Below are 72,089 nucleotides of genomic sequence, written 5' to 3' on the forward strand. Positions count from 1 at the left end.
AGGTAGCATAAGTTTCAGACTCAGCTGAAGTGTCTTTTGCAAGGCAAGTAGCTCTGTAGCTCAGAAGTTACCACAGTAAAATGTCATCTACTTTGGGTTTTTAACATTCTTGGCTAGCTTTTATTGATTAGCAATTAATAACGCTGCATACATTTTAAAAGAAAGTTAGGGCTATACACAGCTCTGGTGACAGACATCTGCAAAGAATTCCTCATGTCTGGTCTGTGGTTCTACACTCCATGATATCTCATGTCCCATGGAATTTTGTTAAAGGATTGTATTTCATTTCAGAGACCTAATGCCTCCAGACTTGTGGCATACTAGGGGCTCCTCCACTTGGCCTTCCCCTTGCTAAGTAAAGGAATTCACAGCTGGATAGGATTTCATGAATGACTCAGGTTGTCACATTGTAGTCTCTTGCAAGTGTGAATGGTTAGATAAATACTGTGAGTCACTCATGAAGGTAGAGGAGATTTCTCAGCAATGGCTGTGCGCAGTTGTTTGGGAAGACAAGTCTGGACGGACGGTGTAGTTGTCCGCTCCAGCTCAGGCTCAGTCTCTCACTGCGGTAGATACTGGTGTGCCTGTTGCCAGCTGCCTGGCAGAGGGCTACATGGTGGCGAGACAGGGCTGCAGAGCACTTACTTCATGCAGCTGGGAAGGGGATGTGGCTACACATGCAATCACCGCTTGCCGTGCCTCTTTGCTGCATGAAAACTCTCTATTGTTCTCAGCCAAAATGTCATACGTATGCTTTTATTCCACTGTGGGTGGCAAGGCATGGCCCCAGTGTCTCCTGGTACTGTGCAGCACCCCACACTGTGCCCTGCAACTCCCAAGAGTGGACCTCTCGTAATTCTGTTACCATGATGAAATTGCTTTTCTGTCCTTGTAATTTTCAGCTGTTCACTCTGTTGTGAAAGAAGATACAAGAGCAGAGTTTGTTGTTTGTGTTGTTGCTGTCAACAGCTGGGAGTACCAATACCTCATTGTGTGTGTGTGTGTGTGAAGGGTGTTGGCCAAATTTTTCCTGCATAGGCTTTTTTTTTTTTTTTTTTTGAGTCCTCTAAGCACTTGGAGAAAGAGTAGGTTAAATTCATAGTACATAAAAAGGCAGTTGCTGGAAGATTTGAGGATTCATTACCCAGCTCCCCATGATCTTATTTCCCACATGCTGCTACAGAATGGAAACTCTGCTCTGTCTTCCACAGGTCTGAGGTCCTCGACGCGGCAAGGAACAGTGTGAGGATAAAGGTTTGCTATATCATGATTGCACTGACCTTGCTGGGCTGTTTGGCCATGGTAATCACAGGCAAAGAAGTGAGTATTGCTTCTGAGTGAGGTGAACTGATTCACTTAATGTATGGTCTGTGTATGCTCTTTTTAATGCTCTTTTAAAATAAGCAGCTGGGTGACAGATAGGTGTTGAGGTTAAGTCCATATTAGCAATATTTTCATGGGATGTCTATCACCCTATTCTCCTGAGGAGAGACTGACACAGGGAAACACAACTTGCTTGTTAATGTGTTCCTTCTGACCTACTTTACCATAAGTAAGTGCACTGCAATGCCCCCATATCATGGTGTTTCACCAGGAGGCCTGTCCAAAGGTTGTGGAGCAGCTCACACAACAGCAGCAGAGCCGGGTCCTACCCTGCAGCAAAGGGAGTGGGGCTCCCATGGCACTGCCCAGCTAGCCACTGGGCCACCATGGCCACTAAAAGATATGAGACTTGTTTCTCCCACCCCACTGGTGGGGAGGGAGGGTCTGCAGCTAGACTAGCTTGTCCCAGCTGCAAGTGCTGTGCCCTTCTTCCATCCTGCTTGAGCACCTGTAAACATCAAGCACTGCAACTGTTATGCTATTTAGAAGCTGGAAATGATGACAGTTTAGTAAAATGAGGAGACACAATGTCTTTCGCTACAAAATATCAAAAAGGACAGTGTGATATCAAAGCAAGTAGTGCAAATACAGGGAAACTTAGTGGTGGGAAATGTGTGCATGCAATGATTTTCACCATTTCTTTTCAAAGGCTGCCAAAAGGGATCACACACTGCTGAGGATGAATGAACAAAAGAAGGCCAAATGGAGGGCTGAAGTCGAAAAAGATCAGGAGGCAGCTGCTGTGAAGCCACAATGATCAGGAACAGATTTACAATAACAGCAGGAGATAAGTGACTTGCACACATGGCGTACATACCTGTTTTCATTTTATGCTTTGGAACTTTTTCCCTGCAACTCTAGCAGGGCAAAGACTTTGCTTCTTAAAAACTGCTCTGTATGGACTGTGAAACTCCTATGGAAACTCCAGCAACTGCTTTCTGTGGTCTCTGGTCTTAGTCACCATGTTCAGCTAAAAAGCAGATGTCTCTAAACTGGGAAGAGTGAGAGGGATGGGTGCAGGACTCCTCATCTCTGGATCAGCTTCTTGTGGTGTTGTCAAAAGTGACACAGAGCTGGGGCAAAACAAGTCTGAAAAGTCTTTTGAAACCAGAAAGAGGTCAAATATCTCTACCTCTGAGCCTACTGCCATTGCTGTTCCCTCTCCCTCCCTGTGACAAGGGGAAAGGAGGGGCATGAGCACAGAGGGGCTGGGAAGATGGAGGGGTGTGAGCAGACCCTTGTGAAGATCTTGGGCCCAAAGGAGCTTTGTGCCAGAGGAGCTGATGGTGGTGTGGAGTGGTAGTGTGGGCTCATGGAGTGGTTTGGTGGCTGTGGGGCAGCTGCCTTCCTGGGAACCCACACCCTGCACAGGGAGCCTGTCTGGAGGCACCACTCATCCTGTTGCACTTCACTGGGTTTGCTTTTCCATCTTCTGCTTCTAGTCGTTGTCATGAAAGCTCCCTAGCTCTTGTTTAGTTGTGATTTTAGTCAGGATTAATTGTTAAAACATGGTTTGCTAAAACTGAATTCTTTTTAATCACCATAGTTCATTAACTTATAATAAAACAGCTGTCCAATTACATCTAAAATAAACACTTCTCTTTACAGCTTCATCTAAAGTGTCACCAAGCTCGCTTGGATGTTGTTTAACAAATGAGAGAGATCCTAATAAATTATTGAAAGTTCCATTTTCATAAAGTGATTAAACTTTAAGACAGACCTCAGTTTGTGCTTTTGATCTGAACCCCTGTGCATCATTCATAAATCCCTAATACCCGTAAAACAAGCCCACAGAGCTGGGTGCGCTGCGTGGGGTACCAAGGGATGCAGAGTGACAAAACCCATCTGTCTCACCCTGGCCACCACAGGAGGTGGTAGATGCTGTAACCAAGCTCAGCTTTTGTGCTGTGTCTTGAGCATCACACCAAGGCTTTTCTTTGCTGCTGCTGGTTTGTTACTTGGACAGGGTATACTTAGGCTCCAGTGGAGTCTGGAAGCTCCCACTCAGGTCTCAGGGGTTTATTGTGCCAAAAATCACATCCACTTATTGCTGGTATGTCACTACATGAACAAGTTGCTGGCAAGGACGGGATAATCCCCAGGGCTTGGGAGTGAGTGGTCAGCAGTTGAACTCTGGCCCTCTGTCTCCTGTGTCTGTGGTCATTTGGTGGCTTTTTTTCCCCCTTCTGAGGCTTTTTAGGAGCACTTTTCTCCATGTTGCACACCCATTTGGGATGAGGAGCATGTGTGAGAGGGATGTTACATCTGTCACAAGTTGGCATTCACAGTCCTTGTTTCCAACTCACGGACCTGTACAGTACAATCTGCAAAAAGTGATGTCTGCTCCCTGTAGTATTCCCCATGAAGCACATCTCAGAAAAGCGAAAATAACAGTCTAGGACAAGTACCAAGTGAGCAAGTCTCTGCTGAGATGGCGCTTTTGCCGGCACAGGTAATATGTGCTCATTTGTTTTATGTGACCTGGTTTTCTTGGGTTAGTGCAATAAACCTGAAGAATTTCCTCAAAGTTAGTGTTCACTTGGGGATGAACTAAAACCTCTCTGGTCAGTTACTTAGATTTATTTATTTATTTTTTAACTCTTAAATGGCTTTCATGTACCCTTTTTAAGGTGGCACATGTAACATTTAAAGGAGCCTATTTTGATGCTTATAAACAAAATCATATCCGTGTTCTGAACTTACTTGACTTAAACAAAAAAGGAGAATCCCATAACCATATTTAAAGAACAAGCAAATTGATTATGACTTTCCATTCTGGTCTGCATTTTCCTGTGCCTGGAAAAAAAAAAAAAGTTTTTTTTTTTTAAAAAAAGCTTCAGGTATGAATAATCATTGAATTATTCTCTTGAATAACCTCAATCTCTGTTGACTAGTGTGTAAAGCTGCTGCATTACACATTGTCGTTAAGAAGAAGGAAAAATCAATTCCTCCTCCCTGAGCCAATGATGATGGGTCACTTCTGAGCAATCAGATGACCCAGGTGCTTTTGGGCTCTCATGAAGAGCAGTGAAGATTATGTAGGGGATAATCCTTTACCAGCTCCAGCTACAAAATATTTCATTTTAATATAGTAATATTCCCCCCAGAATCAATCGGACTAATGGCTGGCTTGGACTCAGCGACAAGTTGGTGCTGGTGTTGCACAACCTCGGCCGGAGCCGTCCCCTGTAGTAACTGGAGATGCCAGCAGAGGACATTGTACTGCTCTGACGCCTCTCCGACACCGGGGCTTGTCACTGCTTGTTAAAATCGGTTTCCATCTGCGTTTGCAGAGTCCTTTAACTCTTCTCTTGAAAAGCTTCTAATTAATACAGCTTCCTGAATGTATAATTGGCTGAACCTCACCACCTTAGGGTAGTGTGTGTTTTTTTTTTTCCTCCTCCCATCTATATTGCTTCAGAGTCACACCTGATCCCACAGTCATTTAAAAAAGGGATGGGAGTTGTTATTAGGTAGGAGATATTTTTCCCTTTTTAATAACATGCCCTGTATCTCCCCAGCCTGTCCCTGAGGACAGCAGGAGGGGCTGGGTCCTCTGCAAGGCAGGGGATAGAGCTGAGGGCATGCTGGCTTGTCATGATGCTCAGGCAGACTGAGGATGAGTCCTTTCAACTATCATCTTGTTTATCACTCTGCATTGGGAGGAAAGAAAGCTTTCTATCTTGCAGGATTTTTTTTGTCATTTTAACGAACTCCTACATGGAAATGGTTAACAATGGGCTGTTGGCTGGTGCCATAGAGGCTTGTGTTATAATAGTTATTGGGGAACGTTTTGCCTGGTAGCTGGAGCTAATCTAATTCTGCTTCTATTAAAATCAATGCTGTATTTCCTTCTGGCTGTGTTTTAAAGCTGTCATCCACTGCTTTTGGAAATCCCTCTGATTTCTAAAAGGTCAGCTTCCCCAAGGAGCCAGGTTGCTGTGGGGCAGAGCTAGATACACCTGAACTTTCTTCTGCCAGTGAGGTGATATCAGGCTTGCATGCAAGGCTCTGCATGATGAGCATCCCAGTGCCTTGGAGAGAGGGTGTAAGATGGGAAAGTCTGAGCTCAGAAGATCTCAGTCGCTTTCTTGGTTGTTTTGTCTCTCTCTTTGACCTGCTCAGGGGGTTTCTAGTGACACTTCGTTTCCTTCTATCCATCTGCTTTGATCAGCTCGTCTCCTGGTATGCAGCAGGACCCACGTGATCCTGCACTTGCAAAGGACATTTTCCCTGGATGCAAGTGAAATCTTGCCATTCAGAAAGGTATCATTTTAAAGAATTCCCCATTCTTTCAGTGTTTAATCTCCCACCAAGCTGGGAAACTGCTGCTGATTTTTAAGGTTGAATGTAACTGGCTTCAGCTTCCAGGCATTGGACATTGTCTTCAATATGGAGTAAAAAATATTCCATCTCAACTCCTTCCTGTGTGTATGCAGTTACCTCTCAGCTTTCTTTTGGAGTTGGATTCCTACTATTTTCAAAACACCTGTTCTTTCTGATGTTTGCTTGGTGGGTATCACTCACTCACCGGTCAATTGAGCTCTGGCTGCTGCTGGCCCACAGGAGAGCCCTGCCACTCTCTGGGATCCACACACCTATCACGATTTCAGAGCTAGTTCAAACACCATTCTCCTGTTTGTATTTGTCATGAAGTTGTTCTAGCGTAGCAGGGAAGCAAGACCAATGCTCAATAATTTGAAATAATTAAGGGATCATTTATTAATGTACTGAGGTAGCATTAGAGCAATTTTCCATGGTTAAGTTTTTTTATGATCATTAATGCTGTATGATTTATTACAAAACCACTGTGACTTTCATATGATGAGTAGGTAGCTCCTGAAAGGTTCAGTGCTCTAAAAGGACCAGAGCATTTCAATTCTCTGCTCTGTGCAGGATCCAGACACAGACCTCAGCTCTGCATTGGTCTGCCTGGTTCCACACCTTGGCTGTGTGTGGAGGCAGCCTTGTACGTGGAAGCTTGAAGCTCAAATCTGATTTTCCCTCTGTAGCATTGCATTTCCTTGGTGAAGGGGTCCAAACCTTGAGCTATGTGGTCAGGGACTGTTATTTGTTGGTGTGTGAGGGCTTGCCAGGGGGAGAAGGTCAGTCTGGAACACGATTTTACAGGAAATAGCTGAGCTCACTCATGGCTTATGTATGCTCTGCAGCATGAACAGTTATCAGAAACTGCCAGCGAGGCTAGACCAGAAAATCAAGGGATCTGCATGTCAGTTTGTAATATGCGGATGAGGTATGGTCCAGAGACTTTTTATAAATGAAATGGAAACCCAAACAGCCCAATGAATTAGTCATATGCTAATTACAATCATTCCTAATGGTTCCTGCTTCTGTTTCCGCAGACTGTATTAATGCAAACACCAGTCACGTGGTGCGCTGTGAATTGCGCACAACTTCTAGCTCCCTGTTAGCTATTTTATCATTGTCTAAGCATTGTTCTGCAACAAATTTCTAACAGCAGGGCTAAAATCTTTACCAAGGACATCCACCAGGGCTATAAAGACGTCATTAAAACAATGCTGTTCCAGGGCAGATAGAAGAGTCTCCAAAATACAGCTTCAGATTGTGCTAAGGGGCTGGAGTAAGCCTTGAAAGGTAGGAAGTTAAATACCCCAGCATTTCAGTGCACTAAGCCCCATGAGAGGCAATTTTACTTGACAAAGAAAACCTTAATGCAAAGCAAAAGTACAACTATTGCATGTCGTGCTCTCCCACTCATTTCCTTTTTTCTTCTCCCAGAGCTGTTGTGCGGGCGGTGCAGGGGATGCTGCAAGCTGAGGACTGCTGGGCGCCTGCCGCTGTAGCACGAGCCCACGCACTGGCAGGGGAATGCTGTGGGTTGCCAAGTGCTGCACTGTGAAACTCTGCAGAAATGGGCAAAAAGCCGACTGCAGCTGCGGTATTTGATGTGCCAACTCCCACAGCCTCTCTGTAGCTGCTAATATTTAGTGTTTGAGGAGTTTTTATCTCCTTACTGCTTAGTGACTTTGCTGAATGCACCAGGGAGGCATTTTGAGCTTATTTCAGGTGAAGTCCAGGTGCCTGTGGACTTCCATGGGTGACAGCTGGATGTGCAAGTGTCTCCTGCTGTTGGGAGCATGCAGGTGTCCTGCCAAGATGGGCTCTGGGAAGGAAACTGAACAGGATAAGGAGCAGAAAGCTGCTGCTCAGACAGCACTGTGCAGGCAGCTCCCCAAAGGTGACTGCTTCTCTCCCAGTGTCCTTTACCCCAGGCCAAACTCTGACCTGGCACCTGGCTGCTCTGCAGCAGGAGGTGCCATCCTCCCCAAAGCCAGAATGAGAGCCCAGCTGCTATGGGCATCCCAGGGCAGCTTCAGCTCTACACCCACAGGTATGAGCTGCAGTCCCATAGCTGGGGCCTCCACCTGCCCTCAGGGTGATAGGGCTGGGAACAGGGTGCCCAGCCTAGGGGAGAGCAGAGTGGTGCATCTCTTCTGCTGTCACGTCCTTTCTCTGCCCGTTCTGCCAGCATGGGCAGCTGCTGCTGTTCATCCACGCTTCCCACAACACAAAGGACTCTGCAATATTCATGGGGTGGGCAGCTTGGCCTTTTTTTTGAGAAGCTCAAAATGTACGTTGGCTACTTAATGGCAGGTCAGACTTCCTTTTGGGAAGAACTAGGACAGAGGGTTCAGCAGAGCAACCCAATTCTCAGTATTTCATTTTGGTTCGATTAGACAGAAATAATAATAAAAAGTCCTGGCAAAAGGGTATCTAAATATGAGTCTGTCACCCATTTCCAGAGCCACTTTCTGTGCACAAAGAAATGCACCAGACTGGAAAATGATTTGCAATATCCCTCAGTTTTCTTTTATTTTTTTTTCTTTTACACATATATTTACATAAAAGAAAGTAAAATCTCTGCAGCCTACCTTTATCTCAAAAGCAGGTTTCCCTTGAGACAGCAAAATAGTGTGGCTGTCTCATCTGATGGCTGAATGATGAGAATTTCACTTTCAGCCCTGTGGAAAGAAGCTGAAAGTTTTGTGCTGAGAAGAGACAGCTGAAGCTCTGCTTTTCTACTACCTCTGTAAACTGGGGCATCTAACCCTGCCTGCCTCAATGGCTCTCAAAGGATGCTAGTGCCATTTTACACATCTTAGAGGTGGGGAGATCAGTGATGTGGCTTGTCTGGGTTTGCCCAGCACCAGTCAGGTCTGCAGCCACTTCCCCTGGTCCCCTGGTTGTGCTCCAAACAACACAGGCCCAGCAGAGGGGGCTGCATTCAGGGTGGCATGTTCTGTTCGACCCTTGTGCTGTGGTCAGTGCAACGTGCTGGGCTCAGCAGGAACACTGTGAGTGTGGGTGCTGCTAGGGCCATTTTATCCCCACCTTTGCCAAGGAAATTGTAAGGGTTCCCCACATCTTCTTTCCTTGCTGTGCCAGGTGTGGGAGATGTAGCATGTGCAATGCATCTGCAATGCAGACCCCAGCCTGCTGCACCCCAGGGAGCGGTGTTACTTTGAGAGGGGACAAGTGCAAGTGTGGACTGTCATGGGCTGCACCCATTTCTGTTTTGCTTTTAGAGCTGAGGCCTCAGGATGAGCCAAGTTTAAGGGCTGTAGTTAAATGCATCTGGCTGGCTACAAGCCATCCTCTTCCCTGTTAATGTTTTCATCAGCAAGGAAAAGTGATTTGAGTTGCATTTATGGGGGTCATGACCTGGAAATTAAGGCAGCCCTTCACGTGCACTTACCAGCCTTCTCACAGAGGCTTGGCCAGGGTCCGGATGCTCTTACACAGCTGTCGGTGCAAGTTCAGTGCTTTCTAGTCAGTGTGCTCCCTTGCTTCTCAGCATGCAGGAATACTTCTATAAACAGCAATAAAAACATGTACTTAACCAATAAAATGGGCATAGGAGCTCTGACATCCATGCATCAGAGCTGAGATAACGGCTCTCTTGGAAACTAGCCCTCTGTGTGGGCTGAACTGATATGATTTCTGACTGTAGAGCCATTACCCCCCATTAGCCCCTCGCTGTGCTTGCTGCAGTGTGTGCTGTGTCTTGTGCTAGCTGTTTGCCCACCATTAGCATCCCCAAGTCCCTGCACTGATCTTCTGGATGCTGAGCAGCTGGAGCTGGGGGGGGGCTCACTCTGTTCTCTCATACGAGAGCAGGCAGCGGTGCTCTGCTTATTGGAAAACCAACCCAAAATCACCCAGCTGCAGACAATGCAGCTCTCCTGGTGCTTGCCCTCACCCCCATGGGGCACTGGGTCCTCGCCAGCTTCTGGTGCTTGGCCAGGTGTCACTGTCACTCGCTCAGGCTTTGCTGGGCATGAGGTGAGCTGTGTTTGCAGCCTGGGGTTCCCTGGCAAGCTCCCTAGAGGTGGGGATGATCTCAGCAGGGAGCTGGAAACTGGGGTCTGATGGCGGGCCAGGGGCTTGGCACTGACATGCACTGCTCATCACACACACTGTGCACCTCGGCTGATGACATACTCATACATTTTACTGAACAAGTCACATTCCAGCCAATAAAGCACATTTCTTAAGGGAAAACCTGTCTGCCTGTCATGAAGTGATGTGTATAAATCAACCGCATGCTATTTACCTGGCTCCATAAAACCAGGAGTAGTTTTACAGCACTGGTCCTTCAGAAATATCAGCCTCGCTCTGGAGAGGTGGAGGTGCGGGTAACGGTTTGTGGTCTGAGATGAAGGAGTAGGAAAGAGGAGTCTGTGTAAATTGTCTTAATCTTACTTGCAAAATTCTGCATTTTTGAACTATGGGTTGTTTAGTGCTTAATTTTCTAGACTGCGGTCTTTAGACAGTGCGGTGTGTGGCTTGATGTTGCAGATTGTATTTGTAATGCAGGCAGGGAGCAAAGCATGGGAACTGTAGGGCTGTGCAGCTTGCAGCCGCCGTGGAGAAATCAGTGCCTGCAGCAGAGCTGGGTGCACTCGTGTGTGCTTAGCAGCACCATGCACCCACCAAATCTGCTGCTATAAATCCCCACAGCCCTTTTCCCTGGTCCCAGTGGTGGTGCACCCATGCAGACAGGCAGCCCCCCGTCCAAGGTGGGATTTTGTGGTTGGCTTTGCTAGGGTGGTGGCGAGCTCTGGGCAAAGCCACTCCTCTCCTCCTGCATAGGCACCAACGTCCTTTCAGTGACACCCCCCTCCTCCCCCCCAATCTCTTGTGAGAGAGGAATGGGGCTCCTACATACATTTTAAAATGCAAACCCACAGCCTGACATCCTTAGAAAGTTAACCTTGGTGCAAGAACCACCTTAGTGACTCCAATTTTAATTGTCTGGAGAATAGATTTTAACCTAGCTTGAAACTAGAGGCAGATTTGCATAACAATTGATCTAAAAGCTCCACTACCTCCCACAGCCAGAACAAGGAAACGTGTTTCTGGTAGGTTTTATGTTTAAAGTGCTTCTAACAATGAAGCAATTCAGTGTTTAAGTACAATTTTCAGGTTCTACAACAATAGCCTGCTGCAGAGAAAACTCCCTCCCGGCATTTCCTCATTTCGAAAATGTCTCTTTCTAAAGTTCTGCTCTGAAGCCTGGGCACATTTTAGCAAAAACTTTCTCCTCCCTTTGGCTTACCATGGTGTTACTTGTTTAAGATTTAAGCAGTTCCAGAATACTGTTTTAATTTTTTTTTCTTTCTTTCTTGTAGCAGAAAAAGACATTAAGCCTAGATTCAACTTCATGAACGTGAGCAAAATAGCTTTTATTAATGCCTTAGCTATGAGGAGTGAAAACTCCGGGCTGTCAGTTCTAACTGCAGGAAGACTCCCGATGCTGTGCTCAGGATGCATAATAGAAAAGGATGAGAAATTGCATGTCAACATGTCAGTGAAAAGCCTGTGAAAGTGAGAACACGCAATATATTGTTTACTAACGTTATGGTTCAGTCAGAATGTGAGAGCTGTCAAGAGGGGAGGAGAAAGTGGGGTCTAAGTTTCTACCCAGTTGGGCTTTCCAGTCCCTGTTCAACTTCCATTTTTTCCCCTCTTTCCCCTCTCCAGCTAGGAAGCTCAGGGTCCAGCCAAACAGCTGTTTATCTACCTCCCTCCGCAGCAAACAGCAGTGTCCCTCCTTGCTCAGATTACCTACACCTCTAAACAAATCTCTCTGGGCTCTTCTGTGATTTACCAGCAACATGCATTGGGCCACAATATCTGGTTTCTGGGTGTGGAAAAAGACATGAAGTGTTTTCATAGCCTCCATTTGGCAGAGCAAAGCTGAGCAGAGCTGCTGGCTCCAAAGAAAACACAAGTATTTCTAGCCAGAATCTGCATCTCAGCAGCGGGAGCTTTGCACTGTTTGCCTTGGGTTTTGGTGTTGGGCAGCACAGGATTTCCCTGGACGTGTTTGGCAGAGGCTGCTGAGGAGGCATGTTGCAGCCCCCAGGCTCGGAAAGGAGACGGGGCCTGTTCCCGTGCTGTGCAGCCTGTGCCATGCATGTCCCCTCTGTGGCACTGTGGGGGGCCAGCCAGGACCAGAGTCGGGTGTGCCCTGTTCTGCTCAAATGTGCACAGATGTTTCTTCTGCTGAATTCGGTGGTGTTCTTAAAAATAAATTTCTGTTATGTAGTTGGACAGAGACTGAATGTGGCCCCTGTTTGACTGAGGATATGGGAAGACAGCATGCTCACACCTTGCAGAAGCTGCTATCTCCTCTGCCAGAAATGCAGCAGTTTTTTATTTCTAAAGTGAATCACCATGGTTACCATGGTTTCAGGGAAGCAGAGGTCTCGCATTGCTGAGAGCCTCAAGTAACTGCACGAGAAGACTGAAGCTCCTTGGCCATGCCAAGAGGCTGATTTGGCTTCTGGTTTCTGTGCTAGTGTTGCTACCCAGAACACCTCCATCTACAGGGAGCAGCATCCTCTGCCCAGACCTCAAGGGATTCCTTGGCTGTAAAGGTTGTTTCAGAGCAGCCCCATGTAGTTGCAATACACTGGGTACAAGCCAGGTACCTTACAACATCAGAAAAACATGGCATTTTTGTTTAAGAATGCCCTCTCAGCCAGGCCTCTATCCACAGGTATCACCAGGATATGTGAAATCTATCCTCAGAGCCTGAAGATTTTCCCACAATGTGTGTTAATATTATTATTGTTTTATTTTTTATTTTTATTTTTTAACATCTGGGCTGTCAATCTATACACCTTGGTTCGGGTTTTGGCCTTGGTTTCTTTTACACTTGTTTGTGAAATCTTATACCATTACAGATAGTTAATGTCTTATGCAACCATGGAAGAGGCAGGTATTATTAGAAATGCTATCACCTTTGGGGCATCCATGAGGATTGCAGACTGAAGCAGCCCATCAGGTGGCTTTCAGAGGGAGTCTGACAGCCTAGGCAATGCCTTTGGAACAGTTCCTGCCTTTGGTGCTGGCCGGTATTGTGCTGATTAATCACTTTAAAAGTTCAGAAGATCTGTAATCTGCCTGGTAAATGATGAAAAAGCAAAATTTGCTCTGCAAGATTCAGAACGGAGGGCAGTGAGTGGGTTCTGAAGGTAGGACTTGCTCCCATTTTAAATAGATCTTTGTTGATATAAAATTGAGTTCATGTAGGAGCCGTAAGTGTATCATTTTTTTTCTTTCCTTGGACTTTTTTCCTTTGAGTGGAGATGATTCATTTGATTTTTCACGGCTCTTACCTTTCAGTTAAAGTTTTTGAAATGAGGGATGATTTCCTATTCCCTCCAGCAGCAACATGGGGCTGTGAAGGCAGAAGATCTTAGGAGTGCAGGAGGACTCTGCTCCTTCTCCTCATCTGCCTCCCCTGCCTAGTTTGTACTGGCCACCAGCACCAGATTTGCAAGGGAATACCCATCCCTTGACAGGCACAATTTCTTGAGTACCAGAATGACATAAAACAGGGCTACAGTTATGATGAACAGCAGAAATAAAAAGGAAGAATTTGACCCTTTGCACTTTCCTCTGTGAGTAAATGGCAGCTTTTCAAACTAGCATCATTAAAGTGTTCAGGAAAAATGGCAGCTCATATAAACGAAGGCCAATTTCTGCTTCTGTGTGGACCAAAGCCACCAAAATAACTCTTTTTATGGCACCAGCTCCTCCATCACCAGCAGAGTGAGTCCAAGAGAAAAAAAACAGACAGAGAGGCAGGAAAAAATTAATCCACCTCTATTTTTTTTCTTACCAAATTGAATAACTTACACTGGGGAGTTTCTAGCACTTCTAAATGGTTGACTGAAGGTCCAATTTATTTCCTGTCACGCTCTCACATGCTTCATTGTGATGAGATCTGCCCTGAGAGCGCTGAGCAACCTCTCCTCACACCACTACACTGCCTGCGTGAGCTGCACTGTGGCTCCTCACCCGCACCCAAAAACCCTGCTCACCCAGTGTGCTGCTTGTCCTCACCCCTTGAACAATGAGCAGGCTTTGGAGATTGGAACTAGTCAGACAGTGGGTTCAGTTTCTTTTTCTCTTTCTTTCTTTCTTTCTTTCTTTCTTTCTTTCTTTCTTTCTTTCTTTCTTTTTCTTTTTCTTTTTCTTTTTCTTTTTCTTTTTCTTTTTCTTTTTCTTTTTCTTTTTCTTTTTCTTTTTCTTTCTTTCCTTCCTTCCTTCTTTCTTTCTTTCTTTCTTGGATTGCTTTTGTTGTGTTTTGGAAATAATTCCTGTGTTTGCAGCTTTTTTGTGGCTTGCCACCACTTCCAGCAAAGGAAATGCAGTATGAGCTGTCACTAAGGGTAACCTTTCTTTCAGACATTCAGTGTAGCTCTGTCACCAGTGCAAGGACACTGTCTTGTTTCTGTCACAGGTATATGGACACAAGAGGCAGGAAGAGAAGTGTGGAAATGGGTAGAGGTGGCTTTTGTGGTGCTGGGGCGGGACTCCTTGCAGTCTGTGGCTTAGTTCTGGCCAGAGGGAAGGCAGCCAGAAGGCAGCTGTATTTCTGACAAAAGCCATTTCTGAAGCACTTAATGATTTTAATAGCTTTCAGTCCATGTGAGCAGATGAGGCAAAGCCAGGAAAGGCAGTTCTAAATGTGAGGCATTCCTGGGGAAAGCAGCCCAGTGCCAGGCTCTAGCAGGCACTTGAACTGCTGCAAACCAACCGAGCTCTGCCAAATGCAATGCAGAGGGGCCGTGCTGGCTGGTGGGGCAGGTGTTGGGGACAGAAGCAGCTTGTCTGGATGAAGAGGGAACCAAACTTCAGTACACCCCAACCCCATAGACCAGCAGGTCTAATGGGCCAGGAGGTGCCTGTACCAGAGCCTGGTGGGTTGCCTCGTCCACACACTTTCCCATACCAACAGGAGTTTGTGGGTGTTTAAAATGCTCGGTCTGTGGTGTGACTGAATAGCCCCAGGGGGAAGTCAGTGAAGTCTGGTAACTCCTGTTTCATGCTGAGGCTGCCTCTCCACTGCTGTGCTCTGGGTGTGCCATGTGTTCAGGTGCTTTTCCACAATTCCTGCCCTGGCTTTCCACTGACACCCACCTGGATGGGCTGAGCAGGAGGCAAAGAAGGACTTCTGTGCCTTGCTTTCTCACATGTGCCATTGCTTGTGAGGGTAACTGGCCTATGCTTGTTCTTGCAAAGAGAAACAAACAAAATGATAATTGCCATTAGCTGTGGAAGAGCTCTTGTGGAGTTACAATAAACTTGCTTAAGTTGTCACTATTTCATTAGTGGTCTGCCCTGAAGGAAGAAATCCATTATGCATGAAGACTGGGAATAGAAAGGGAAGACGGGTATGCTGAATTTATTAGCCCAGGGCCTAACATTGTATCCCCGCTGAGATACTCCTGGCCTGGGACAAAGTGCTGCCGCAGAGGACGTGGGCTGCACAGGGCTCCCGGCTGCAGCTCCAAACCACACGTTCCCATGGTGTTTGTGGCTCACAGGTGTGCATTTGGAGGGGAGTCCTGGGCACACCGCTGTGAGACCACTGAACCTGGGGAAAGGCATCTGTGCAAGGAAAGACCCGAGATGCTTCTAATACATAGCAATAGCAGAAAAATGTGTCTGAATGTTTTCTTCAGCTTTTCAAATGTGTCTGAGCCTTAAAATCTGAAATTTGACAGTACTCTCCAAAGAGCTCTGCAGAAATTGAAGAGCACATATCGGTAAAAACAGCATCATTTTTCTTCACTGCACAGGGATGCAATGCTGAGAGCTGAACAGCACATTACCGCATGCATAAAATTAGTGACATTGTGTTTTTGTTTCCTCCTTTGATTAGGAAAGCTTGTTGCAAGTGGTGTGTTTAAACAGATATTATGCAGGATAGCGATAACCGGTTTTAAGTCATTATACAAGCAGTTTAATTTCATGTTGCTCTATAAATAATCTAAAGTCTATTTGCATGCATATTCTGTTGACAGGAAGATAAAAACCATAATTCCTACAAACAACATAACGATGTTATGTCAGTAGCAAAACAAAAAAACAACAAAAAAAAAGAAGAGAAAATCTGCCATTCAAAACTTAATGGTTCAATCATTAAAAAGTAGAACTTCATCACATCCAGTAAAATTCAAAAAGAGTACCCCTCCAGCTATAATCTCCAAGGAAGTAGGGAAAAGACTCAAGTGTAAAAGAGAGGGTATGCTTTGCTTCATAGATGAAAATTCTGACTGATTTCAGTGTTCTCTGGAGCAGCTCATTGTATTGTTATAGAGGGTGGTGTGTCTCCGTGAATAACTTAGATATTCAAACAAAGTAAACTTCATATTTCTTTGACTATTCTTTGTCAGAATGACACATTCTTACAAAAGAAGAAAAGAAATAGCTTTGTAGTTTGGCCAAGAGACCCTTTTAAAACAGATTTCTCTTTGTTCTGAGTCCAAATGCAAATCTGAACCCACTGGTGTGACTTGTGAAGCTCAAGGACCGTGCTGCCCCAGCACGGCTGCCAGTACTGGGGAAACTTTGCTGCCAGAACAGGCTGCAGAAGGGCAAACCATGTCCTGCTGCTGCAGGAGGTGGCAAAGCCCACTGGGAATGGACATAACAGCCTTATTTTTACAGATGGCAAGGAAAAATATTTTATTTAGAAGTTTCTTGATGCCTGGCTTCAAGATTCTACATTGTGCAGCCTCTAAAAATGTCATCCTTCTTGCTGCTGTTCCATAAGCAAAGCTTGGAAGATATAAAGTTGCACAATATAGGGTAAAATCAGGATGTACTAGGAGTCCCGTAAGTGTTAAGAGCTGACAAATTTGCAGATCTTTGGTATTGTGCAAGAGCGATCCCGACCCAAAGAGATTCAAGCTTCCTGGATTGTAGACTGCAAATCAGTGCATCTATTTCCTTCTGTGCTAGCAAGAAAAAAATTACTTTTTTTTTTTTTTTCCCCACTGCATTTTGTAAAACTGGCTGATTTGGAGGTTCATCCTCCTAGCACTTTCAGGGGAACCTGAGAACCTCCTCAGATCTCTTTCTTTGCTTAGGAGGTGATTTTTTTGAGCTCATGTGCTGTTCACTGTCTTGCAGTGAAGTTTTCTGGACAAGTTTCCATGTTGAAGTCTCCCGTTCAGTCTTGAGCACAGTAGCCCCCCACCAGCACAGGGCCTCCTGGCCTTTAGGGGTCGACTGATGCACTCCTTAATGGTGTTTTGTGAGAAGGTGTTTCCAAGCCTGGAAGGAGACCTAGAATAAAGCTTAGCTGTGCATAGCCTCGCACACCTCAGGGCTACCTAACCTGACCAACACTGTGCTGATAAATTCTGTACAAAAAAAGCAAATTCATCCTGCAGATCTGTCTGGCAGGTTCCAAAAGCTTCGCTATGAAGAAGTGTCAGCAAATAAGGCTCATTCCTATCAACAGTGAGACAGAGATGCTGTCAGTAAATCCTTTCACTAACTTCTAACTTTTACTTTTTAAGAGTTAAATAATGTTTTAAAAGAAAGAAGAGTTCACACTTCTTTCATGTTTTTGCTCACTTATTTTCTTCTGAATGAAATGTTAAAACCAGCTGGTGTTGACAGTTAGAAAGAGGGACTCTGCTTTTAGTGTTGGTCCATTAGGTCTGCTGTTTGTTCACTATTTATTACTCCTTAAGACTTTGCTTTAATTTAACAAACAATTTCATCTGCCTAAAAAAAAACAAAAACAAAAACAAAAAACATGTATTTTCCAAAGCCACATTTGCCAAGTTAAGGAAGTATTACCATTCTGTTGAGGCATAGGACTGGTAAAGAAAGCCATTGTACTCTCTGGAGAACACAATTCATTCATTTCACAGTGGGTGGTTCTTGATTATCCAAGTTGAGTTTCTTAATAAAAGATGCCTGTTGTTGGAAATAATAAGCTGGAGAATACTTCCATGCTGTAATTTAGCAAATATTCTTAGCGCAGCAGTTAATAACCCAACCATTTTAGAAGCTGCACTTTTCAGATTTTACATCTAAGTTTTGAGGCTATGAGAAAATGCAGGGCCTCTCATCAGTTCATAAAAGACAAACCTAAAATACATTTTATTGAATTGGACAGAACTTCCATTTGTGGCCATCTTGAACAGCTGAAAGTTTTCACATTTCCACGTTACTTCTTGCTTTTTGTTCTAGCTTTAAATAAGTCAGTAAGTAAGTATATAAAGAGATTTCAGTGCAGAATAGGTTCCTTATAAGGAACAAAAGGACTTAAGAATGGACAGCACAAAACTTCAGGCTAGCTCCTGAAGGAGACTCAACCAAGTATGAAAGTCAGAAGAAACACCTGGAGGTGTTTAGACTGCTCATAGCTTTTGCGAGGAATGATCTTAGAAAAGTGAAATTACTGAGAGTTAATCCAGCTGAGAGCTTGTGTCTCAGACTATTTATTGCTAATCTTCCATAGGGGAAAATCCATATGCCCATTCTATTGGTACCTGGTGCCTCTCCTCGTGTAATGCTCAGAGCGAGGCAGCGGGTACAACTGGTGCTTGCCACCGTGGCTCACGGGGGAGATGTTTGTGTTGCACTCATTAAACTAAATTTTCCAAAGAGCAGCGCACATAGTTGGCAGATGCTCTGGGTAGGCTTTGTGTCTTCTTGGATCTAGGACATTCTCTCAGGCTGGTAAACAATGACACTTTCCCTGTGCTTCACTGAACACATCTGGATATGGAGTTATTAAGCAAATGCCCTTTGATTCACAGTGGGAATGGTAAGTAGCTCTCTATGGGTTTACCAAATGGCATGCAATGTAAGAGGGCTAATAATTTATCAACATACAGTATGCATTTACTGCACATTAGGACTTAAACTAAATTGGTCCCAGATCTGAAATAAAATATGAAGAGCAAACAGATGAGAATAAAAACTGTTCTAGTATGAGGCTTCTGATCCCATGGGTACAAAGACGAGAGATGTGAAGAACTATCTGCTGCTCCCACCCACCCAGGAGTGCTTTACTGACCCAGGGAGCCCAGGATGCATCTAATTGACTCTGATTTTTTAGCAAATGGGTAATTGATGGGTTATTTGTAAGTGACATTCTCATGGCTGGTTGGATACCCAGTGAAATCTGTCTGATATGATGGCTGGAAGCACTGGTGAGCTCTGGTCCATTTGAAGAGGGGCTGTGGTAGACAGAGCAGAAATGCACGTGGCCTCCTTGGGGATGCCCAGGCAGACACATTGTAAGGGATGACTTCTTAGGCCTTTTTCGCTGTTTTGGCAAGTACAGTTTTTCACAGCCAGAACAAAGACCCAATGAGCACAGGCCAGCCAGCTTCTGTGCACTGACCTCCCTGTGCTGCGGCATCCCCTGTCTGTCAAGCATTCAATCTGCTGCACTGTCTCAGTTCCATCACTAGCACTTTTCACTTCCTTTCCTTCTTTTCTAGCTGTTTATCATTTGTTCTGCATGGCTTTTATGTGCTTTATCCTGTCCCAGGATCTTCTGATGTTTCTAATAGCTGGTCCACATTAAAACTTTCTCAAAACTGCAGATTATCAGTGCAAATTAAGTTGGCTCAAGTTCTAAATATCAGATGTAGATATTTTGATTGAAAGGTAGACTTCATATCACAGAAAACTGCAGCTTCAAATCTGGCACACAGACAGACAAGTGAGTTCTTTGCAAAACGACTAGATCCTGTGAAATAATAATCATGTGCTTTAATTGTCATGCAGCTGGGTTAAGCCTTGCCTCATTATGTTACCATTATGTGCATTAACATTTTTTGACAAAAGCACATTAAAACTGTAGATTGATCTTGGGGCACTGTGGAGACCATGCTGGCTTTCTAGAGTGTCTGGAAATGTTTTGTGTTTTGATGTGAAAGAAGATGAAAGGAATGAGAGTCTATTAGGCAGATGTTCTGTGTAGTACTGTGCCATTTGGTATATCATGTTTTCAGAGAGGGATTTGACATGGAGCATGGTATGACAGAAGGAGTCCATAACCAGAATAAGTCATGATACAGTAACAATACACCTGAAGAGACAGAAGATATATAAGATGAGAAGTTGCAAGTTTAGGTAACCTCACATTTTTAATGGAAGATCTTTGATTTGTAAAAAGTCCGAAGTCTGGAAGTGAGGGGCTGGGTATTATTAATTTCAGCAGTTGTCTGTTCTCCCGTATCCATACATCTAACAATAAGACAGAAAATCTCTCTGTCCACATTAACTTTGTGTAACAGAAATGTTCCCTGTATTGTATGTATTTATATTGGGATGTCTTTAATGGCTGGATGATAGCAAGTAAAACAGTTAGCTTTTCCTAGGACAGGGCAGCCTAGGTGCTGGAAGCTGGGGGAAGCTCAGCCTTGCAGAAAGCTCAGCTCTGCCTGGTAGTTATGGAGATAACTCAAAAAGCTGAAGTCACATGCAAGAAAGAAAAAAGCCATACTTTTTATTTTTAAAATTGTTGATTTGAAGGGGGAGGGCAGAAATACCATTTGCACATATTTTTATATACCTTTCAGTTAGAGATCAGGCTGATTACCACCGTGGGGGATTTTGGACAGGCTCCTTGATTTCTTGACACCAAGATGCTTTGTTCTTGGCTCTGCAGCACAGTGCTGTACAAACAGCAGTGATTGAACTTTAAGAGTACTTGTGAGTGGGTTTTAGCTCTCATGTCTTAGCCAAGGGAAGCTAACAAGGATTCAGTCTGCATTTTAATTACCACAGCATGAAAAGTGAGCAACAGTGATCAGGAGCTTTCACTGGAGATGACTGGTATTTGATGGGACACCACAGGAAGTCCACGACTTCTCCCTCACCTTCTTGCCCAGAACAGCTCTCCCCACTCATATTGAGGATACCAGTTGTACCCTTACTCTCACTTCATCTCTGGTTTCACTCATCTGGAAGTGCTTTGTTAGCTGTTGCTTAGGGACGTAACTAAATATGGATCTAGCTTCTCCTCTCTGTGTAGTGGCTCTGACAGTGTCCTTTAAATTGTGATTTCTCATTGCAAAACTCCTAGACTGGGTAGGGTTTTCTGTTCTGCTGTACCAGCTCAATGCATCAGTCAGATTTCTTCCTATTACTTTTGTGAACCCTAGCTTGGACACTTTCAGCATGTTACTTACAACATTGCTGAGTACTCTGTTCAGTCTTTTATAAATAAATAAATAAATAAATAAATAATCTCTTCTACTCATAACAAAATCTAATGTACCTGGCTGGCCAGGGTTATGCCTAGAATGTTTTTAACATCTCTTTCTCCTATCAGGCAAAATCAAAACTCCTGAACTCTGCAGGGCTGGCTGCTGATTGAAGTGCAATCACTTTTAAACATTGCAACTTACAGGCAATTGACTTCTGGCACTTTTAGAAGCCATGGCCAAAGGTGACCACAGGGCACAGTGGAAGGGCCTCAAGGAGATGAGCACCAGGTGGGTTTGCCCCTCCAGCTCAGGAAGATTAGCTGGAAAATACAAGCTGCAGCTGATGGACTCCAGGAATTGCTGGAAGGAACCAATAAATATGAGCCTGAGGCACAGAAAGGGTGCTTAATGCTGATGGGCAGGAGCAAGTAGGAGGGCACTGAAGATGTAAAGGTAAGTGAAATATAAGGGTGAAAAGAGAGGGATACAACAGCAACTCCTTTCCTGGGGGGTTGAAATGTCCTAGCTCTCTTTGAGGTTATCTGGTCAGTATGAAGGAGCTGCTACCTGTGGTGTTGCAGTATTTGTTCCATACCTTTAGTTTCAGGGTCAGCCTGAAGCGCCCTTGTTTTGGGGAGGGGGGGCAACCTTCCTTTAAGGCAGTTGTTGAAGCAAAACTCCCCAAAAAGCACAGCTTTTCCCTGTTGCATCCTGGCACCCATCCTGGAGGGGGCTAGCCTCTGCTTCTGGGCGCACTATTTCTCCAGATGATTTGTAGAAGCCCAGAGCCCTGGAACTTGTGTAGCAGAGGTGAGTGGGGGCATAAAGTCCCTCTCAGAAAGGCAGTATCCATTCTCATAGCAATGAAGACCTTTCATAGTGAAGTGAGTGGGCCTGATGCAGTGGTGGAGGCTGGCAGGGTGACGGGGATGCTGCCCAGCTGGTGCTGGAGGGCAAGCTTCTTCAGAGGAGAATTAGTTCCTATTAGGACTAAGCTTCAGCTTAATTATTTTAGTTACACTGGGATAATTTCAATTAGCTTTTCACATCTGATACTATCTCCCCTGTTTTGCTTTGCACACATGTGCCCTGATTTTTTTGTTCTTGTCCAGGAGTTGGATGGTTAAAAGTCTTACCTCTTCTCTAGGTGCTCTGTATTTACACTCTGTTTTATTGTTTATCAGATTGTTTAGGATATTGAAACTTGTTGGGAGCAGTTTCTTTCTGATTAAACCTCAACTGAAGTGTGGAGGTTGGACTTATTTCTTTTCCTCTCTTATCACACCAGAATCGACTCTCACCCCGGCTTCTTGGATGATTACAAACATTTTTATAAAATGTCTCCCACCCCCAAGGTAGTTGCTTAGCAGCTGCATCCCTGTCATGTCACATGTGTGATGGAGCTAACATTCAGACAATCTCTCTTCATTTGGTAGAAAAAGTGTACTTTGAAAAGAAAGAAGGTTAAATAGAGGAAAAATGGGTTTTGTGAGCCTTCGTAGAAGTGATATCTTACTCTGGGGTAAGACACATTTAAAAATGTTACCTGAAAAATCTTTGCTTGGGTTAAGGGTAGTCCTGTGCAATTGAAGAGAGAAGCAGCCTGCTCTTGGACAGGTCACCATCCCAGAGCTGCCCTCTTGTGAACCTCTTCACCATTCAAGCATGGGAGAACTCACTCTGCCTCCTGGGGAGCATCCTGTTATGGGTACTAAGGTTAAAAGAAAAAATTCATATCTTTTTTCCCTTCCCACACTGTCTACTGCTTTGAGATGTCTGTACAGCTCTTTTGTATTCCTTCTTTTCTTTTTCCTTTCAATTCCTAGGCTGACATGTGATATGCTTTTTTTTTTTAACACCCATGTGCTTAGAGTTACATTATTTAAGATACTCTGCCATTTCTGACCTTCTCTGAGTGGCCAGTTGTTACACAGATGGCTGTGGCCTCTTTGGCCCCCAGAAGGATGCTGTGTAACAGCATCTGCTTTGATCTCTCAAGGATGGGAGCTCTGCCTGTGTCAGGTGGGAGACCTCTGCTCACTCATAGCTATTCACATGTTGTTTTTAGCTTAACCATTCTCCTGAGTGGTTAGAAATCTGAGATGAATAAGATAGTGTGATCTGAAGGACTGTCTCTGTTTAATATCAAAGCTACATTGTGGTTGTCTTGTAATAATTAAAATCAGATCTGTTAATCAATATGTCTCAGTTTAGCTAACTCCTGCTCAAGTTCAGACTTTCTCTTTAATTAAACTTGCTTCTGTGACCTTTTGTTCCTGTACTTGCATCAATAACACCATCCGTTTGCATACATTAATGCAATAGGAAAGACGCACTCAAGCCAGCTGCATGGGAAACTTTGATTAAGCAATTTTATGATGAAAAGGATGATTTGTCAGGAAGGTTCTTGATGCTTTTCAAGAGAGACTCAGCTGGGAGAAGCTAGTTCAACTCCTTCATAGGAACTGGAAGGGTGTTAGCAGTGAGCGTTCTGGCTCTTGGTACAGTGGAATGCTGTGTGTTCCCTCTGCTCATCTTCCATGGGTCCTTGCTTTGTTTGCTTCACAGCTAGATGCTCATTTGTTATGAATTCAGCAGGGATCCCCATTTTCTGTAAATCTTGTTCTAGCTATGCAGAATCAAGACCTAGTATGGTTAAAGCTATGCAGCTCCATCCCCAAAGCCATGGAGTGCTTTCAGTTCCTTTAGGGAGATGATCTGCTGGATCACCGGTCTGCTGTGAGGCATCTCTTCTCTTCTGCTGCTTCTGGGAACTGTTTGGCTTTGCAAGCTTGGAATTTATCATTTGTTAATTATTTGCCCTGAGTGAAACTGGATCAGTCAGGAGAAAGCCTTTGCTGTGCGTATAATACATTTTATATGTTAAATGCTTCCATAGTAAGAAGCTGAGTAATACAGATGACATTTTGTCTGGCTCTGGACTTGCAGCCTCAGTTGGTGCATGTCATACTGAGAATTCTTGGCATTACAAAGAGACATCCATTTGGCTGTTTTTCCTCTCCCTAGTATGCACAGGCTAATCTGTCTTGGTTTCACAGCTGTAGCATTTCTAATGAAAATAAGTCTGCTTCATGGCAGCCAGCACAGAAATCTAGGTCCTATATTGTGACCCAGGAATGGACATAGCATTTCTTGATAAAAGTTATTGTTATAAATCTATCTACAATTTAGTTAATTAATAAACAATTATGTCATACAAACAGCAGGGTTTTCAACATCAGGTGGTGACCCAGTAGTGGTCCTACCATTCCCTGAAAGCAACACTTTCTCTCAAAAAGTGAGCGTTTTCCTCCTTGTAGGGTTTTGTGGAATGATCATCTGCAAGAGGTTCACTGCTCATCTCAGACAATGTTACTGAGGTGTTGATAGAATATGAAACCCTGATGCTCCCACCTATAGAAAACCATTTCTAGGCAGCGTTGGTGGCTGCTGATAGAATGCAGTTAAGGGCGGAACTCCTGGGGGAACCCATGCCACAACCAAATGCTTTTGAGCCCTCAGTCAATCAGCTGAAAAAGAGCACTGTATGCTCTCACAGAGACATCCAGATCCCCTTAGCACAGATCATGAGCGTTACCATTTCTTGTCAGAGCAGGCGTCCTTCACCCTAGTATACCAAGGGCTCCTCTTGCACCCAGGCTCCATGGTAGCAGGCAGCAAATAAGTGTTGTGGGTGCAAGGCTGCTCCCTCCCTGCCAGGCTGTAGGTGCTGCCTGTGCCTGGGCTGCTGCATGCCCTGGGTGTCTGAAGCAGAGCTGAGATCCAGCTGAGGTTCTACCTGTCTGGGGCTGTGCTCCGACTGCAACAAGGTCAATCTCTCCTGCTTGATGCAGAGCTGCAGAAATCTCTCATGCTTTTGAAGTAAAGATGAAACTCAGGACTGCTCCCTTCTGCTTTCAACTCACTGAAAAGAAGCCCAAAAGATAGAATGGATATGGAGTAAAGGCAAACAAAATATTTGCGTGAAATGTTGAGGTGATGCTCCTAAGGCTTGAGGGCAGCATCTCCTATATCCCTAGATAATGGTGTCCTGAATTGCACTGACAATTACAGTGTAGGTACAAGCTGAAAACTGTGCTGAGTTAGCTCAGCTGAAAGTTAAAACAAGGAGAGGTGGGTAAGGCTACTGCAGGCAAAAAGGTGGCTGAGTTGTGCTTCGGTCTGGGTTGAGCTGTGCTCCCCACTGCTGCGGGGTACAAGCATCTCACTGTTATGTTGCTCTCATAAATATCAACACACAAGCTGGTGTTTTGGGCAAAAGCTATGAACCTTTTATTAAGTCTCCCCTGTGATGACAGTAGGGTAGGCAAAAATTTAATTCATTAGAGCTATTCCACTTCACCTATGTCTGCTGAATATCTGCTTATTTAGATGTGTAGCTATAGATACAGGGCACAAAATATCCTTGAACAACTTGGAGCAAAATCCGTTTCACTGCCAAAGGGAGCAGACTTGGGATTGCAATCATTTAGCTGTGTGTAGGAGGAGATGAAACACAACATTTGCGCAGTTGTGTATGGAAAGACAGGTAATGGCCCTGTGGAATGAACTGGGTATTGACTACTGAAAGGAAATAATTGCTGGGTTTCCATTTGCATGAAATGTCCTCATTTCTATGAATGTCAGTCAGGGGTTAGCAAAGCCACTGATTAAACTCTAGAAAAATTGTACACTTCTTACCTGGTTCTCTTTTTATTCTCTGCTTCTTCTTTTTGACACTAAAATTAAAGCAGAGTAGGATCATTTTTGTTACTGAATAGGAAAGCTGTAATTAACTAGTCCATCATGATTGCTTTTTATACGTGAGATCATTATAGGTGAGACAAAGCCACATCTGTTCCTATGATATGCTGCCATGTTACTGAATGTATAGGTGCTTTTTGAACACTTTGCTATGAGTGTTAATTTAGCTGAAAATTCCTACAGCCATAGAGCTTTCTTAAACAGGGAGCTTCTATGCGTGTGTATATATATAACCCTAAATGTGCAACTGTACATCAGTAGTTTGGCACTTAATCACAGGGTGTTTTTTTGTTTGGTTTGTGGGTCATGACCTCTCCTTTTCACTCTGGATCACAACCAGAAGTCTGTTTGGTGCAGTATTATCTCTCCTAATTACAGTCTCAAAAAAAAAAACTAATTTGTGTTATTACAGAAGTAAATGCCCTATAGTTAGAAGAGATGAGATTCTTGGCATTTCTGTCCAGTGAAGGCTGTTTGGACTTATCAAGTCATGCAAAACAAATTCAAAAGAAAAAAAGGGAAACATCCTATCTGAAAAGCCCCTCCACTCCTACAAGAAGAGGGACCGTTTGTTAAGTTTGTGGTTAACTTCAGATGACAGCAGTTTTGTAATCTTTATTATGCACCCTGGAGCTCTCATGAGTGGAACTTTCAGCTACTTGATTTAAAACAAAACAAACATAAAACCTCCCAAGAGCATCAAATTTCTCTTTTTGGCTCAGGGACATATTTTGCTGATCTGTGGTGCAGTCAGGCACCATACCCTGGATGTAATCCAGCCCCCCTGCTTGCCTCCTCTACTCCATGCCTGTAGGGATGGGAATCGGGGGGGAAAACTTTTAAAGGAATCCTCATAGATGAAAGATGTTCAAAAAGTTCTCAGACTTCTGTTAGAAATGCCTATTTGTCAAAATCATTTTTTTCATAGGGAAAAACCTGTTTTCCTGAAGTCTACTTTGCAGAACTTGCTTCCTGCTGGTGCCAAGGGCCCTAGAGCACTGATGGTGTGTGGACAGAGAGGGTCCCTCTGCAGCAAGGAGACCCCCAAAGCCTGCTAATCAGAGAAAGGTTCAAATGACTGCTTGTCCCTATGTTTGTCCAGGTGTCAGTGATGTGAAATAGGAGCTGAAAAATCCATGTCTCTCCAACCTCAAAGCTTCAGCCAAGGCTGTGCTGCCTCCAGAGTGTAGTTGCCAATTGCTAATACCTAAATCTGCAGCTAACTTATAAAGCCTTTAAAAGACGTTTCTTAATTGCAACCATTGTGGATTTTCCCCTGCCAGAAAGCCCATCGTTCTGGGAGGTGAATAGCAGAGCTGGTTCATGGTTGCAATTGGAGATGCCCTTAGAGATTGGCCAATGCCCCAGGCAGGGACCAGTAGGACAGGCCTGGTGTCTGCCATGTGGCTGGAACAAGGCAGGCTAGGAGGCTTTTGGGCAGATGCAGAGCACTCATCTCCTGCCTTTGGGTGGGTTGTATGTTTCCTGGAGAGCTGGCTTGGGTTTGGCTTTGCCCATGCTCCAGGCCATGCAGGAGCAGCCCAAGCCCAGCCTCTTGTCTGGCAGTTGCTGGTGCAATGATCCATCAGGAGCAGTGCTTGAGAGGCTGTGACTTGACTTGCTACTCACTGATGCCAGGATTTGGGGAGAGCAGGGGCTATGGGACCCTGCAGTTGTGTGTCTGGCCATGTCCCGGGGGCTGCTTTTCCCTGCTCCTCCCAGGCACCAAATGTGTCTTTTGCACATTTGCACACAAAGGCAATGAAATTTCCTCACCTAGATTGGAAATTTGAGAGCTGTCTGTTATAAATAGCAAGGAGCTCTGGAGTCATCAGTCTGCCTCACCTATTATGTTATGAAAGGTGCTGTGCAACTTTAGTACAAACCAACGAAGACAAAGATGTTTCCCTGTTTGTGAGTCATTGTTTTTTTGGGAAAAAATATATTTTTGGTGAACATTTATATGCATAGTCAGGGCAACATATGAGAGTAAAGGTCCACAGGTAAGGTAGGGTATGATGGGGGCATTCCTCTACTGATCTTTCTGTTCCTTGGCTTAGGGCAGCATTGCTCTTGAGCAAACTGCTATGTGTGAGCCATTACATAAATGGCCCCCAAACCAAGTCTTCTGCAGACAGCACGTTCCTGGGTTCCTGTGTGCAGCTTGGCAATTGTGTTTACCTACAGACAGCAGGTGCACAAGGCATGCCAAGCTTTCCACTCCCCCTCCTTTCCCTTCCGCCTGCCCCATGGAGGGTGCATCCCACTAGCTAAAATAATTGAAGCCCTCATTCAAGCCCAGTGAAAACAGTGGGGTCTTTCCATTGACTGCCTGACATCTGCCTGCTTTGGGTTGCTTCAGGGAGCTCTTAGTTTCTACCTTCATTGCAACCTTCCTGGCCTTGGCACTGCCCTGCTGTGCAGGGCTGGTATAACTAGTTTTAATGAAGCATGAACTTGATTTAGGCAGGGACCATGTCCCTCTGCACTGGAGCAAGGAGGAGGAAGCCCTTGTGGGATTGCCTTTGCAGACTAGCTGAAGTGAACACCAGGTGTAGTGCAAAGTACCACCTATCCTGCAGGGGGTTAAAAGAAAAGAAAAATCTTTATTTTTGGCTCATTGAATTCAGTGACTTTTGTTCTTGTGATTGTCCAGACTTAGATGTGTAGATTCCTAAGGGATGGCAAATTAAAGTCTGGAAAAAAATCCATTCTTCAGAATGGCTCATAAAAATATCTTTCTGACAGGAGTGCAAGTTCTGCTATTATTTAATTCTGCCTTTTTGTCCTCTGGAGCTAAATGATCATCCAGATTATGTGCTGTGCTTCGTTACTTGAGAACATTGCAGCAATGAGCTGGAATAATGAGTGAAGCTTCATTCAGATGGTAGCTGAGATTCTCAAAGCTTCAAAAGATCAAGTTTATCAATGAGAAGAATGGAAACATTCTTATTTAAGAGGTGTATGTTTTCTAGGATAACTCTGAATTACAGGCAAATCAGATGAGATGATGGGCGTAAAGAGATGTAAACCCTGAAGATGGACTGTGTGATTCCCAATAATACTGAAGTACTACTAAATACATATATATTGAAATAATATTAAAACAGTCTGAACTGTTTCAGTCATGGCTGCCCTTTCGGGCAGACAGCATTTTGTAGTTCTCATTTCCAACTCCTTATATAAACAGCTGGATTTGGGCTTAAACATGGGATGGATCTCTGTCCGGTAGCAGTGGAAATGAAAATAAATAACATACTAAAAGGAAAAACTAAAGCACATTTGAAAGAATGTAATCAACTTTGCAAGCTTTAAAATCCTTTCAGGGGGTGGGTAGGGGGGAAGGGATGGTAGTATCCACCAAATTATTTTCATCTATCTTACCCTCTTAACACTAGGTTTCAAGCACCATGTAATCCACAAGAATAAAAATAATATCCATTTCAAATGCATGAGGTTGCCAGGCTGCTTTTGTTCACATGAGCTATTGCGTGAGGAAAGATTCAGTTTACTCTTATCTCCTGCATCTACTCTGAGCTAATATATTGGCATCAATTTTCCAAAAATACATTTTCCAGAAATACATTATCTTTGCAGAAGTGATTTTAGGTGCATCTTTAAATGATTTTATGTTTTTTTTTTTTTATGATAGGCTTTGAAGAGAATAATGAGCTAACTGTCTTTGTTTTCATTCTTCAGACATAGTGACGCTAAAACTTTAGGCTGAATCTTGAGATATTTGTGTTCTCTAACTGGGCATTTTTAACATGACTTTGTTCCTTTCTGGATTAATACTACTCTACCAAATCACTCAAAGATAATCATTTTACCATGTGTCCAGTATGCCTCATAATTCCCTGCTCTATAATTCCTATAATGTACTTGATTAACTTCTGAGGTATTCTGGATAAGGTTGTCCTAAGTCTCGTTTAAGTATCCTCAAAGCAATTTAGCAAGCCTTGCTGCCTTCACAGCATTAGTGTTCTCTTAATGTTGCATTCTGACGATAAACATTATTTTAAATAAATAAACCCCCAACACTGTGCATCCATTTTGATCAGGCTAATTCTGATCTCCCATGCATTAATATGAATGAGAAGGATTAGCATGAGAAAATTTGCACTTTCTGAAAATGCTGGGAGCCTGAGGTTGAATAACTGTGTTAAAATTTTGCCTTGGTTTGTTCATCCTTAAAGGCTTGTTTTGTTTGCTTTTCTTTTTTTTTGCCCCAAGTTATAGCCAAGTATATAAACTCGGAGAAAGGCTGAGAATATGGAATATATTTAAGAAGTTGAAACTTTAACGATATAAGTTGGAGATATGAGAGTTAGCAAGCATTTTTATTCTGAATTTCCTACATGGTTGGTTTGTGGTTTTTTTTGTTTGTTTTTTCTCCTTCCTTTGTTTGTTTTTTTATTGAGACTTTTATCCCCAGCTGGCTGGGGCTGGAGTGTGGGATGCGTGGAGAGGGTTGAAGAAGCTGTTCACCCTGGAGATGAGATGAAGCAGCAAGTTGTAATGTCTAACTACTAACTATCTGAAGAAGGGAGCCATAAGGAAGGAGGCCCCAGGCTAACCTTGAAGATGTGGAGAAGGGCTTTGAGGCACCTTCCCCCTTAATTTATTCTGTGACTCTATGAATTTTGCAGATATTTGCATGAGGAACAGTCTTTTCTTTTTTTTTTCCCCCCCAGATATATTTTCAAACATGGTTTACAAAACCTCATGAATGACAAATGGTCCCAGTCCCAAAACACATTGGTAAGGAGGATGTGCAGGGTGTGGGGGGGCACTGTGGGCTTTCAGGGTCTATGAGTTCATCCAGACTGGCCCACAGAGGGTCTCCTGGAAGGGCATGGGTTTTCTTGCCTGTGCACTAATTCAGAATTGTCACCTTGCACCCAAATGGAGATGTCTGGCAAGCTTCTGGAAATTGCAGCGATGAATGGTGGGGGGTTTTTGGTTTGTTTTTGCTTCTGCTCTTTGAGATATCCTCTCTGAAAGTCTAGGCATCTGCAGTTTCCTTGCCCAAGCATCTTAATTGTAAGCTCTCCAGTGAGCTGAGCTCTCCTCTTCAGGTCATGACAATGAGCAAAATGCTTTGTCAGAATATCATCCATCAAGGATGAACGCAATGTTAGTGACAGCTCAGAAGTGGATGAGGCTTTGCTAGTGCAGCCATGTGAGGGTTGCTGTACTTCCCACTGCACTGACACTGATTTATCTTTTTTTTTTTTCTGGCACTTGTGCTCTAATTCATAAGGTGCTAGAAATTGAAGACAACGTGATGGACCATGTTTTCTCCCTGAAAATCTGTTTCTTCTGATCAGTGCCATCCCCCTCTGTCCCATCTCCTATTACCTAATACCTAATATATGTCAAAGCATTGTGTGTTGTTACCATCTACAAATATTCCCCATCATTATTAAACAAATGAGATGCAACTGCTAGACAAAGTTAGCCAGAGTGCCTAACTGGAGAGGGAAAGAAATAGCTTAAAAATAAATAATTTTGGGAGAGGTTGTCTTGTTTACTGTGCCAGGCACACTGGATAATTAGGGCATGGATTTTCTTGACATACCATCTTAGATGGTGCTGTCAGAAAATGCTTGTCTCCCTTGAGATTTGGATCAGGAGTGGAAATGCAGAAGCATGTACCAGGAACACTTGCTCTGCAGCAATCTGGGACTCTGCAGCTCCCTGTCTGTGTGACTTTGACCTTGTATTTGCTGTTCTTTAGTTGTGCTACTGCTGGTCTGCAGGACTGGAGCTGACCTGGGACCTGAGGAAATATCTGAACAGAACTGTGCTGCTGTTCCCATGAGGGAGCAGAGCGCTTGGTGCAGAGGATTTAAAATTGCTTCTAGGGGATACTGAATATGTATTTCATATTGAAGCTAGCCCCTGCTGCCTCTGCAAATAGCTAGAGCTGCATTAAACCAATACGTTATGATTTTACCACAGTGGTGTCATTTTGACTTTCCACATGTTTCTGCAGAACCATTTATATACATATATATATATATATATATGTATGAATTGATTCAACTCCCTAGGCTGTTGCTGGGAGCTTGTCACTAGAAAATCCTATTTTCAGACAGAAACAACACGAGGACAAGAAAATTCAGACACTGTGGGATTTGTATTGGTGCTTCTGAGGACTGTGAGCACTCTTTCCTCCAGAAACAGTCCCAGCTTCTTTTTGGGAGACTCCACAGCTACAGGGACACGGGGAAATAATATACTCATCTAACAAAGCCATTCTGAATGTTGTGCAGCTCTTTCTGTGGAGAACTGAAATACTTACAGGCCCTTGAAGCACCAGGTATTCGTGATGTTGACCTTTCCCCCTCCCCCACTTAAAAAAAAAAATCATATTGCAGAATGCTACGAAATACCTTCATATGAGACAGCAGCCCTGCACCCTAGGTAGCAGCCCGGCTGCCACCTGCTGAACTGAGCCTTTGCTTTTGAAGGTTCCCTGGCTACCAAGGTGACATATCTGATCACCTTCTCTTTTAAATGTTAATATAGTTTTGTAATTAATGTAAAAATGCTGAGAAGGAAAAATGCAAGGCATTAATAGGTTATTTTGTGGGATTTATTTATTTGCTAGAGTGATTGGTGTGTGTGTGGGGTGGGCAGTCTGGAGGTATAGTGAGGGTTCTCCAACTGTTTTCTTCCTGGGTCAGGACTAAGCCCTGTGTTTCTCTGGCATTTGGTGAATGAACAGAGGTGGTTTCATGCTAAAGCCCACAGTATGCCTTGGTGATGAGAAGTCTGACCTTTAAATACATGGTGGGGTGGATGGGAGAGAAGTAGAAGGGCATAGAGACTCTTGAGTTGGATTTAAGTGGGAGTTGCATCTCTGGATGTCTATTCACTGGATTTCATAGTATGAGCAGTTTCTGCACTGCAGTGTAACTGATGGGAAGCCCCACAGAGCAGTAGCCAGGACATCTTTGTCCCATGGCACTTGAGCAGCAGAAAAATCTTCATAGCAAGAAAAGGAGGTTGCATGATCTAACCTTAAACACCCTCCTATCCTTCACCCAGAATGTCATGTATTATATGACGTCATATAATGGGCTCTAAATTAAAAATTCCGATTTATGCTTAGGTTTAATTTGAATTATAACATGCTCTTCTTCTACAGGGAATTCTCTTATACCTGTCGTGGATTGCAAAAGATTGGAAAAAGGACTTTTTTGAGCATTTTTGTCAGTCATGCTGACGAATTCTCCCAAGCTTTTGATGAATGGGATAATAAAAGTAGCTACCTACACAAATGTGGGATCTAAATCTAAATTTGTGCTGAAGAGAGTGGCAAAAATATTAATGATCTGAATTGGAGCAGCAGCAGGCAGGTAGCTGGACTGTCACTCTGGAGAGCACGTCTCAATGCCTATAACTTGTGTGTAATGATTTTGTTGTCAGGGCTCTGTAGATTAGGGGTATGAAACCAATTTATAGTATGCTGGCATGAACTCTAGTCTTAAAATGGTCACCAGAAAGTAATTTCTCTAGTAAGAGGTATGATTTTATCGGTTGATGCTTGAACAAACGGCATCTCTATTGGGAAGGTTTGCTCGTAAAACAGTACCAGGGAAATGCCTTTATTGGCAGATAAAGGCTGAAGTGGTAAGTAGACGAGCTCAGACACAGGAAGCAGTAACAACATACTGATTTCCCTCCACTACTAATAAATTAATACAGCTGATGTCCCGTGAGGACTTCCCATAATTGCAGTGTATGAGCTAACATGGCATTAACCACTGAGCCTCTCTCCAAGTCACCCCTGTGTTTTGTGGGAAGAAAAATAGCACAGTGAATTGGTCACCATTCTGCAGGAAACCAAAGCACGCCTATTCAAAAGGTTGGATTTCTTGTTTTCAAAGCTGCAATTAAACTACTGAAAGAACTGTAGGAGACAGTTCTACTGCTGAGTAGATATGCTCTGAGAAGTTGTCCAGGAATACCCTATGTAGCTTAAAAAAATAACCTTCCCAGTTATTCTCATGACTGCATTTCATAAGGATTTCAATAATCTCTCATGACAGGCTCTAAACATAACATGATTAAGACAGGAATAATGTCTTACTTCAAATAATGTCCATTTTGCTCATGAATAAAAAATCTAAAGCTGCTGAAAGATAAGGAACACGTGGTGATTATGTGGTGAATCACTGCTACTGGAAAGATTCTCTTGTTAGGTTTGCAGACAGGAAATGTTTGTTTAGCTCCTTTGATCTGCAGATGCCAAGTTGCCTTGGAGAGGGAATAGCCATTTCTCACTACTTAGATTTTCAAAAAGCATTTGATGTGGAAAGGTATTTGAAACTCAGAGAATATATCTCTAAGGGTATAGATAATACATCACATGCAGTAGGAGACACCACTGTTGTTCTCTGGAAGATTAGACGGGGCTATCTTAACATCATCAGGGGATTTTAAAACAGGCATTGAAATGTATTTGTTCCCTCACTTATGAGGAATATTTGATGAAGCTTGTTTGATTTGATTATTTCAGAACTTGTGCATAAGCTCATTTATCTAATTATTGTATTGACCATTTTCTTATTGTATTGAGTTTTAATAATCCTGAAATTAATTAGATGTGCATAAAGAGCAGCTGAGAGAGATGTGAAGCTTTTGTTTTGAATCCTTTCTGTAGTGTTTTTAAAAGACAGAGATGAGATAACTGAATGCAATCAAAATGCAGTCATGCTCTTGATTAACAATATAATTAGCTAAAATCTGAAAGTTTTGTAGGGAATATCTGCACTTCATATACAGTGTTCTGAGCTGACTAGACAGACAATGTTTGAAACTTCATTTACAAATGTGATCGAATATTTTAATAATAAAACTGTTTTTTTCAGTAGTAAAAAAAAATAATAATAATAATAAACAGCCCAAACAGGAAGGTATCTTGGTTTCATCCCTTTTATGCTAACCCCAAAAGGGAGGGTTTAGTCTCCACCTGCAGCTGTTCTACAGCCAGCATTGCCCTAGCACTTCCAATGCACACACAATCAGATGTTCACCAGCTTCACAGAGAAATGCAGAGGGAAAATGTCTTTATCCTGGGATCAGGACCTTCTCTTTAAAATGCTTCAGCTTAGGTGGATGCTTTTAATTAGACACAGATGGAGGAGGGATGGTGCAGGTGGAAGAGTGCTGACCTGGGGCAACAGTGGCTGGCAGCGAGGGGGTTGTGCAGGAGGTGATTGTCTTTTTAGCAAAGAACTGTTTTACAGTCTCACTTAGCAATTCAGAATTAGGCAGAAAAAAGTCTCTAAGGATACAGCTGATGGAGGGAAAAAAAAAGATGAGGCTTTTTATGAATTTTCAAAAATGTCTTCCTGCTTTATCTCAGTCTTCGTGAAAACTTTTTATTGCCAATGAACAATTGAAATTATGTATTTCAACACTGAGTGAAACTCATACCTAGCTTTCAGATAAAAAGGCACTGTAATCATTAGTATTTGTGAATACTCTGAAGAATACAGCATAGGATAGAGAATTGGCAAGTGATATCTTATTTACATTTTGTATAATATGCATTTACTTTCAGCTTTAAACAGAAAAGCTTAAAAAAAAACAAACCACCACCATATTGGAGGTGCAGAATGGCATAAGTGGGATAGTAACAAATCTGCATGATCTCACAATATAGAATATATTTTCTTACTGTTCTAGAGGAACAGTGTATCCTTCAAGATTTAAGTACCTCTACTCCAAAATTTATACTATATAAAACCCTGAATTCTTTGTGCATTTGCATGTTTGCAATGTGTTTCTTACAGTCTTTTCTTTTGTCAGTTTTAACTTATCAAATTCCACTTAGCAGCACTGCTGAAAATCATAAAAAATGGTAGACTAGAAAGAAAGAAAATTTATTTTGTTGTGCAAGTGAAATTTCATTTCAAAGTCTGGAGGAAATCTAGCTCAGCTATATTGATTTTCTTGAAAGTTTTGATCTTATTTTTTTTAATGAGAAGTAGATTGATTTTTTCCTCAATACATTTTCCGTGCTCATAAATCCCTATTGTACATGAAGTACTCCTTTGTGGAAAGAATTATAGCTGTAGATTTCCTACTTGCAACATTCTTATAGCTTATAAATATGCAAAGGTAAATTCCAATAAGGAAATAATACTTTTATTAATAAATGCCTTTTCTGAGAGTAATTTTGGATAAAATTCTTCATTGATTCACCTTGTAGACTTGCAAGCCAGAAGAGAAAGTATCATTTTCTTGCATAAGAGACTCCCTGAGGGACAGATCATCTCAAGCAGGGGCCTAGGGAGAACAGCAGCAAGGGCTTGAGCTCAGGAAAAGATGTCCCAGTTCAGTTCTGTCCTGGTGTTGTTGAGGCGCTGCTTCCCTTTCATGCTTAAAGTCTTTCCTCTATCCCAAAGTGCTGAACCACAACAGAGGGCTTGTTCGATTTATGCTGAAATGTCTGATAGTTAGAAATTAATTGTCCTTGCAGCTATTTCTTCGTGGGCTCATAAAAATTCCTTTTAACTCTGCACAGCCCTTCTGTATTCAGAAATTCTCCAGTGCACCATCTGCTCAGGGCTTGTGGACATCTGCAAGTTACCTCTCTGTGACAAGGATATCTGAGAGCTGTGCATCTTCAGCATACGTAACTAGCTGTAATGTCTCAAAGCCGACTACTACTGAGAATGCAAAAACAATTCTAGCACAAAATGTGGCCATGCTATGAAAAAAAATACAGGAGCATACTTGCAACTGTTTACCTTCTGTTAAGCTTGTTGCTACTAAATTAATTCTGGAAATGTGATCATTTCATTCTCCGAAAATGGTAATTCATGCATAGGATGTGTTCTTAGTGCTTCAGATAATTTGAAAACACTTACTTCTCTGAATTTATCATCTGCTTTCCAAAAATCTCAATTTGTAATTCTTGTATTGTGCAATCAAAAAACTGTATTACTGAAGAGGCTGCCACTCAAAATTTCTGCCTTTCCTCCTGTCATGTGCATATTGGAAAAAGTTTCCTATAAATTGTGATTGTGGAATTCACTGCGACCAGTTCTGTTCCAGGTCTGATCCTACTTTCACATCTGTAAAAACATGAAAAGTGCCTCTGAATATTCACTGCAAATTATCTGATCAGCTGTTTTCCTGCTAGCAAAACCAGAATGCAACTATTATTGGGTGGATTTACAGGTTGCTAAAGAGTCTTTCCCTTAAATCATTGTGCTCCTAAAATGAGTTTTGTAATGCAGGAGCACAGCTGAGATGAGGGTGCCCTGACTACAAGGTACTGAAAGGCCACTGCTATACATTCTTCTCATCAAGCAGAGAGAAGAGATCGTTTGAGTTCTGTAATCTGTTGCTGTTGATAGCTGACCTAAATTCTAGGTGCAGATATGACTTGGTAGCTATCCCATCTCTTAGATAAAGGCATTGAGTAGAAATGGTGTGCTGTTGAATGGCTTCTGCCAAGAAGGTCAGCAAGTTCTTAAGGGAAAATGTTTGATAGATGCAATTAAATGTACAAGGCTTCTGCCTATTGCTTATCGACGGCTTCTAAAATGAAATGATTTTCTCTCAAGCTTGAAGGTCATTTCTGATACGTGTCTTGGTACTATACTCAGGATCACTTCAAATAAAATGTCAGGAGCAGGAATGAAAAATTAAGAATGTTTATATGCTGCAATTAGAAACCCCCCCCCCCCCCCCCCCCCCCCCCCCCCCCCGAAAAAAATAAGGGAATCTCGTTTAATGAGACTAAAGTATCAGAATGCAACTTTGGGGCACAACATCCACAGTTATGACTGAGTAAGGCCTTACTCTTTACTTGTCCATGTTGCACAGCTGATAGAGAAGAAAACTGAACCTCACGGACACCCTTTATTTATTTAAAATTATTGCTTCCAATAAGTTGCAGGGTAAAGAAAAGTGGATGTATAATTAGACATCTCCCTTGGTGAAAAGTCAATCTATAGGTTTGGATGTATTTTTTTTCTTTATTTTTAACATCCCTAATGCCATCTGGAGGTTACTGTAGCTCCTAAGCTTAAGAGAGCTACAGAACAGCTTCAACAGGCCTAGGCCCTGAGGTTCAATTGTCATGCCTGGTGTAATGTCATAACTCATTACTTTTCAGAAATATAAATTTATAATGCAATACAGCAGGCATAAATATTTTTGGCATTTGATGTGGGGGGATTAGAAGACAATCGGAACAAAGCTGTACTTGGAGTGGCCTTTTTGGAAACATCGATGAACATCAATGTTATGCCTGTTCATTAAGAGCAGCCAACTGCTGGATTTGGTGGGTTGTCTTGCTTTGTGTCTCTGGGAGGTATTTGTGCCTCATTCTACAAGTTGTAAAGATAACCCCCTTGAGTCTGAGGTCAGACTTCATGCTGTGCTTGCACATTTCATTAATGAAATAGGAAATTTGCTATTGCAATGCAGGTGAAAGAGGGTAATAGTTTTTGCTTTAATATATTTTTTATATACTTACATAGCATGCTCTGCAAAGTATTGGTTGGTTTTCTCTGTGTTTATACCCCTCATGCCTAAATATTCTGCTATCCTGCTTTCCATTACAAGGAAATTAAGTAATATGCTAAATTTAATCTTACTGACACCAAGCTAGATTCAGGGAACCCCAAAAGACCTTTGTAGATCCATTTGCAGCCTCCCTTTGCCTTGCTTTTGCAGTTCCATGTAGATGCTCATTGCATACAGCAGAAACGGGCATGGGACAGGCAGTTTGAGGGGAGAGGCTCCAGCTCTGCTAGGAGCATTTGGAGCTATAGTGTGTGGCATTCATGGGTAAGCTCACTTTCCTTTCAAATGAGACTGGTGACTTGGAAAGCCCTTATCAAGAGCGATAATGCATTCTGGAAGATGGAGAAATTCTTGCCATGCATAATGCATGTTGCCCCCAAGGACAAAGTAGTTCTCATAGGATGTTAATGATGGAAATGAGATGGAAATTCCCACCTTGAATTCAGATCCATGGTACCATTCATCAGCTGGTGAGACGTGAAAGCTGGGAGACTAAAATTTCTCAGTGGATATTTGCTGAGTTCTGCCAGGATGGAGCTTGGGGTGCCATGGCTGTAACACAGTGCTTCAGCTAGCTGTGCTTGTGGATTCAGTCCTTTTAGGACCTGGGACCTACCTAGAGCTGCTGCAGCATTTTGGGCTGGTGTCAGCATCAGATGCCAACAGACACGCATGCAGGAAAAATGCCAAAGGCCCCACTTCCATGCCCATAGACAAAAGCCACTGAAGTACCTCCTCCGCAGGGCACTGGGCCAGATCCTGTCTACAGACCATCGAGCTGGATGCTGGACTGAGGATATTGCATTAGAAAGAGTGTGAATCAGTGCAGGAGGAAAGTAGACTTTGGGAAAGGGGCTGAGATGTCCATCTGTCCCCTGTATTTGTGCATACTGAGTCTGTCACTTTTATCCTGTCATGTACCCTTCCTCAGGAAAGCCTCCACTGTGGGGGAGGCTTCGTACCATAGTCTTCTCTGTGCTTGACGTTAGAAACTTCTGTAACAGTTTTAGTCTATGGCCAGTCACTAAAAAATAAAAATAAAAATAATAATGCATGAAGGCCTTATAAAATCTTTATCCTTTGACACTGGGAGTTCTGGTACGTATGCAGGCTCACTGTGGGGATGTGCATGGGGCTGATGCCAGCACCAAGGCCTGTGAAGTGCCCCAGGGTGCATCATTTAAAACATGTCTAGTAAGCAGCTTTCAAATGAATGAGGCTTTAAATACAATAAAAATACTCAGGGAAGGAGCACAGTTATTCTGAGTCTTTTTTGACAAACGCACTCCTTCTGTTCAGTGGTATGTCTTAGCAGCATGTGCTGGTGTTCAACAACTGTATATAGATGTGTTCGTCCTTGATTTTAAATAAATAAATAAAATTACCTGCATCTTGTGAGCATAACCTGCAAAAGGGTTGCCTCAAATAAGCTCAATATAGATGCTGATGTGTCCAATACATTTAGGACTACTTTCATCCGCATATAGCAGGTTAGGCTCTAAGACCTAGGTGGTCTTTTCCTGAATAACATCTATTGAGCTGTCAGTGAAGCCAGATTTTATTTTATTTTTTAAAATATTTTTTTTTGCTGTTAGGTGTAAAATTTCCTTGCTCTCCACCTGTGTTATGGCTGTTTGAACAAGAGCAGATGTGTATATACTACCAAACTGCAGAAAAACCGTCGGCTGCAAGACTTCAATATAAGTGAGATTCACACAGAACAGATTGATTAACTGTGGGACTGTGAAACAGGTTAGCAGATGGCCAGCAAAGTCTGGCATTATTCTGGCCTGGCAATCCTGCCTGGCATGGATGCTTGTGTGGGTGATGAAATGGATGGATGACGTGCTAGCATCTGGTGCATGAATGTGCAGCGGTGGTATTGCATGGCTCCTGGTAGTAGCACCAGTATTTTTAGATTGCATTAGCACAAATGACCATGTGAGCAGGCCTTCCGTAAATCCATGTTAAATACAAATTCATAAAGTGACTAGCAATTAACTCTGTTCCCCCACCTCAAGATCAGAAATGGCCCTGTCTGTGGCGGTTTGCATGTTGTGCTCTTGGGCATTTCTTTCAAGCAGCACAGCCCCTCATCTTCCTCTACTGTCTGTGACGGAGCTGCCATCCTGCTGTCAGAGATTTGGCAGGGGGATGCTGGTGATGTGGGGTCTGTTTCTGCTTTCCAGGAGCACACGTGGCACCAGCAGTGAAGGCAGCAACCTGCAGGTCAGGTATGAAATGCTAGGTTTGTTCTGCAGCAGGGAAGATCATCAGATACCCAGCAAAATTTCCTAGTGGGCAATATACTGAAGTACTTGAATACTCTGAGGAGGTGATTAAGGACAAATGAGACACATCTCACAGCCTGGGGTTCAGCTGATCCTGCCTGAGGCAAGAAAATATGTTTGCTGGACCTGTGAGGTGTTTTCTGTGATTCTGCAAATCTGTCATTTAGAGTCACGTCGTGTTGCCCAGTGCACTCTGATGGCGCTCTCCTCTCATGGGCTTCTGCACCCTGCTCAGCACGGGCATCTGAGAGCTGAGTGCTACGCAGCACCCTCAGCCTGAGGGGACTGTTCAGGGCAGAGGAGCTTCAAAAGACTGAACCCAGGAGGAATTTTCCATGCAAATAACACCTTCAAGACTGAGTGGCATGGTGGCACCTTGTCTGTCAGCACTAGGGTGAACACCTGGCCTTGGACCTGGACCTGCATTTGGCTTGTGCAGATGTGCAAGGTGAGGGGATCATCATTGTGCTGAGCTGCATAGGGGGCCAGCAGTGTCCTGCTCAGCTTGGTTGGAGTGAGAGTTTGAGAAGTGTTGTGGGGAGAGCATCTTTCTAATCCTACACTGAGAGAGTGCCCACATGAGACAATAGGGGAACAACGTGCACTTCAGGGCTGATGCAGTAACTTGTTTTTGGAAAAACTGCAGGACTTGTGGACTGGCTGCCATTCCTCTTGCTCAGTCACCAGGATGAACAACTCAGCTTAGGAGTCAGCTTCTACACTCGGAGCCTTGTCACCTTGTGAATGGAATAGCTCATTTACTCCTAACTAAACGTATGGCTTTGTATGCCACAAAGCATCAATAAGCGCTAATTAACCCAGTCCATGTGCAGTGGCTTTAGTCTTACTCAACAGCCCACTTCCTCTGTCCCTCAGAAACCTTGTTTATGTTGCTGGGACTCCTGGTCAAAGCACGTGGCTTGCTGTGGAAGCCACATCAAAAAGGAAATTTGCTCCAAACTCTGCTTTCATTGCCTGTAATGTGGAGGTAGTAATTATACTTGTATCACCACAGGTTAGAAAACCTTTTTTTTTTTTTTCTTTTCTTCAGAATTTCTATTTTAATAGAAATATGAATGTTCTCTCACCTTGTCTTGGTGGAAAGAGAAGTGTTGCATTATTGAGAAATGCTATGTACGTGGTTGGGCTGTAATAACAGAAAACTGTTCTTTCCAATCTGTTTGAATCCAGGACTTTAATATTGTAATTCTGGAGAAAAGACCCTTATAGAAACTGAAGTATGGATCCAGATTCAATATTCAAACAGGTTTGTGTCAGGGCCTGAATGTTGTTTGTTTTTTTGCTCTTTCTGGTGAATGTTTTTTCTGAACTTTAAGGTACAGAAGTTTGTTTTACTTTTCTTTCTTGGTCAACAGCATTGCCAAACTAAGAGTAGCTTTTGATGAAATCACAAATTTGAGGCAAACATGCTAAGACCAATGATAGGCTGTTGCTGGCACCTAGATTCAATTTTACTTCCTATGAAATACAGATTTCATAAAATGCTTCGTGGCTTCACTGAGCTGTTTCAATTTTCTTAAATCAGTTTTGAAAAAATATTTTAGCTTCTTCAGCCAGTCAATTTTCTTGCCTTTTTGACCTTTAAATTCAATCTGTTGTATCCAAATTAGTTGGCACAGAACAAAAATACAATGCTGGAAACTTAGCTGCCTTACAGAAGCAATGGGCAAAATTCTGCTTGCTGTACAAATCTGGAACAAACCTAGTGTCTTTATGCTAGATCATCCTGACTGTGAGGTGAAAGCAAAAGGGGGCCATTTATTTTGATGCCAAATTACATATAAATGCTGTATAATTCATGGTCTTGCGGAACATCACTTTTTCTACACATAGATGTTTAGGTGTTTAATAGAATATATAGCAGAGATACATTGGCACTAAACTTTGAAGCATTGGTACTGCAACTGCTAAACACAATGCTGTTGTTTTAAAAGGTGCTATGCCTGTAAGACTTGCTTATGGCACATTTGCCTTTTTTTAGATAGTTATAAATGTGCCTATAATGTATCTGAGGCTACAGTAATTAAATATATAATTAATAAAACATGATGCAGTTTACAGATGTGTTCAGACTGTAACTGATGAGATAATACATTTAATTTCTACTTTAATGAAAGATATTACAAAGCAACATGCAGGTATCTACAAACAAAAAACCCTTGGTTATCTATTGGGGGGGGGTTGAATTTTATTGTCCATCTAATTGCTTGGCTGAAGATTCTGAGATTTAAAGTCCCATTTCCCACCCCTGTAGGGATGTTAGATATTGTTTCCTGGCCCAATTCCAAGCACAAGAATGAGTTTCTGCATACCAACATGCCCCTGCTGCTACAGCTGTATATACTTCTTGATGGTTTGCTCAGAAAATATTGTTGTAGTATTGCTTTTGCTTTCTGCTCCACAGGCAGATGATGTGACAGAGTGCCAGTCTGTCAGACCCTCTGCCCTATGTGTTGTAAACTGGTAGCCTGAGGGTCTCCTAACTCCACCAGACTATTACTCCATTTTTATGGCCAGAAGGAGCCAAATGAACCTGATGTGTAAAGGTAGGATGCAGCTAGGGGCTGGCTGTGAGCCTCTGTATAGTCCTAGAAAATGTCAAGGTCCTTTGGAAAAGCTTTGTAAGAACTTATGGATAATGCACATTGAAGTAGAAGCCCCTTAAGTATTAATGAGAGAAAACCTTTGTCCTATTTTAAATTGCATTTATTAATTGTCTCTGCAGTTTTTAGTTTGAAGTCAAAATGCTAATGTGCAAAATGACAGTGTCATGTGTGTAAGTGCTATATCACCAGCTCAGCACCAGTGCCATGGGCGATTCTGTCCAAGCCTCTAGCCCTCACCAAAACCCCTTCTGGAGTGGAGACAGCCTGCATCTTTTATCCCAATTTTTCATCCTTGTTCAAGGAAGAGACAAGGATCCAAATCCATGTTAGCAAGGTACAGGGGCTGAATGTTACTTAGTTGGCCATCCTGAGGGACTTCAGAGCTTCCCTAGCTCTGTACGTGGGCCTGGTACTGCACCCATGTGGGGAAACCTGTGGGGACCAGAGCTTTACCTGACTTCAAGCTCAGGGCTGGGCTCACATCTCATCTCTCATCAACAAGGCAAATCTATGGCAGGGATTTGTTATGCAGAGCAACACAAAAATCCCAGAAGCACAAAGCTAATTTCTTTTGCCTTTTTGCCTGTGGGTGATGCAGGCGTTGCAGCAAGGATCAGGCCATTTTAACTGGGGGGCCCCACCACTGAGTCTGCAGCCACCCTGCTGATTTATGGAGAAGCAAAGAAAGTGGTGAACTAGTCAGGGGATGAGAAAATAAATATTCCAGATTTTCCCCTACAAAGAATAGTAATTTATTGAACATTTGAAGCTTCTAATCAAGTATATAGAACAATCGCTCCTCCTCCTTCTCTCTCTCCCTTTTAATAAGGTTTCTAGAGTAAAGGAAAGGTTTCTAGAGTAAAGGAAAGGTGCGAATTTGGTCAGACTGTCCTCAGAGGATTAAGGCAAATTGTGTAAGCTATATTTAATTCAATTAATCATTCCAGATAGGTCCTAAATCATGTCATCAACCTATTTGATTCCACAGGCATAATCCTTAACATACAGCTGCCTTGCACAATAAGCCAGGGAGATGCTCAGTTGCATTTGAGGGAAATAAATTTAATTATAAACACATCATAGAGTTGAACATTTCCTGAATTTGGAATTCAATGTCTTGTCAGCCTTCCAGCCGAACTCCATCAAACTTTTATAGGGAAGCAGACTGTGCTGAATTTATATGCACTGGCAAATGCATTAACTGAAGGATAGTATAAAAAAAAGTCTTTTTTTTTTAACATTTTAAAACTTGAAGCTACTTTCATCTTCTGGTAGAGCTACTCATGGTGTTAAATAAAGCCAGGAATGCATGTTACTAGAACTTGTCAGAAGAGGGAGAAATACAAAAATCTACTGGGTCCAGACAGCCACAATATCACACTCAAAATAATGAAGGCTGAATCGGGGCTGGAGATATGCGGAGATACAATGAGCCTTTCCCAGTCTGGATGGGCTGCCAGAACTTAACACCACTGATTTCATCAGTGAACCACTGCCATCTCTTAACTGCATTTAACTGCTGGTGGCCACTTTCAGTGCCGGTTGTTACTCAGTGATTCTAGCAAGGACTTTAAATGTGTGGGGCTGATCTTACCATGATTGCTGTGACTTCATAAGTTGAAATATACGGGGATTGGAAATAACCCAGTGAGCCATGATCTGGTGTGCAAATATGGAAAAGCATTCTGCTGAGAAAGGCACTAGGCTCCCATGTGGGCAAGGAAGACACGCCCTGGGTGTCTGCAGGAGGATTTACACCCCAGCACTGAGAGCTCTTTCTGACCAGCAGAGCCCTGCTAAAAGTAATCCAGCACATTGGAGGACTTCTGCTTTCCTGTTTTTCTTAGCTGTTACTATAAAGTATTTTCTCCTCAGCCTTACAGATGTCCAATTCTTTCTGGATTCCTTTAAGAGGAATGACCGATGATTTTACGCTGTGACTTTTATTTTTAGCACAACCCCTAGGTTATGCTAAATATTCCATAATTTATAATGATCAACAGAAACTGCTGTTTTCAAGGAATTTTGTGCTTTGAAAGCTCTATAGAAAAAGAGAAAAAATAATTATGAAATCAATTTCAACATTTTTTCAAAGACAATGTTTTGAAAACTAATCTTCATATTGAAATGTGAGGGTGTTATAGTTTAAAGAATTACCAAAATAGTGTGTGTTCATTGCTCCACCAGTGTTCAAGTGAGAGGCCAGGCAGCAAGCAGCAAAGGTGTGAGCTTCCAAAAGGATGCCTCAGCTCTAAGGAGCTCAGAGGGGCAAAGAGTCTTGGTGTTCTCAAAAGAAGGCATCTGTATTAGTGTATTACGTATCATAAATGTATAATGGGGAAAAACTGTTCTGATAATAGCTTCATTTAGTTCAGAATAAATTTTTAATCTTCATTTTTTGCAGGTTTAATTATTAAAGCCAGTTTCACACTAGTCAGGGTGTTTCGTGCTGGCTTGGACTCTTCTTGGGGAAAAAAAAAACACACTTAGGTGACAGTTTTCCAGGGATCTGCCAGCTGTCCCTTGCAAGTTTGGCTTCTCCCATCTTCTCTGGTTTTGATTTAGTCAGTCATTTTCAATGTTGTAATGTTAAATAGGTTTTATTTATAATCAAATCAAAGTTGTGCAAGACTCAAAGGTTTGTGGTGACTTCTTTGTAGCTCTTTTGTGTGTGACTGCGTAGGACATAGTGGTGTGTTTTATGTGTTTATATTATTATTGTTTTTATTTATTTTTATTTTGGTTTTCTTCAGCTCTTCTGTACTCTTGTGGTGTTTTTATCCCCTGAGACTGAGAAATTTCAAGCTGAGGAAGAAGAGATCAGACTTTCTCTTCCTGCCAGGGAAATGCTCTGAAATGGGTGCTGGGAGAGGCATAGCTGCTTGGTAGGAATGGAGGGAAGCAGCAGAGCAAAACTGTGATACTAAGAACAAGCAAACAGAAAAGTCCAGGTGCAAATCACAAGGGAGGAAAAGGCTATGTGCTCCCCCTTGTGCAATACTGCTTTCCCAAACAGCCTACCAAACATTATCTTTTCACATTACAGTTTAATTTAGGTTGTGACCACTTTTACTAAGTGCCCTTTAAATATGCTTTATAATGCAGAGGAAATAGAGGTAATTATCTGTTCAACCTTCCACTGCAACCTCATGCATGAACTAGAAAATCTTGGTTTAAGTAGGAGAGGGGAGAGACCGAGAACTGCTTATTGGCTTTTTTCAATGAGTAGCATTGCTCAGGTACATTTATTCCACCTGATATTTTATTAATGGTTTCCCCATGCTTGCCTGGGCTGTCAGCAGGGCAGATGTAGGAGAGCAACTACTGCCTGGGGTGAGCAAAACCCACTCGTGCCATGGAGGAGAAGCACACAGCTGCCAAGCTGCATCGGGACCCGTTATTTTTACATGACATCTTTATCTGTGCAGGATTTGCATCCATCTCAGGTAACCCTGAGACACTTCACCAGAAAATTCAACTGCTTCTGGTTTGTATTTTTTTTTTTTCTTTTTACATACTTAGTAGTTTCCCAGGAAGAGTTAGGCTTTCCCTGGTGAACCATTCAGAAACATTCATGATACATTTTACTAAGAGTTCTACAAAAATCATTCTTAAATTCTAGAATATTTTTTATTTACCAGAAACTAGATATTGTCAATGAAAACTAGGTGTTAAATATTTCAGTGATGGTTTTGAAAGTGTTTTTGTAAGCGTCTCAATAAAATTATCACTAACTCTGTAGAAACATTTTCCATTGATAATTTTTCTACCATAATTAATACAGAATACTCTAGCTGAAGAAGAATACCCCAAACTCTAGCTGAAGATGTCTTCACTGTTATGAGTGTATAAAACTAAGACAGCATATACCCACATAAAGATGACGTTATTGCCTGTGATTAAACTCTTAGACTGTAATCTGTTTATCTTGAAAACAGCAAGGATGACCAGGCAGGTCTTGCCAGGGATGGCAAGATATCATCTGACAGGACGGAAGTAAATGACTGTGGTTGCTTTGGGGATGTGCATGCTGGGAGATTGCCCAGAAACTGAATGCTGACCCATGTTACAGGCCACCATGTCCACGGAAGAACAGGGTGATGGGCTCCTAGTGCATTGTCCTGTGGTTTGTGGGGAGAAGGGTGATTTATCATAAGAGACGTTAATCTGGCCAACATACAGAGGGCTCAGGCTGTCAGTGCTAAAATGTCCTTGAAATAATTTGTAATTATAGATAGCAATCTCCTAATTCAAAAAGTATTAAATTTGGCAAAGGCTGATTCTGTATTTGACCTTCTCCTGATGGGGAAAGAGGGAAGATAGGTTTCTTAGAACTGGAAGTGAGTGACTTGTATGGGTACAAATAATTCTGGCTGAATTACACAGCTGTGTGCAAACAAGTCAGGTCCCAAACAGAAACACAGGGATTGCTTTAAAAATTCCAACTTCAGGGCCTGGAAACAATTATGGGTGGAAAAGCTGCAGAGAGGTTGTAAACAGAAACAGTGAGTGGTGGTTGAGACTTTTTCAAAGAATGAGAGCTTCTCCTTGCCAGCATTTACCTGAGGGAAGTGGGAGAGTTTTTGTCTTCATAATTAACTTTGCTTTCCTTGCATAATCCACTAAAGTCAGACCTTTAGGTATATTGTTATGTATTTGCTTGTGCTTTAATTATTGTTAACAAACCTGCCCTTTATGTCCTGTAAAATTACCTCTCTCCTGGAGTTTCTCTCTGCTCTCTTGGAGATAGCGGCTTGCTAATTAGTGTCTCTGCTGGTAATTGCTGCTTCAAAAAGGGTGAGAAGTCTGTCTTTTGGAGGGCTTCAAAGCAGAGAGAGATCTGATCTCTGCAGTGGGTGTTTAACAGGAAGCTGCACCATGGGGAAAACCTGAGGAGAGAAACCCACAAAGCTGGGCTTTGGTGAAGATGGAAAAAACCTTTAATGGTATCAGGCATGGACATGCATCAGGATGAATGAAGCTATGACTCAGCTTGTTCAAGAGGGGTAATTCTTCCAAAATATCAATGGTACTCTATGCAAAAGGCACTTCCTTGCTGGCCGTTGACTGCTCTTTATACTTAAAGCTGTTAGACCCTTTCCATCCTGGTTATCGCCCCGTGGACTGTCTCAGGCTGTACCTCACAGGGGCCCAAGAAAAGCACAAACGGCTCTTCGGCAATCAGAGGCAGCAAAACCCATGGTTATCATCCCATCCTTCATTATACTACACTCGTGGAGAGAGTCACATGGCTGCACACTGAGTCATCTAAGAAAACTGCCTGGCCTGTCTGGCCGGGGAGGAGGAGGAGTACAAATGCACATAAAAGGCTTCCCTCTACACAGTCACCAGCAAATGCCTGTTATTTAGCAAGGATGAAGTGCAATCTATTCATGTTCTGCTGCGCTGAATTAACATGACGGATTAGCTCACAGCAATGGATCAGTTCAGGGGAAGCTGGCTGGAACAGCTTGCTTGGAGCTAACCTTTCTCAAGGTCTTGCAAAAGGCTGTCCTTTGCCCAGTTTTGAGTGGGGTCCTCTTAGTCCATGACATTGTAGCCTAAGAACATCATGACACATAGTTAAATCTTCCTCCTCCGTGCTCTATCCTGGCGGTCTCAAGGCAAGGGAAGAGATGGGAATCAACTCCTACCCCCTCCCAACACATAATGTGATTATTCCTGAGTAGCCTTTGAGTAGACTCAAAGGAGGTATGCATAAAGGAAACAATATTCCTGAGATGCAGGCAAACAGTGCTGGTTTCAAGGCAGAGCTTTGCACTGAATTCCTTACCAGTGCCACAGCAGGGATGGAACATTAGCTGTGAGGCAGTAGATCTGCCAGCTAATGAAGGCTATATTTAAGCATAACACCTGTGTGCAGAGGCTGCAGGGAAGAGGCTTCCAAAAAAGGCTTCCCCACCCACTACGTAGGAGCTCTCTCCTCTGCTTTGGACCAAGCCCAGATCTGAGCACACTGGGGAACACAGAGGGACTGCGGAAGTCCTGGCCACATTGCTGCTAGCTTGGCACCACCAGAATGTGGGGTGCTGTAGGGGGCTGTAACTGCCCCCCCCCCCCCGTTTCTGCTCACCTTAGCGGTCATTGTGAGTGAGTAGCTCTGCTTTCATCCTGGAGGAAAGCAAAAGGGTGAAGATTATGGCTCTTTCCACTCCTCTGCACCTCTGGAAACAGATCTTTGTTAGTCTTTATTGTTACTCATAATGAATCCATTTCCGTACCCACCACTAAAACAATTTAGGTGCCTGATAAATCACATTACTTTCATTTATATTCAGGTCTAACTGATTCCCCATGTTTATTTTCTCAAGAGCAAAAAAAGCATCATTCACTACCAAGCAGCTTTCTCTACTCACAGCCTTGCTCATTCTCCAATGCAAGCATGTTCTTTCCTCTCTATCCCCAATCAGTTCGGAGGAGCAAAAATCCCCTCTGGTTTGTAGGTAAGCATTAATTAGCCCACAGCAAATGCACAGACACTTGCTCTTCTTTTCCTAGAAAGTTATCATGTACAGGTCTGGGAGGAAGAAACTGAAGTCAGGTCAGAGCTATTGGCCCCGGCAGCAAACCTTGCAAATACTGATTTCTCTTGACAGGACCAAGCAGAAAGAGTGGGTTTTGCTATTGGATGTTTGAGTTTAGGAAAGTGGTCTGGTTTCCTTATAACTCTTCCTTATGCTGCTAAGTCCTTAAAAACCCTTATAGATGTGTAGATATATAGTTGTGCATTTAAATAACAAAAAAGTGTGTTTTTACTTATTTTCCACATAAGAATGATCAGGTTTCAGTTTCCTCTTTCAGCTGAAAGACAAGATGGTGGGGGAAAAGGCTCTAATCGTATCTGAGGTTTTAATATTCGTCAAGCAGTGTTTTCTTATATTTGTGTCAAAGAATGGGACAGAAATAAAAGGAGGAACACATTTATTGTAAAATCTAAGGGACAGTATTTGGATTTTGTATTTCCATAGTGACATACACTTTGGTAACATGCAGAAGGACCTGAAAACAATTACAACAATCTAACATTCAAGATCAAAAGTAAGGCAAAGCAGGGGAATGAGGCATGAAATTTGTTCATTGTTCATTTACCAGACTCAACATGGACATTTTTGTATCTGAGACTTGGACTCAGGGGAGTTACATCACACAGTCACAGAGCCTTTCTTTGAAAGAAGCTTTTTACATTAAAAAACAAACAATAACAACAACAGCATTCTTCTAACAGATCACAGCTGAAGCAAAGCAATTTTATATCCAGAAATAGAAATTGGTTAAGAGAATTAGTGGCTGTCTGAGGCATCAAGCTGGGTGTGATAATGAGATGGGTTATAAATAATGTCATTAATTCACATGTCCTTCTAACACATGCCACTCCAGTTAATGTACAAATCCCAAATCCCTCAACGCAACATTCACTGACCTCCTCATTAAAGTATCTAATGGCATGAAGCCTGTTTTGCACAAATCTGCTATCTAGAGCTCTGAATCATGAATAATTATAATGCAGCATTTCTGCTCCTGAGCTAAAAGACAGAAGTATTTCTGTCACCAGAAAACAAGACTTTCATGTCTTTCATTGCCTTTTCAAAGTGTTGTGGTGTGTTATGGGGCAGCATATCTCCCTGTGCTCTGTGCCAGTGCTGGGGCATGCCAGCATCCTCGAAAACCCCCTTCTGCCTCGAAGCAGCCCTTGATATCTTGCTGCTAGGCCCCTAAAGCTAAATACACCTTATTAATCTCTCTGATTGCCCCACTAGCAGCCACTCCTCTGCTGGAGAACGGTCACTGCTGATGGCAGCTGGTATTTGTCTCTGTTTGTCAAAGGCTTGGCTGGATCCCCAGGGCTGCTGAACAGAGGAGGGGTGTGGGGGCGGTACTTTGATTTCTTTATACCTGGAGGGAAGGCAGAAGTATCTACTTTCCTTTTTTTTTTCTTTTTTTTTCTTTTTTTTTTTTTTTCCCTACTAGTAGGTTTTTTTTTTCCCCTTCTAGTAGACTTCTGAAGGAGTAAATGTACTTCTGGAAAGTGCTTGGAGAGACCTGTTACCTTCAGCGAGTTCTGGAGCTTCTGTTGACTGCATTCTGCCTTTCTTTTCCCAGAACGCTTCAGGATGTCACTGCCAGAGTCCTGTAGGTAGCTGGCACAGCACCCAGAGGAAACTGCTTCTGGAACCTGAAACTGGTCTTTTGTTCTCCATCAGCATCACATGCAGCCTGAGTGATATTTCTTCTGCTTCTATATTAAGAGAGAGAATGCACTGTGTGTTTTCAACAGGTAGGTAGGCAAACTATCTCTGCAGGCTTTTGTCAGTGACAGTTTCCATGGTGTTCATGCCCTCTTTTTCAATCTCAGAGTTAGTACAATTTCATTATCTCCAAAGATAGTGTTTAAATTGCCCATCATGTTAATAACTTAAACCCTGGTAATTATGGTTTTTTCTAAATAATCTAATAAGGATGCTTCTGCTTTGATGGGGAGAGTTTAATTGTAAAACAATATTTATAATGGACTTACAGAAACCATGATCAACTAGAATGTCTTCTCTGGAGGTTAATAGTCCTCTCTGCCCTGCAAGGCCAGAACCTAGCCTCTTCTTGACGAGCATGGGAAAGAATCTATGGGTTTAAATATGGAAAACATTGAGACAGTGGTCATTTCATCAAGGGATTCAGGGATTCTTCCAAAGAAACCCTTCCCCTGCCCATCTGATGCAGTGACACTGCTGATTTTGATGTTGCTAGTCTGGATCTGCTGCACATGCTGCTCAGCCTTCTCTAATGTAGAATATTGACAGGAGTGAAAGCTGAGGTGGAGCAGGAGACTTGTGCTGGGTGTCCCCCTGGTGTGCTGGCTGCACTGCCATGATCCAACTGTGGCTGACAGAATGAGCTACCTTGGAAAACCCCATTCAGAAATGAACTCTAATTAGCCCAGTTATTGTTTGAAAATGGCTATTTAGAATGTGTGTATGCATATGGGTTGGAGTAATATGATGATAAATATCAAGTGGGATGAATGCTGCCCCCAGCTGATCTATATTTCAGGGGGGGTTCATTCCTCAAGGCATCCTCCTGCTCTGAAATCATGATATTGACTTACAAGTCATGAGATTTAGAAAGTAATATAGCTGTGTTGTTGTTGTTCTTGTTGTTTTATTATTTTTTTCCTTCTAGGATTTGAGTATCCAGGGTGCATATAGCCAAGCTTTCCTCTGAGCTTTTCAGGGAAGCAAAGCAGAAGCCCAGGTAACCACCTGCCCTCAGGAACTGCAGCTCCACAGACGTTACTGGATATAGGAAGATTTGGCAAGACCACAGCATTTCTGCACTTGTTTATCCCTGTAGGGACAGGGTAGTGTTACACCAGTTGTGCAAGGATATTCTGTATAATTCCCAATGCCCACATTCAAAAAAGAAGAATTCAGAAATTCGTAGTAGACATATGGGGAACAGGGGTCAAAATGTCCTCTCCAGGACTAGGGACTTCTCAGGACACATGGAGTGGAGGGTAAGCTGGATAGCGATTTTAGGCTGAGGAACCAAAAGGCAAACCAAGTGCTTTCTCCAAAACAAGACCAAAGCTGCAAGGAGCCAATGTGTATGAGATGTCTATAGATGCCTCATTATGTAAAATTATTCCCTTTAAAATCTATGCTAAAGTAACCTAGTTTTGTAACAGGATGCTGCTGGCTAGGCATCACTGGCTTGTAATGCCTTTGACAACATTTCTTGTTCAGTTTCTGCAGTGCTGGGATGGATCTGTGCATCAGCCTGAGAACTAATGCCAGAAGAACTGATTTAATTTGTGGTCTACCTCAGCATCTCCTCTATGGATTATGTAAGACATTTTGCTTTTCTGTAGTTATAACCTGGTCCTGAGGACAGTAGACTTTGCCTTCACATGTGGGCTTGCCTTGGCCATCCACTATTGCAGTGAGAGCTACCAGAGTTATAAATCGCATAAAACATATATAGTTTCTTCTGGAAGAAATTAGAAGTGGCTCTAGATGTCACATATCAACTGGCTTATAAATATAACTTTAATGCCTAAAAAAAGGTGATGATCACCTTTATACCTGTTTAATAGCATCATTTTAAAGTGAATTACTGACATCATATATTACCTTCTTCCCCTACAGTAAATGGTCTCTCCCTGCACTATTATATTACTTATTGTAAATTCATTCAAGCAGTATATTTTGCTTTCAGCAAGGTATCTTCAGTTACTTTTTCTGTCCAGGATAAATTGAGATAAATTTTGCCTGTGCCTGCATTTTGCTCATGGCATCCATCTTTGCCCATGAAAAGTTACATGTAGAGTTGAACAGGACTTGAGAAATGATCATATTGTACTGTAGAAAGTTACAGATCACCAGTTTGCAGTCAAGCTGTGTGCAGAGGGCTCACTGAAGCAGCCAGGAGTTTAATAGGAAGTGAAAAACATAAAGAAATGTGATGTATTCTCTAATGTTTATCCCGATAAAGTAATAAGTACATTACAAGGAAGTGACACTAGTTATTTACCATGACATCATAAGATTATACAGTAGCGTATCACCCTAGGCACCACTGTTGCTAGTTATCATATTTTTGCTGTTGTAGGATTTATTTCAAGGGCTGTAGAAAAAACAAAATTTTACTTTTTTTTTTTGGGGGGCAAGATTTCAAATAAAAGAGATCTCTATCCCTGTGCTGACATTCCTGTTCTCCCAAGGCTTAGCAAATCTCACAGCTGTGGCCACTTGCTGCCAAATCAAATAAAAACCCTAAGGTTAGCACCAACCAGCTTCTTTGAGGAGTTGCAGAGCCATTGTGGAAACCACTTGATTGATGGCTGTGGTTTTACAGCCATGGGAGTGAGATGTGTGAGGGTCAGTCCAGCTTTGCAGTGGCTTTGGGGAGACCTGCCTATGGAAATGAAATGTACATCTTTTGTGCATTTTAGGAAACCCTATGAGCTGTCCCTAAATGCAGCACATTTCTGTGTCAGTCTAGCCCTTGTTTCATGCTTACAGCTCTGGAGACTCCGGGATGGGTTTGTGGTGAGGATCTGGTGCTGTGGTGGGCTGGACGCCAATAGAGAACCCATTACATCCTGCAAAGCAGTGCCTGCTGTGTCTGATCAGAGGAGTGGCTCAATACCAAGTTCATTTGAAGGTGGAAAAAAAATTTTTCAGGTCTTCCCCCTGTAAAAAGGATCTGGCTGGTGTCTGGCCCTGGGACACATCAGCACTCACCATCCCAAGGGCTTTCCCTGCAGCAGTGGAGAGTGCCAACTGCAAAGTTGCTCCCTCATGTTCTCTTCCTGAATTGTCATCATTCGCTCCTCACTAACATCAAGTGTTTTATTTAAAAGTGTTTAGATATGCAGAGCTCATTTTGGATTTGTATAATCACAATTTTTAAGTGGACAAGGCCGTGATTTTCTCATTACAAGGAAGCAATGTCACTTTTCAGCTCAAAGTGAGTTTTCAGAGCCACATTACGAAATACAGGCAATTAAATATTCAGACTTCAAACAGTGGCATGGCTGCATACATCCAAGGAGACAGTTCTTACCCACCAGCTCATATCTACCTTGCAGCGCTGTCTGCTCAGGGGAGTAGGGGAATCCTCCTGGGAGCTTCTGTTGATCTTGTGGCAGTGATTCCAAACATATCTTTGGGGGTGCTGCTGGGCCTTGCTGGAAATAACATTCAAACCCGACTCTTTCTGAATTTTACTCTGCAAATGTTGTAGTGGTACTGTTGAAAGTGCAGGTCTGTACACCACAGGTGACCAGAGGTCTTGTGGAAGGAGATGTCTGTACTCTGCTGGCCTGTCTCTGTTAGCTAACCCCTGTAAAACCTCTGAAGTTTATTCTGCCCACATACACTACTGAGAACAGAGAAGCCTCTCCTCTGGAGTTTTTAGCATTCAGTAAGTAAAAATCAATTGATTTTTAGATCATGGGGCTGAGGGTTGAAAGCCTGTTGGGATAGATTTTGTTTAACTTCTGTATTTAAATAGCTCACACTGTTTGAATACTTATAGTTGCCTTTTTATTAGCTCACTCATGTCAGCGATTTGTGTGTCTGTGTCTCATGTCTTTGGAAAAAAAATGAAGCAGCTGGCATGCAGGTCTACAAATAGGTATTAGCCAACGTCTGATGTAGAGACAGTCAGTGTTATTCTGAAAGACCTAGGCAGGGTACAAAGACCTCAACTCGTCAGGTGCCACAGGGACATTTTGACCGCAGGCCTTTCTCACTGTGGATTTCACTGGCGGTCAATGTCTTCTGTGCTGTCAGGAGCACCAGGGTCACCCCTGCCTTATGTTATCTTGCAACAACCTTGCACATCACTGTAACAGCTAAGCTGCAAAGGGCAAGGTTACCTCTGATACTTGCAAAGCCAATTAGGACTTACAGAGCACTAAACTCAGATTTCTTCAAGTCATTTCATTTTATTGATCAGACACATTTTTATTTCCAGACTGCTCACTCTTGGGAACCATCCAGACTTCATAGTGCGAAGGACTATGTAAAATGTACTGATTCAGCACTCCCAGTGCGGTTGTGTTTTTTTTTCTTAACCTTGCAAGCTACATTTAAGACGCTAGACAGGTCTTGAAGAGCACTATCATATATCCAGTGCTTTTCTGAAAGATTTCTCCAATTTGCATTTCCCTTGTCCTTTTCAAAATCAAAACACTTCCTTCCCCTCCTTCTTGGTTAATTCCTTGGATTTTCCCGGAAGGGAGATTCTCAGCATGCAAGAGAGTTCATAAAGCAGATGATGACACTTAACTTCTTCCAAAATATTCCATGCAGGCTGGTAACTTTTCCCTATGGCTAATGGAGCTCAGATCAGACAGCCAACACTTCAGGTGAGAAGCTGGAGCTCTGCGTCTCCCCCAGAAAGTGCAGCACAGCTCTGTGCTGCCACTGCTCCTTTAGCACCTTTGTGAGTGCTGACTCCAGGCACACACATGCAATTTCCTGGAGACTCTAGTGTGAGTGAAACGACTTTACAGACAACTTAATGCCTTCTTGCACAGGAAAGATATATTCTTTTTGCCTTGACTGAAAGAGAGGCATAAAATCCCAGGAAAGGAAATAAAGTGATTCTGGATCAATAGAGAGAAATATACAGTAAATGGTTTAGTATGTTGTGCAATAACAAGAGCCCTTGTGCATTATAAATACAGATGCTTAGTTTATCATGTCCATGCTGTCAGTCCTTCAGTACCCACAAGCCACTTAAAAAGCACGCAGCTGAGCAGGTCTGAAGCCACCACAGCTGCCTTTGTGTGTTTTTCTGCTACTTGGAGAGACATCTTGGACTGAGAATAATGCTGAGAAGAGCCACCATCAGCACCCTGGACCTGGACAGACCAGCGGATGCAAGACAGAGAAATCTGTGCTGAACCTGCATGGATCTGGCTAATGTTTAAAACCAGCAGCAGCCATTTCCATTGCTCTGGGTAACACACAGGTTTCCTGGATCTAGGGAGCAATTAACAAGTAAGTGGCTGTGAAATGAAGGTTGGAGCATCTCTGTGTGAGGGATCTGCAGAAACCTCTGCAGAGCTGAGGGTTGAGATATCTTCAGAGTTATGCTCCTAACCACATTAGCTGTGCCCTTGGGACTTGCAGGTCTTCCTTGCTATACAGATAGCAAAGTCCCATAGTCTGGTGAAATTTGGCTGATGGAAATCCATGCTGTCACACTTCCTTAGAAGATGGCCAGGGACAAGCACAGGGAGAAAAATCTATGCTGATTGCAAACACCTCGTTTCCTTCAGAAATCAGACTAGAATTCTTCCCAGCACATATAGGCTGACTGCAAACATCTCAGAGTATTTGCAGGGCTGTTAGCAGTAAGCTGGCAATAAGTGCTGTCAGAGGCCCTTTGCAAGACCATGGGTCACCCCTTCTCTAGATAAAGTACTACCTTTGTAATGTGATGTGAGATGTTTTATTTCTGTACAGCACAGAAACATAGAAAATAGATGTTTAGCTGACTGGTAAGTGCAAGTTGTGATGTACTAGTTTTCAAGTGTTTATTCCCCTGGTCTTGTCTACAAACCAGGAAGAAATTGATCTGAACAGATTTCTCCCTTTGCCCGCCTGAAGCTCCCACTCCTCCTTCAAAATACTTTTTCAAATTTCTTCTGAGAAACATTACTTTCAAATAAGCTAATAGAGAATACATAATGAAATAAGAGAAGATTTCTGTTGAAACCAACATATCGTCATGTTCCCAGTTCACCTCCTTGCCTCAGATTCCCTTTGTTCTCCCTCCATCCTCTCACCAGCCTCCCCGTTCTTCTTCCTTTTGACTGCCCACTTTCACATTCATTTTGGCTTTCCTTCAGTCTTTTAACGCTGTATCTATTCCTTGAATTTACTATAGTTTGACATTCTGTTTCATGAGTCACCGCTGGGGACAGAGTTTGAAGTAGATCAAATTGCACAAACTAGTTCTTACAGCTGCCTAAAACTAATCTGAATTCATGCTCTTTATTCCCCCGATAAACCTTTGTGGATTCTTTCTTCTACACACTCTCCCCAGAAGATGATGAAGTAAATATAAGTATTTATTGCATGTGGTGATGGCTGAATGTCAGGGATAGGGAGACCAAGAACTTCTTCCCTTTTACCTTTGCACAGGTCCTCAGCTTGCACACCACAGAAAGTCTGGATCATGTCCCTTTCCTCAGGTTTCTCTAATCCTTTTCCTTCCAGTACATTTTCAGTCAAACTTCGTAATCCTCAATGAGGTAATTGGGTATGCGTCCAAGTATGCATCCCCATTTACATCTCCCCTAGTGAAATGCTGAGTGGCAGCCACACTGAATTCCCAGCACTTTTCTGGCCTTCCCTTTTATTCTATCATGCTTTGTTGAATTTGTTTTCTCTAATACAATAGAAATAACGGTGGTGTTTAGAAGAATGCTTGCTTACCAAACAACTACTAAATTCTCCATACAACTCCACTTTGCTGTGGTGTTTAATCACTTGCAGAAATTGTTCCTAAGCTTGTATTTGCTACTAAGAACATTAATCTTTAAATAACTTTATGCCATGGTGGTGTGAGATGATTAGGTTTGCAAGAATATCTGTTGTGGTGTCATCATAATTTTCATTAGTACAGTGGATTATGACAGCTTGTTCTCTGCTCAAATTGATGTGATTACTAGTCTGAAACCCTGGCACATTTCACTAACACCTGACATCTGGAAAAGAAAGGTGGGAGGCAATGGAAGCTCTCAAACTTGCTACGTGATGCACACCAATGGTCTCATCATTTGTTCCAGCAGCTGCTGCAGCCAAGGGTAATGGCCTTCCTTGGTCAACAGAGCTAACGCAATTCTTGCAGTGATAAAACAATTAGCTTTTGTGATTAGTGATGGAAAATGCCATCAAACAATGAGTTGTGCTGAATAGGCAGCAACTGGAATTACTAGCACTTCTCTATTTAAATTCAGGTAACATATCACAAGTGGGTGGATGAGTTGGAGATTTATTTTAAGAAGAACAAAAAGCAAGTGTCAAATATACATGTGTACATCAAAGTGTACATCAAACTGAAGACCCGTATTAGAACAGCAATGACAATGGAACAGTTCTACCAGCAAAACTGTAAAGGGATGAGTTTCTAGCTTATCTAACAACACCTCTAGCAGAGGATGAACTCTTGCCCTTGAATAATTGTGGTCCCTGGAAGGCTAATACTGCATGGGACAGCAGTGAGATGCTGCCCTGAGAGGCCAGACACACCCACTCTGGCCCAGCCATGACCCTGCACAGGACCCTCAACAGCCTTTGGTTCCCTAGCCTTCATCCAATACTGCTGATAAAAAAAGGGTACTATCAGACCATCTAACTTCATTCCTGGCATTTAACAATGACAGCAAAAGGATCCACAGAGAACAAGGCAGGTTCATAGTGGAAGTGAATTTTCCTTGTGCTACGAGTGAAATTCCTTCTATGCAGCAGCATTAAGCTTCTTACCAGCAGCTAAAAAATGCAGGCTGTTGGCAATGTTTTTCTGTGCAGACGTATATATTTCAGCACTCGTCACTGGTGATGAATCTTTTCACAGTGATCTTGTTCCCTGCGGAGTCAGCAAGCCCCACGCACTGCCAGTGCTATGAGTGTCCGACAGGAAAATCAGATTTGCACTTTCACCATTAAGCTGCTATTTCCAGCCCTGAAAATTATGCTGGGTGACATTAGGCAGCCAGGCTCCACAAAACCTGCATGACAAGACTGTCAGATCACTGCACTGGCAGAATAATCTGTTCTGACACTAAGGAAACCACTACATGGGAAAAACTGAGTCCTGACCCAGCCAGGGACATGTGCGAGGGTAAAATGCCAGTGCTGCCACCGCAAGAACTCTGGCTGTGTGACCAGACATAGGACACACGATGTATGGCACACTGGTGCCCAGGGATCTGGCTGGCACTGCACATCTCTGAGCAGAGCCAAAGTCCATTCGAGGCAATTTTTGTGCATGAGATGTAACTGCACAAAGCAGTAACTGCACAAAGCAAAACCAAAACAATTTGAGTAGTGTGGTCTCCCTCACAGAAGACATCTTGGGCTTCTGATAGCGACCATGCCTGGGCTGAACTGCAATGCAGACAGCAGGGAAGATGGGAAGGGCTTTGACAGAGTGTCCAGCCCTTAGTGAAGTTTTTGTGCAGCTCAGAAAACATATGCAACTTTCTCAACTCCACATCCAAATTTTCTTACAGCAGAGTGAGGTCTTGTGTTTGCCATTATTGGGGATATGTTCTGTTCAGCTATGTATTAAACTGTTAGGAAACTAACCCAAACCCATTAATCACTAGCATATTTCTTACTACAGTACCAGCCAAGGATTACTTCAATACTTATTTTAATGGATTCCTCAGCTATGAAGGTTAAAGGTCTTGCAAGACACTTTTTATAAGCTTTCTGAAATCGAATCCATCACTAATTTCCGTATGTCTTGCACAGCACTAGGCTAATGTAATGCATCACCACATAAATCCCTCTCTGATAAAATTATCCCAGGTATTACAAAAATTCAAACCATTGTTCTTAAATACATGTGCCTTTTTTTCAGATGTCTCACTAGTTGAGATGTAAGCCTGGTATCTTCAAGACATATTTTCTTGATGATGACTGTCATTTGTAGTTTATGATGACACCTGGCAGCTCAGATTCTCCATGCCAACAAATGTTAGAGACAGAAGTGGTTCTCTAATGACATCTCTTAGTACAGAACAACTAACTTCCTACTCGTGTCCCCAGGCTGAATTTTTGGCCCAGTTCCAGTGTTATTCATCCCACAAGCCAACCTGCTCCCTCTAACACTGTATAAAACACTGATATGACTCCTTCGCTCTTTCAGCATTGATTTCTTCAACTAATTTTGGTTACCCAGGACATACAACCACTGGTCTAAGCATCAATGGTTGCTTCCTTTTAGTGTGTTGCAGATGGATTGGTGCAGAGGCAGTGGAGCATAGTTGCAGCATTGTTGCCTTCTTTGTTTTCCAGTCATGACCTCCCACAGAGGAGAAAGGGAATGGTATCATGTGTCTAATTCTGCTACACACCACAACTGTGTGCTGTGCTAAGACTAGACATCTTTTTGCCTTCTCTATCCGTGAGCCATTAACACATTGCCTATGACCAGTTGGAAAAGGGCAGCGTGACAAGCCAGGCCACAACAACCATGGTATATGTTATGTTAGTGGAAAGTTTACATTGTAGATACAGAGTCAAAGAGAGGCCAAAAAGAAACTGATTTTTCAAGAAGCATAAGGAATGCTTGAAAGTATAAGCCTCTTAGCACATCACAAAGCACAATACAACACCTGCAAAAGTATAGAAGGGGAGATAAACTAGAAAAGGAGACTTGTTAGTACATTGACAAAAACGTGGTAATGGAGAAAGCCTTATATGTCAAGTCATACGCAATGGTTGTGGCAAGAGAAATCATTATATCAAATCCTGCAGACAAAAAAAGAAAGGAAAGAATATTCACCACATTAGGTTAGCAGTGATTTAAGCAAGAAGAAGATCATGCAAGTATCTGATATTATCCAGTGCAAAATAGCAAAAATAATTTGTGTACATCAAGCTGCTCTCAGATGCAAAAACTGTGCCCAGACCCACACAGCCACCCCAGGAGGCAGCACAAGGAGGAGGACAATGGGGCAGCTCAGCTGCCTGTGATGAGTGTGAGCAACTTACCCGGGAACAAGAAAGTTCCACAGTCACCAATGCAGCTGCACACATCTGTAGCATGCCAAAGGCGATTGTAAAGCAAGCTGAGCCAGCAGTTCAGAATTAAAGGTGGCTGCAGGAAGCAAAGGCAGACGTGAATCTACAGAGAATCCAAAGTCCTCAGAAAACATCTTTCAAGAGGTTTTTTTTTAAGCTAATATGTCTGTCCCCTTAAAGTCCTTGAGTGCCATCACCACTACAGCTGCACAGTGCATGAAAGGAACACAAAATTCACCTTTGGCTAGAAAAAGTATCATCTTTCAAGGCTGCTCTGTCTTATCCTGGGTGCTCAGGTATTTCAAATATTTCTGAAATTATGAGATTCCAAACTACCCAGAGACAGGCAGCTGGGCTCTTGCTCTCAGCAGCAGTGAAGGTCCTTAATTTCTGAAAACAAATTTTAATGGAGCTTGCAATAGGAAGAATTCTCCCCACAGGGTTAATTCATGCAAGTCCCATGACAATTCTTAAAATTGTAAGCTGTCAGCCAGGTTTCCCAACCCAATATGTTCTTAACAAGAATTGCTTGTTTTATTTACAGGTTACCATTAAATAAAAGATCTGCATCAGATATTAAAATAATATTGTTGAGAATGATGTGACCAGAATAGTTAATCATGCTTCATGGCCATAAATGATTTATGCAATCCCACCTCCATCCCTCCCCCTGTATTGCCTCATCTATGCTGACATTTCTTCGTGAATATTTAAGGTAGGATATGCTCTCACCTCATGTTGAAAGCCAAACACAAGCACACTACAGAGCACAATGGGCAGTTGCTATTCAACCTACACCACACTGACATGCAATGAATAGATACTACACTTTTATTTGCAAAAAGATAATTCTTGCAGGCTGCTTTAGGGTGTGGGTTGCATAACTCTCACTAATAAGCCTTTAAAACTTTACTAGGAGAGTGAATGCAATTACTGGAGCTTGGTTACTGCCTTTCCTTATTTAAGTACAGGAATGTTTGACAGGGCCCACTCAGCAAGAGCTATGTGGCAGCAGTGCCACAACATGTGAAGGACACCTGGTTGGCACAGCCTCTCGTGGGACATCTAGTCCTGGAACGTGAGCACAAGCAGCAGCTGAGCAGGTGTGCAGGCACAGCTGTCCGCCCATTTACCCAACATGTGGTGGAAGAGTTCATTCCTCCCCCAGTGCGCTGACCTTGTCTGACAGAGTTGGTATCCAAAGACGTTTCAAGACATTCCTGGATCGGGACACCAGGACATCTGTCTGTTTATTGAAATAACACTTTGCTGCCTGCAGGGCCATGTGTTATTGCCACTGTTAACCTTCTCTAGTAATACACAAGGCAAATTCTCTGCAGCCTATATCTGGTTACCCAGATCGCTATGTTTGTGTGTTCTTCTCATTGTGACAACTTGAATTTCTTTCTGGCCTATGATGGAGCTGTCAGCAAGCCATCCCTGGCACCAGCAAGGGTTGTGCTGAAGAGCTGCAGGGGAAGCGCACGATATGGGAGGGACAGGGGCAATGCAGCTGTTATTAGCACCTGTCTTTGCTATGCAGCTTTTTGCAGAGCACTGCCCATACAAAAGCAACATCCGTCCTGCTTCTGCACACCCTGTATGAGGGGTTGGAAACAATTCAGCCTGCAAAATAGGGACAGGCTTCAGCCAATGGGGCTGTCACATCCACAGAATCACACCCCAGCATCACCGTGGCACTGGGGTGCATTTACTGCTCACCTTCACCAGGATTCACACCAGCAAAAAGGTTCTGCCAGCTCTCCCAAGCCCCCACGTCTTGTAGGCACTACAAGGAAATACCAGCATTTAGGCAAAGCAAGCACGTCCCTGTCTCCTAGGGAAGCAGAGTGGGAGCCCTGCTCCTTCCTCCTGGCTAGCTTTTTACTCCTTACAAGTGGAAAATGGGATGTCACAGGGCCACCTGGGAGTGGGAACAGCTCATCCCCTTCTCCCCGTGCTCCCTTGGTTCATTTGTTGCTGTGGCCCTTGCTTTGGCAGTATTCCCGATGTTTTTAAAGCTCTCCCTGATTACAGCCTCCTGGAAATGCCACTGAATAACTCTGCACGTTGCACAAACTACACTGGCCCATTGCAAGAAATTGAGAGTTTTTATTACCTCTGGCAGTGCCAGAGCAACACCAGAGAACCCTCAGCTGCAGGTGAAGGTGCCTGGCTGTTGCCTGGGGGCAGGCAGTAGATGTGCGGGGTAAAGCCACGCTGAGGCCGGGGTGTCCCTGTGTGCCACTGTGTCCATGGGCTCTCACTGCAACATTACCTCCTGTTCAGACCATTCTCTGAATAACAGCCTGTGTACTGCTCACAATTTTCACATCCAGAGACTGTCCCAGGAAACCTCCCATTATGCTTTTGGAAGAAAAGAAATACTCTAAGTGCTCCTAGGATTATTAATAATGTAAAAGTTTCAATTGTGCAAACACATGAATATTCACTCACATGAAGTTGGGCTTTTGTTACATTCAGCTCCTGATTAAGGTGTTGGGCAAAGCAGACATTCTCCAGTATACTTTGTGCATGCATTCAGGGGCTAAATAATAGGCTATGTAATTGCCATAGTTGCAAATATTCATTTCATTTTATATGGGAAATTACATTCTCTAAAACAAAAACAAAAGTTATGGTGATTTTGTGGCTATATAGTTGAAATATGCTTGTAGAAATAGCAGGAAAATGTTCTTGTGGTTGGCCTAAGCTTGTCTACCTTTTAAGGGGAAATAGTGAAGGAAGTACATGCCAGCTTCAACCTGCAGAGGATCTAACAAGATGTTGGTGCTCACAGTAGAGTTTACAAAGACGGTGTATTCTAGTTAACTTAAAAAAAAAAAAAAGAAAAAGGCGTTGAAAACAGTGGTATAGTGAACCTGCCAAATAAGAAGGATACTTTACCCAAACAGTGATCAGATATTAGAACAGGGAACATCCTCAGTTTCAGCGTGATTTATCAACAGCATTATCTGTGAATCTCTGCAGTACTCTTATGGCTTAAAGAGACACCAAGTGCTAAAGAGCTTCAGGAGAGACCCAGCAAGGCATGCTGTGCTGTTAGGGGCCTGTCCCCTTGCCAGTCCCTGGGCAGCAACAAAGCTGGGCCCTGCAGAGCCCTGTCTCTTCTCCAGCTCAGCCTCTGCTGGCACCCTGTACCATACAGCATGTGAGAGCTGATGCCAAAGCAAATGCATTCTAGCCCAGTCTGCTGGCAGCTTGTTCTCTTTATTACAACTGAAATGTTTGAAAAATATCCCTGGTTTTGTTAGCCTGAATGTTGGCAACAAAGTAGGGAATCTAGGGGAGCATCACATGGGGAGTAATGACAGGCTAAATGTTATTTTCATTACAGCCACATTAGTGTGATTAGAGAAGGTGGTCACAGTACAAGAGGAATTTTCTGTCCTGTCTCAGTGCTCTGTTACTGAAGACATTAATCCAAAAACAAAACCTCCCTTCCTCCCCTGTTTCCCCAAATCATACATACATCTTTTATTCTCCTTACCTGATGTAGTCTGCAAGCTTTTAGCTTTCTGGCATGCTTCAAATGATTTTAAAACATTATCTTATGGTAGCCATGGGTAGTTAATAGCCATAGATGTATTTTCTGTGCACAGGTTTCCCAGCACAGGGACCGCCTTCCTCACTGCACACCACTTAAGTACAAAAATCTTCACCTCTAAGACTCCCATAGTATTGTCAAGACAGGGCAGCTTTTGAGCACTATTTTGTCCATTCATACATTTTGCTTCACATCCCTAAAGCATGTGGAAAATGAACAGAGAGCCCCTCATTTTCAGAAGAGGGAGGAAGAAACCCTCCAAGTCTGAATGACAGAGAGATCAGGAATGGGCAAGGGAAGATGACACTCAGGGAAATAATCACCCAGACCTAGGAAGAGAGAACCTTGAAGGAAAGAGAAAATTGAGCTTGGGTAATTTTCCAGTTCATTTACTGTTGAAATGGAGACTGGAGCAAATTCCACACCTGGGCCTGAGTTCTCTAAATTGCAGGTTTGAGTCACTTTGACGTCTCGCTGCCCAAGCCCATCCCTCTCTAACCACACTAGGAAGCCCATCCTTTAGAGAGGCAGCCACTCAGCAAGCTGTCCCGTTGCACTCGTTTCCATCCAGCAGCTTCAAGTTGCCCATCCAAGATTTACTACCTGCCTTTTGAACCCAAGTCTGTGTTTCAAAGCCACAGCAGCCCATGTTATCTCATGCTCTGAAACCCTGGAAGCAAAACAAACATCTGCCTGCACAGGGCCAAGAGAACATGGCTAGGAAATGTTTCTTCTCCCACCCTTTGACCAAAATGGTCCGGAAATGCTGCGTGGTGGCAGTGCTGTGCAACGAGGTAAGAACCCAGAGCACCAACCTGCAACAGGACTGTCAGCTGTTAAATTCCACTGTATGTAATCACCTTCACATTTTCTGACAGCTCAGAAAGTTTGTGACTGACAGGAACAAACAACAACAACAACAAAAAAGAAACACATTTAGTCACCGTCAGCCCGGATTTAGGCACCTACATACATTGCCCACTTTCCAGCTGGGACAGACAGGATTTTAGTTGCAGAGAACTGAGATCAAGCTTAGCAGAATGCCCACACATTTCAGCATCCCACACACTTAATATCCATGATTGTAACAACACAGCAACTAGTCTGTAATTAGTACAGACATTGCCAGAGATGCCTTTGTATTACTTATGAGTCATGCTACTAAAATATTCTGTATTCATTATCCAAGTCCTTTTCATTTCAGTGCCAGCCATTACCATAGGATACATAGGACTCTGTCAGGTTTGTCAAAGCCAAGTGCCTTCTGATAGGGATTTTCATATTTAATCTGACGAAGATTTACTTTACAAAAGAGTGAGATCACAAGGTTCCTCTCTGCACAAAAGAAGAAAGAAAAATTTAAACACGTCTCAAAGTAAGGGATTTTCTCCTTGTTGCTTCTCCAGGCACCCACCTATGGTTAGAAGAACCACTTTAAAACTTGGCTTAAATTGTTCTGTCAGTTAATTAAATATTTGTATTTTAATATCTTTCTAATTAACTAATGAGGAAAGAAGTCTCATGAAAAGAAAGAAGGCTCAGATAGAATAGGAAACTTTCCTTCGTCTTTAATATAATATATGGAATAGAAAAAAGGAAAATGTATCTGAACTGTATTATGACAAGCAAATAAAAGTAATATTGGAAAATTCCTTCAGGCAGATTCTGTTCTAGGCCACTGCTATTTATTAAGATTTATTTTTTATTCACTATGTTATTAAATCACTGTGCTGGAAAGTCCTTGGGTCATTTCAAACCACTGTTTCATTGATTTCTTATTCCTAAAACATCCTTAATATAGCGTTGTCATTAGAGCTGATGACAATGATCCCAAGATTTCCCTTGGCAGTGGGCTAATTGTCTAAATGTTCTTGCAGTTGAAGAGAAAAACTGACAGATTAACTCAGAACAGAAGATTTGTAAACAAAAATGTAGGTTAAAAAATAGCCTGACATGGTCAGAAAAGTTCCTATAAAACACACAACAGAAAGCGGGTGACTTGGCTTGCTGTTTCCCAGCTCACATGCAGCTAGCTGGGCACAGGAGCGAGCTGAGAGGGCAGCACAGAGCTACAGCATCCACCTGCACAGCCTGGTCCTGGTTGCCTAACTGCTGCTGTTCTAAAAACTTTACATTTTCATGCTTTAGAGTTCATCTACTATTTCTTACTGCTGGAATGTGAGTGGCAGACAGAGTTGTTTCCCTTGGGTGTAATATGTTACGGGAATGGTGTTTTTCTATTCAGCTGATTTCATAATCTCATCATGTTCTGCATTTCTAAATATTTTTAAAATGCCTTTTTTTTTTTTTAGAAATCTTTTCTTTTTTTTTTTTTTGGATTTGAATAAATAATTTCTTTTAGAATCTTTTTTTTTCTTGAATGTCGCTACTGTTTTCACATGTAGATGTATATTTTAAAGACTCAGTTTTACCTCAAAAGGGAATTCAGAGAGCAGTCGCTCTCTCTCCCAGATCTGCAGCAGAGCTGGAGCATTTTTTTTTCTCAGCCATGCAGGCCTAAGAAAAGGGAAAGGGCAATCCCTGTCACCTATTGGTGCTGCACTGGATCGACATAACAAGCTTACTGATGATACTGATTCCTGCGACAAGCTTGCAATATACAATATATGTCAGAGAAAATCAAACTACCAGTCAAGAAAAATCCTTGAAATATTCAGTTTAGCAATCTAATTGTTTCTCAATTAGAAAAGACGTAGCAGAAATGCACTATAGACTGCCACTATGGGGAGAAAGAAAACCTCCAAAAGATCAGTCTAGAAATAAAATAAATTTATATTTTTAAGTTGAAGCTACTTTTTTTCCCATGACATCCCTCTCCTTCCTTTCAATAAAATCTTTGGCTGCATCCGTTGCTGAAGGCACAAAAGCTTGGCACTAAGATGTACCTACTGACTTTAAGGATAAATCAAACCAACTTAGTGCCATCATTTCCTGTAAGCATTACAGGAAACACATCCACATCTTTATGAGGAATGACACCAGATGCTTCTGCCAGATCAAAACCCAGAGGCAGTGGTTTGCTAAAGAGCTGAAAAGGCCAGGTGCTGGGCTGCACAGAAAAAGATGGGTGTGGATGACTCACCCCAAACTGGAAGACCCCAAATTCTTGTCACATAGGCTACCAGACCATGACACATTGCAGCATGGACTGCGCAGGTCACGGGTTGTGTTTCTCACCTCGCTCCTGTCCTGGGGCCACCCTGCACACAGAGCAGTCTCTCTGCTGCTGGGAAAGTGCCACCTTCACTCTGCTTCATTGGTATGGATGCTGGGGACAAGGCCAAAGCAACTGTGATGAACCTCCTGATTGGCAGCCAAAAACATGCTGCTTTTACTTACCTTTTCTGTTCTCCCTTTCTCACATGCTTTCGACCAGTGCTAAAAGAAAACAAACCTGATTAAAGAACCAGTGGTCCCATTAGCCTGTGGAAATTGAGGTTCTTCCTCATTAACAGGGCATCATTCAGCAAAGAGGTAGCTGAAAGTTTCAGCTGCAGGAATGATCACAGCTGCTATTTCCAAATCATGTCCAAAGGAGTTTAAAATACCAGCAAATAATAAAAAGCTACTTTTGAGAGACAGAGTAAGTTTCTCTATAGCACTAACAGACACTAAATTGTAGTTTTCTTCGTTAACTCATCTTGCTACAGAAGAAATGAGGTTTCAGAGGGAATTCAGAAATCATTTCTTCCACACGAAGAGTTTGTGCACTTAATTTGTTGCAGTAAACCACCATTCTGCATGCTGAGAATCTCTGTGTTAGCCAGATGATGAAACAGCATCTGCCTTAGCTGCTTTTTTTTTCTCCATTTAACTAGTAAAATATTTCCATTTCAGTGATGAGATGAAAAACCCAGTGGAGAAAATCACAGAAGAAAAGAAATTCACAGTTTTCTAGCTAGGGCTGTAGAGTGAAATAGCTAATATTGCCAGATTCAGCACAAAGGAAAATGACGGGGAATATTTTTTACAAAACATGCTACAATGAACATAAACAGCAAGAGCATTTTGGAGGAGCATGTAGCATGCAAGCAGGATTTCAGAACAACATAAGGAACTTATAGATACAGAGGCACATCTTTTTTCATTACCCAAAATATCTTGGATCTAAAAAAAAAAGCACATTGCCAATGGAAGAATTTATGGACTTGGGAATCTGAAATCTCAGTCTGGTTTCCACAGATTTCTAGATGCTCAGAATAACAAAGCAATTTGAAACTACAGCCTCATAATTGTGCCTAGCATTGGAGCAGCACGTTGATGGCATGGTCTCCAAAGAAACTCCCGCCAACAACACATTTGCCACCTGCAGCCTGCAGAGAAGGGGGACAGTGAGGTTGGTTTGAACTCACTCACTACACTTCTGGTGCAGCAGAAGAGGTATTAAGCACGCTGGTCTTTTTTTTTTTTTTTAAACAGTGTTCCAGGTACTATGCTTTGACCCCTCTCATTTCACATAGAATAAGCCTCTTTTTACTAAATTCTGACTAAAATGTTAATAAAGACCTTTTCCAATTGCTCCTTCCTTTTTCCCTCCCTCCAAATACTCAGTTCTCATATATTATGCCCAGCACCTTACAGCATATAAAAATACATCATTGAATTTGAAGCAAAATCAGAAGAGTTTTAATTGCTCCGAGTCTTGGGTGGTCCCAGCCCCATTTGCAATAGGAATGCATTCAAAGATTCAGCCACTGGATTAATCCCAGGGCTCAACGGAGGGATCCAAAGCTGAAATTTAAAGAAGAGTCTTAGAATAATCAGGTCACTGATCCCAGAAACCCTTATGGTCAGTATGGTCTGGCAGTAGGCTTTCCGCATAGATACAAGGGTTTTTTTACTGCTTTAAATGCCATGTTCAGTGTGCAGTTGCTCCACTGCCGTTGCATTGTCTGCAAAGGAGCTGTGGACCAAAATTACGAAGGATAACTTATTCTGCAAAGGGTTTGAGAGCTCAGAAAATGGGTGACTGTGGAACATATTTCTTGTGCAATATTTTGGCATTTTTGAGCACAGAAAAGGCACTATTCCCAACAACAATTTTAAGGGGCAACTGCTATCCACTATTTATTCTCTGTAGTTAACATAATATTTTGAGCTTAGTCACAGAGCAGCAAGCTCTCTTGGCACTGAAGATGTTGTTTCCCCTTCTCCCTAGTGCATGTAACACATTAAAACTGGAGAACCGATACTTACAAATGTTCACATATTAAAGACATTACATAGAGAAACAGTGAACTGTAACGTGGAGGAGCCCTGAATGAATCCCCTGTTCCTTTCAGGGAGTTTTCAAAGCCTTTGTCTACCTCACCATATATTATCTTGCTGTGAGATGGTGTTTTTGCACTGTTCTCTGGAGGGGTGAACTTGTCCCCATAGGAAACTAGCCATAGATACCAGGCAAAGTAGGTATACAGATTTATAGCTTCATTATCTGTTTTAGCAGTCATGAATATTGCAAGGAGAAATCATGGAAGGAGATGTTTGTATTTTTGTAAATGGCCAAGAAAGTAGAAAACCACAGTTGTCAGAACCTTTTTCTATCATTACCAAAATGTTTAAAACTGTTTACTAAGCATACATATCCAATCAGTGTTCATAATTTCCAAACCCTATCTTGGTTATACCCTGCACACGCTGCTCAGCAGCCAGCTCAAAGCAGTGAGGATTTTCTCAGTAAGGGGAAATCAGAACTTGTCAATTCATTTAGCAGCATGCTACAAGCCTTACCATGAACAAATTGCATCTACACATCAGAGTTCCAGAAAGCACAAGATAGTGTCAGGGAAGAAAATACGTCCCTAGAAGAAAGTTACAGAAGTGATCTTGTAACAGCTGAGCAGTGCAGATAATCAGTCCTCCTTAAATGCCAGTGGGTTGAGCAGGACTCTTAGACCACTACTGGTACAGGTCAGCCACCTCTTGCCATTTAAATGTTATCACAACAATTCATGTAACTTTTTAAATTGAAAAAATAATGAGCAGTATGTAGAAATGAATCACTGGCTTGTTCTGGGAAAGCAACTAGCCAAAATTCAAAGGACCTTTACAGTGTCACAGAGATTTTTCTGACATAATAATGACTGGTGGGAAGGGCTTGTGTTTGTCTGTGTTCTGCTGCCAGCCTAATCAGATCAGCACCACTAATAAAGTTTACTTCCCTCTAGCTGGCTTTGAGCTTGCAAATGTGTGTTCAGCTCAAATCAGGGCAGAAAGAAGAAAAGATTTGCCTCTGCCATGCTCTTTGCAGGTTTTGGGAGAGGGATGATACCGGCTTTAGGAAATCTAGGTTCAAATCCTGACCAAGGTGCACAGAGGCATGAATGAATTGTGTAGGTCACCACGCCTCAGTGTCCTGTTCCTGAGCAGTTTCCCCTGCCTTTGCTAAGCTGTGTGTGCAAAGAAGAGTTGCTCTGGGGCCCTGCCAGACTGTGGTTGTGCAGAGCAGCTCCAACTGTGGCATGGTCTTGGTGGAGCGGGTGGGGTGTGAATGATCCCACCTTCCTCACTGTCTCTGGGCCAGACCAGTCCCAGTCAGGGCCCCTCTGAGCATGCATAATGCTTTAAATTGCCTGTGCATGAGGTTCCTGGCAAACCTGATGTTTTTAGTTTATTTTATTTCCTTAACCCACTGCTAAGAATGGTTTTATCAAGTACCTTTTGCTAGCCTAATAAAATATCATTATCATTTATGAAAGAAAGCCAGATGCTCAGCAGATGAAGCTGTCCAGGAGAGTGGTGGTGACAGTACTGCAGATGGACTTAGATGCAATCAATTTATGATAACAATGCTGAGCAAAGGAGCAGATGTGACAATCTCCCTGCTTGGGTTTGGATACCATATCTGATGGCACCTTTTTTAATCCTTGTCTCCACCACATTTAGCAGTGAATTTATCCTGCAGCAAGGCTGAGTGTTGTCTAGTGTAAACAGTAGCCACTCCTTCCTCACCATACACTGAGAGCAAAGTACAGGCATTGCTTTTGTGCAGGTGGAAACAGGCTCCCACAGTGCTTCACTCAGTGAAAAGGTTCATCTTTTTTTTTTGTGTTAGCAGCCCT

At 42.7% G+C, this 72,089-nt stretch overlaps 1 protein-coding gene and 1 long non-coding RNA gene across 2 annotated transcripts in view; both read left to right on the forward strand.

Moving 5' to 3' along the window:
* LOC118245510 (protein FAM162B-like) overlaps positions 1-3,100 on the forward strand; it is a 5,733-nt gene extending 2,633 nt beyond the window's left edge. Inside the window, exons 3-4 of the mRNA XM_035541755.2 lie at positions 1,212-1,320; positions 2,033-3,100. Of these exons, the coding sequence (XP_035397648.1) occupies positions 1,212-1,320; positions 2,033-2,140 (217 nt within the window). The 3' untranslated portion in view covers positions 2,141-3,100. The remainder of the gene's footprint in view (positions 1-1,211; positions 1,321-2,032) is intronic.
* Positions 3,101-6,901: 3,801 nt separating this feature from the next.
* Positions 6,902-53,972, forward strand: LOC118245509 (uncharacterized). The gene is made up of 3 exons (XR_004777873.2): positions 6,902-6,999; positions 51,274-51,448; positions 52,348-53,972. It is a non-coding gene; the product is annotated as an uncharacterized LOC118245509 (long non-coding RNA).
* Positions 53,973-72,089: the final 18,117 nt, after the last annotated feature.

This window comes from Cygnus atratus, chromosome 13 (genome assembly GCF_013377495.2).
Source record: "Cygnus atratus isolate AKBS03 ecotype Queensland, Australia chromosome 13, CAtr_DNAZoo_HiC_assembly, whole genome shotgun sequence".
NCBI lineage: Eukaryota > Metazoa > Chordata > Aves > Anseriformes > Anatidae > Cygnus > Cygnus atratus.